Source organism: Staurois parvus, unplaced genomic scaffold, assembly GCF_062004578.1.
Source record: "Staurois parvus isolate SC_StPar_1 unplaced genomic scaffold, SC_StPar_1.0 ptg000018l, whole genome shotgun sequence".
NCBI lineage: Eukaryota > Metazoa > Chordata > Amphibia > Anura > Ranidae > Staurois > Staurois parvus.
In genome coordinates this window covers 15,148,233-15,220,321 of record NW_028317814.1, presented here as the reverse complement: position 1 = coordinate 15,220,321, position 72,089 = coordinate 15,148,233, and the positions used below count along the sequence as shown (strand labels likewise).

General features: G+C 42.3%; 1 protein-coding gene and 1 pseudogene across 1 annotated transcript; one reads left to right on the top strand and one right to left on the bottom strand.

The window, feature by feature from the left end:
- Positions 1–22,944: 22,944 nt before the first annotated feature.
- Positions 22,945–23,262, bottom strand: LOC149473123 (small ribosomal subunit protein mS34 pseudogene; annotated as a pseudogene).
- Positions 23,263–31,138: 7,876 nt separating this feature from the next.
- On the top strand, positions 31,139–49,510 carry LOC149473122 (structure-specific endonuclease subunit EME2-like). Its single transcript, XM_089684049.1, has 8 exons — positions 31,139–31,160; positions 32,106–32,242; positions 37,561–37,652; positions 41,191–41,295; positions 43,373–43,475; positions 45,240–45,355; positions 46,963–47,152; positions 49,280–49,510. The coding sequence occupies exons 1-8, from the start codon at positions 31,139–31,141 to the stop codon at positions 49,508–49,510; spliced, it is 996 nt and encodes a 331-aa protein (XP_089540175.1).
- Positions 49,511–72,089: the final 22,579 nt, after the last annotated feature.

Below are 72,089 nucleotides of genomic sequence, written 5' to 3'. Positions count from 1 at the left end.
AAATCAGAGACCTTAGAGCAGGGGTCCTCAAACTTTTTAAACAGGTGGCCAGTTCACTGACCTTCACACTGTTGGGGGGTCGGACTATAGTTTGAAAAAATATGAACAAATTCCTTTGCACACCGCACATATCTTATTTGTAGTGCAAAAAAAACAGGAAAAAACAATACAATATTAAAAATGCACTGCACACGGTAACGCACTGGACACCGCAATGCACTGTAACTCACTGGACACCAAAATGCACTGTACACTGTAATTCACTGGACACCAAAATGCACTGCACACTGTAATGCACTGTACACTGTAATTCACTGTACACCACAATACACTGTACACTGTAACGCACTAGACACCAACATGCACTGTACACTGTAACGCACTGGACACCAACATGCACTGTACACTGTAACGCACTGGACACCAACATGCACTGTACACTGTAACCCACTTGACACCGCATTGCACTGTACACTGTAATGCACTGGACCTGGTGCATTGTATGCTCTCCTCCTCCTCTCCTGTTGCTCCTCTGGCTGCAGAGAAATCAGCCTTAAGTCAGGGGGTGATTCTTCACCAGGCTGCCGCATGCTTGGTCCTCACAGCCGAGAACCCAGCAAGCAGCCTAGCTATTTGCTGGCGCCATATTTTGTTTTTTTTTTTTGGGTCAGGTAGATTACTTTGGCGAGCCGTATCTGGCCCACAGGCCATAGTTTGAGGACCCATTGCCCTAGAGAATAAAATAGTGGTAGTTCCAGTTTTTTTTATGTCACACGATATTATCGCAAAGGTCTATGAAATGCAAAATTTCAGTAAAAAATACACTTAAGTTAATTTTAGGGCACAAAAAGCAAAAAATTATCTATTTTTTTAGTAAAATATAAAAGACGAGGTTGCATCGAGTAAATAGATATCCAACATGTCGAACCTTAAATTTGCGCACACTTGTGTAATGGTAACAAACTTTAGTAACCCTATATTTTCTATAGGTGACACTTTTAAAGCCCCTTATAGGTCATCAGTTTAGCGTTACAGAGGATATCTCGTGCTAGAATTATTGCTCTCATTCTGGCGTGTGTTGCGATATGTAACGTGTATCGCAATCATCGCTTTCATGCGTAGACGCCCCTGCGCACGCTTTTATGTTTGTACGTGCGTACATATGTGGGGGTGGGGAGTCCTTGAAAAATTTGTTGGGGTTATATATTTGGATGTAACTTTTAATTTTTTAAAAATTAAACTTTTTTTTTTTTTTTACTTAACTTTTTTTTTCATCACACATGGGACAAAAAGTGATGATTTTTGGTGACAGATTCTCTTTTTTTAAAAACATACAGGGTCTAAAAGACCCTGCATGTCCCTCCTGTGCTCCACTGAATTTAATGCTGTGCATATCGCAACGCATTACATTTTATTCCAGCCTTGATGTCCGGTAATCTGCCGACGGGGACCCGGAAGTGACGTCACATCACTTCCAGGTCAGGACAAGAAGGGGAAGGGAACAGATGTGTTCGCTCTCCTCCCTCTGCTATACACGTTGGCAGTCACTGAAATGGTCCTGAGCCCGCAGATGGGCAAGCGGAGCCGGGGCAGAGGCTGGCAACATAGTAGGCTGTGTGGAAGCAATCGGGCGGCAGCGTTGCCACCTGAATGCTTCCACCTGACAGGTGAGCCCTGCTGCTTGCCCGCAGCAGGGCTACAGGTAACAAAAAACTACCTGACCGACGCCCGGAACTACATGTCCTCGGCGTCGGCCCATATGAATTGCACATCCCTGAGAGAGATATACAGTCATATATATAAAAGCAAAGTGAAAACCATAGATATATGTAAACCTTAACTTATAGCAGATATTCAAAGCCCAGTTCTATCCACATAAAAACACTTGTGATTGGTGCTGCTTCTCCTTTAAAATGCTCACTCATCAGACTGTATGGACCCCTTAATAATAATCAGGCCTGAATGCATGTTGGATGTAATCTCCACACTCTCCTGCTGTTATACTCCACCTTGCTCTTCTCCAACCTTGGAAGGTAAAAATATCTGTACCGCCAGTTAGCTCCTTTCCTTTAACCATCAGACTCCCAGAGTCGGTCACCAAACTGTCACTTCATAAAGCTCATGTGATGACACAGACCAGAAAGAACCCTCATCATTTTCCATCTGTATTATTTTTAACACACATATAAAAACTTAAGCATATGTATTGACGTTGCCCTGTGCCTGATCCTGCACCCGGAATGACAAGCCTGCATAAGCTGTAAGGGAACCCCGCTGCTCCACTACTCACCTGGAGCCAGAGTGTGTCACAACTTAAGCAGAGGTGAGGTCACCAACTGAAGTCACAACCAGGGGCGGACTGACCCTTTGGAAACTCGGGCACTGCCCAAGGGCCCGGGGTCAGTAGGGGGCCCCATGAGATGCCCCTGGTACCTTTTTCATAGACTTTTCTGAGTTTGGGCAAGGACACAGGGGCCCCATGATCTCCTATTGCCCGGGGGACCCATGAGTTGTCAGTCCGCCCCTGGTCACAACCTACACATTTTGCAACATCCGAACGTCATCAAGCAGAGGTACGGCTGCGACATCCTCCACTCGCTAAGAACTATTTTACAATGAACCATCTGCATGTAAGTTAGCCAGCTGGGCCATGATATATTATTATAAGCAATTATTTTTTTACAAATATCATGTGGAAGAGCAGGATTACAATTAAGAACCAATAAGATCAACCAATTTGTACCCAGTAATAATAAAAATCCATAAACCGTTATCTAAGAAAATTGCCATTTAGTGATGTTGTAATACATAACCATCATCATCAAAAATGCATATACAATCTAATGTCATCTAGTGGCCATTTATGAAAAATAGTAAAATGAAAATAAAAATGAAAAAATGTGTGCTCCCCATTTATAAAATCGCTATCAACACCTATCTAGCTTAGTTTGAATGATAAAATCTCAGAAGTATGAAATATCTCCTCCTTGATACTAGAGATAAAACAATTGAGATCTTTCTCTATCTTCAAATCCTGTGGGCTCAGGGCTTCCAATTTGTAAATCCCCTGGGTTTTCTTTCTAGAATTATTCCCCAGTTGTGTTTTCTTCACTATTTTTGTTTGCATATTAGGGTCACCTACACACACACACATATATATATATATATATATATATACTGTATATGGCTTGTTCTTTATTCTAGGAAACTATATTCTAAAGTTGAGTGATAATTCACAGACTTATAGGTAGAGCTGCCTAGCGGGTACAACTGAAAGCAGCGGCTGGGTTCATTTGCTAGTAGCACACTAAAAAAATTAGAGCTTTCAAAAATAGACGTGTTAATAGTTTATGTAATTTCCATTTTGCTCATAAAAATAAACAGCAGAGAATCCCAAATCAAATCAATATTTGGTGTGACCACCCTGTGCCTTCAAAACAGCATGAATTCTTTAAATCTTCTAGGTACACTTGCACACAGTTTTGAAGGCACTTGACAGGTAAGTTGTTCCTAAACATCTTGGAAATAACAACAGATCTTTAGATGTAGGCTGCCTCAAATCCTTCTTTCTCCTTATGTAATCACATACAGACTGGATGATGTTGAAATCAGGGCTCTGTGGGGGCCAAGCCATTATTTTCTGGACTCCTTTTTCTTGTTTACACTGAAGATAGTTCTTAATGACATTGGCTGCATATTTGAGTGTCGTTGTTCTGCTGCGGAATAAATTAGGGGCCAATCACACACCACAATGATGGTATGGCATGATGGATAAGTATCTGCCTGTATTTCTCAGCTTTGAGAACATCATTGATCCTGACCAAATCTCCAACTCCAAATCTTCAGCTCCATTTGCAGAAATACAGCCCCAAACTTGCAAGGAACCTCCACCATGCTTCTGTTACCTGCAGACACTCATTATTGTACTGCTCCCAAGCCCTTTGCAAACAAACTGCCTTCTACTACAACCAAATAGTTCAAATTTTGACTCATCGGCCCAGAACACCTGCTGCCATTTTTCTGCACCCCGGTTCCTATGTTTTCATGCATAAGATATGGAAACAAGGCCTAGGCGACTCAACTATGCATGAAAACTGGCGTGCAAAAAAATGACAGCAGATGCTGTGGTCCAATGAGTCAAAATATGAAATATTTGGCTGTGGCAAAAGGCAGGTAGTTTGCCAAAGGGCTGGAGTGCGGTACAATAATGAGTGTCTGCAGGCAATAATGAAGCATAGTGGAGATTCCATGCAAGTTTGGGGCTGCATTTCTGGAAGTGGAGTTGGAGATTTGCTTAAGATCAATGGAGTCCTCAATGCTGAGAGATACAGGCAGATAATTATCCATCATGCCATACCATCAGAGAGGCGTGTGATTGGCCCAAATGTATTCCTCAGCAGGAGAATGACCCCAAACATACAGCCAATGTCATTAAGAACTATCTCCAGTGTAAACAAGAACGAGAGTCTTGGTAGTGATGGTTTGGCCCCCATAGAGCCCTGATCTCAACATTATCATGTCTGTCTGTGACTACATGAAAAAACAGAAAGAGTTGCGGCAGCCTACAGCCATAGAAGATCTTTGGTTAGTTCTCCAAGATGTTTGGAACAACCTACCTGCCGGGTTCCTTCAGAAACTGTATGCAGGTGTACCTGGAAGAATTTATGCTGTTTTGAAGGCAGAGGGTGGTCACACCAAATATTGATTTGATTTGGATTCCTCTTCTGTTCAATTACTTTCCATTTTGTTCATTAATAAAAATAAATGATTAACACTTCTATTTCTGAAAGCATTCCTTATTGACAGCAATATATATATAAAATCTGTCTAAAGTTCCTCAAAGTATAGGTGGAAGAACTACTCACCCCCCTGCCTCTAGGTCAGGCTGTTCTCCACCTCCTACCCACTCCTAGCACAACCCTTTGTCTGAGCCGCCCCCTCCTTCTAGCATTGCTCTACATCTGCCTGAGCTACATGCAAACAGCCTATAGAAGTAGATGCATGTTACAATCTGGATCATCTGCACGGCCCTGTGTGCACACAATCTGCATTTGGGGCTGCGCAGCTATCACATTTTGACATGTGGCTGTGTCATTGCAGCTGCTGCATCTGCATCCGCTTCTGTAGTTTGTTTCTGCATCCACCCTGAGCTGCATGCAGGCAAAGGCAGCCTGCACACAGGACGGGGTCCAATGCCCATCTGAATGAGGCTTTAATTGCGATATTTGGCATGGATGCGCTTCATATTGTTGCGCTCTACTACTCCGTGCCTGGTGGGTGACAGAGAAGTTGAGGGCTCATGCACATAGGCCCTCTGAGCCATATAGTGTAATACCAGGCATATCTTTGCCATAGGTCTTATGTATAGTTGGCTGCCAACAGCCTGTAGAAATCAATACCAGAATGATATACGCAGCAGCTGTATTCATATTTACACATCCCAGCAGTAATTCCATACAGGGACAAATACCTACAGGGATGCAGAGCATATGTCCCTATACACATCAATCACAAAACTCCAGTACCACGGGGGATGGGCATTAATAAATGGGAACTGCTGCTGTGTGTTGCACCTTGGCATTGATTTCTACTAGCTGAATGCAAGACCTGTTATTTGCTAGCACAGGAACATGCCCAGTTTTTATACAGTACAGCTCTCAGTTCCCATGTGCATGAGCCATTAGAACACATCTTTGCATGAACGATAACCCCCACTGACTACGGGAATTATAGGCCCCTTCTAGCAACAATAGTTACCCCAGCAGGAAGAATATATACCCCAATAACAACAGTAGATGTATGAGCAACAATAAATAGCAAGAATAGTTACCCCAGCAGGAAGAATATATACCCCAACAACAACAGTAGATGTATGAGCAACAATAGATAGCAGTAATAGTTACCCCAGCAGCAAGCATATATACCCCAACAACAACAGTAGATGTATGAGCAACAATAGATAGCAAGAATAGTTACCCCAGCAGCAAGAATATATACCCCAACAACAACAGTAGATGTATGAGCAACAATAGATAGCAATAATAGTTACCCCAGCAGCAAGAATATATACCCCAACAACAACAGTAGATGTATGAGCAACAATAGATAGCAAGAATAGTTACCCCAGCAGCAAGAATATATACCCCAACAACAACAGTAGATGTATGAGCAACAATAGATAGCAGTAATAGTTACCCCAGCAGCAAGAATATATACCCCAACAACAACAGTAGGTGTATGAGCAACAATAGATAGCAAGAATAGTTACCCCAGCAGCAACAATAATTAGCCAAGCATCAAGAAAAGATAGCCCAGCAGTAACAATAGATACCCCAGCAGCAATAATGTGCCTCTTAGCAGCAACAATAGATGCCCATACTGTTCCTCAGCAGCAACAATAGATCCACATTCTCTATGTAACATGAACAATTAGTTATGGGGAAACTGTGCACTCAGCCAGGAGGAGCGAGGACACTAGGAGTGGGCACAGGCAGCAAACCTACAGGCAGCAGATCTCTCTCAGTCCCTGCAGCCTGTTCCTGGCTCCCCTGTCAAGGCATATCCCCTACCCTATACAGGGAGAGGGCAGCTTCACATAGATCTCTGCTGGAGACTGTCAGAACTGCTGCAGCCGCCGGCCAGCACTATAGAGGCAGCGTTGGCAAATGCATCCGTCTGCTTACTCTGTGGCCGGCACAGCTGCAGAGAGCTGAGAAAGTCCCACTCGTTCCCCACGTACATCAGTGGGGGTGTCAGACCCTAGTTCAGCCAGAAGGAAAGCCCTGTGTATATATATATATCTATCTCACACATGGACATGTTTTCTGTTCAGCATTAGGGACTCAAGCCTCCACATCACAAGGCCCCAATGATGAAGAGAACTGAATGACATGTCACTTGGGACACTTCAATAACATTCTAGCAAAATGTAAACAACCCCATCCACCAAAATCTGATCTAGTGAATGAATTCTACAAATTCTACATAATTAGGGGATTAAAAATGCATTGTATGACAAGTGTATTATAAGGAAAAATCTATTGTTGCTATTAGCAACCAGTCAGAATTCATTTCACAGCCTGGTGCAGCACTGACAGCTAGAGGCTGACTGGTTGCTAGGGGCAACAAGAGATTTCTGTCACAGCACACTTCTCCTACATCATCCCCAGACAGGGCTTTCAGTGATTGCTGCATAGGGATGATGGCAGGCTGTGCATAACACACAGCCCTGATACCCAAAGGGATGCTGGGACTTGTAGTCTGCACAGACTCCAGCCTCAGGCTCATCACTACATCCTATATCATGGCATATGGGAGGGGCCTGGAAACCACAGGGCAGACCTACCACACCAAACCCCACCCACAGGGAGAATAACTAGTCCTCTAGAGGAGGGGTAGGCCTTGTAGGTGGGGCTAGCACTGTAATTGGGATTACTGGTGGGCCATTCAGATTCCTAGGGACACTGCTGGGGACAGGCCCATCAAAACAGAGAAACGGTAACCATAGCAACGGTTTAAAAAATTTATTTAATAACACTCACTTATTGTCTCTGGGCGTTCAGGCGTCATCTCCGGTCTTCTCTGAAACGAAATCACTGTAAAATCGCTGTGGATGTGACTAGAAATTTCCATTCAAGTCTCTCTGCTTCCCTCCTCTCCAATCTCTCAAAGCAGAGTGAGCTGTTAGTGTCAGAAGTGACAGTTGGAGGTCACCTGACCCTGACCGACCAATCACTGGAGACTTTCTTCATTTTCTTGCACTCCGGCTAAACTGCACGATTTGTGGCTCACAATGACTTTATATTCCTAATAAATTATATATTTTCCGAAAGCAGAGACTCTGGAGAACACATTGATGCTAGTTTCAAATTTTTATCTTACAGCATACTAGCACAGCGGTTTAATAAACCCCCTATTGTTAGTAAAAAAATGTATATAAGTTAGTTTTGATGTATACAAACACTAAAAAATTCTCATTGTTTGATGAAATATAAAAGATAAGGTTGAGCCAAGTACAAACCCAACATGTCAAGCCATAAAATTGAAATGGCAACAAACTTTGATACCCCAAATTATCCATAGGTGATGCTTTAAAGGGCTCTTTGCAGGTCATCAGTTTTGTCTTTTTAGATCTGTCCTAATAAAGAAATGGTTTTATCGGATGGCAGTCATTCCTCCATGCTTAGATCTAAGCTAGACTAGCACTTGATAGTCCTGGCAGACAAGGGTGGACCAGCCTGGAGCAGTAGTTTTGGTGTTCTTCAGTTCACAGTTAACCATGAATGATGGCCCTAGAATTGTTCTCTCATTCATATTTAATATGTGTGATACAATCAGTTTTTCTTTGGCACACTCTACATACGTGTTTACATTTGTATGTGCATGCACTTATGTAGACGGTGGGGGGCATTACCCCTTGGTGACCAAAGGTAAAACAAATGTTAATGCCTGAACACCATTTTGCAACTTTGGCAAGTGTTAGTACAACTGTACATATCGGTGCGACTACTTATTGTATCCAGGTCCATTATACCATGGTGTATTTCAGGACAAATGGGGCTTTCTTATAGTGGTAAATGGTAATTGATAGCTCCTGATTTTTATTTTTATTATCAAAGGGAAACTGATTCAAATTATTTAAAAAGAAAAGCAAAAACTTATTTTTAAAAATTTAGCTTTTGTATTTTTTGCTATTACCATGCTTTACCACCAAGAAACAACCCAAAATAATATCTCCTACTCCTGATGATCGCAGCGATACCACATATGTGTACATTATTTGTTTGTACCCGTAGTACAGCCCATAGACAACAGTGTGTATTTTGCTTTTTTTATCCTACCTAAACAGTACTAATTAATAATTTTAAAAAAAAAATTATTTTTTAAATCCTACTTAAAATATACTGTCCTTGACCTTTTACCTTTACCTTAACCCTAATGCTGACCCTGGCATTGATTTAGATCGTACCATGGTATAGCTAATTTTTTCTGTTTTCATTTTTTCTAATATATTTTCTTTACACACATTTGTTTATTTACTTCTTCCTCTCGTGCAAGAAGAGAAAGATACAATGTATCCTCCTCCCACCTAGAGTAGGAAACACATGATCCACAATAATATAAAAATCCTGGGCACATGCTACATACGTGTTTACTTTTAAATATGCGTGGGGGTGGCGGCTTAAAACAATTTTTTTAATTCATTTTTTTCACAGGAACAGGTCTCTCCACTACGCCATTTCATTTCACTTCTTGCTCTAGTGGAAATGCTAACATTCTGCATTTTGTCGCACTTTCTGTCCCAGTGGCAGTGGTCTGCAGGATGCATAGAGAGGGTGAAGGGTGAATCTCCCCAGATGGGGACACCAATAGAAAAAAAGAAAAAGACAAAAATCGAACCCTTCCCCCAGACTATTTCAGTTTCATTCAGTAACAATGGTTGCTAAAACCAATGAAATGCAAAAAAAAAAAAAAATCCTTGCCCAGAGTAGTACAATATTACTATGGTAACATTGTATTGCTTTGGGCACCATGTGTTGAAAATGGTAATAAAATAAAAAAGTAATAAAAAAACTGAAAAAAATAATTAAATTATTATTTATTTTTACATACTGTCACCAGGTCAGTGTCCCTAATCACCACCACACCACTTATATGATAATACTGGAGATGGACTGGTGACAATATGTTAAAAAAAAAAAAAAATATATATATATATTTATTTACAACTTCAAAAAACTTGCCGTGCCTCTTACTAAATAACTTTGGCTGTCTATTTTCCAAAAATGGGTCATTTGGGGGGTATTGGTACTGTCCTGGCATTTTTGGGCCTCAAGAATTGAGATTGGCCATCAGTACATTAGAATTGATTGATTGGTAGATATACAGTGGGGATCAAAAGTTTGGGCACCCCAGCTAAAAATTTGTATTAATGTGCATAAAGAAGCCAAGGAAAGATGGAAAAATCTCCAAAAGGCATCAAATTACAGATTAGACATTATTATAATATGTCAACAAAAGTTAGATTTTATTTCCATCATTTACACTTTCAAAATAACAGAAAAAAAAAAAATGGCATCTGCAAAAGTTTGGGCACCCTGCAGAATTTATAGCATGCACTGCCCCCTTTGCAAATCTGAGACCTGCCATTGTCATGGATTGTTCTCAATCATCATCTGGGAAGACCAGGTGATGTCAAGCTCAAAGGTTTTAAATGCCCAGACTCATCTGACCTTGCCCCAACAATCAGCACCATGGGTTCTTCTAAGCAGTTGTCTAGAAAACTGAAACTGAAAATCGTTGACGCTCACAAAGCTGGAGAAAGCTATAAGAAGATAGCAAAGCATTTTCAGATGTCAATATCCTCTGTTTGAAATGTAATTAAGAAATGGCAATCATCAGGAACAGTGGAAGTTAAAGCAACATCTGGAAGACCAAGAAAAATATCAGACAGAACAGCTCACAGGATTGTGAGAAAAACAATTCAAAACCCACGTTTGACTGCACAATCCCTCCAGAAAGATCTGGCAGACACTGGAGTTGTGGTACACTATTCCACTATAAAGAGATACTTGTACAAATATGGTCTTCATGGAAGAGTCATCAGAAGAAAACCTCTTCTACGTCCTCACCACAAAAATCATCGTTTGAACTTTGCAAATGAACATATAGACAAGCCTGATGCATTTTGGAAACAAGTTCTGTGGACCGATGAGGTTAAAATTTAACTTTTTGGCCGGAATGAGCAAAGGTACGTTTGGAGAAGAAGGGGCACAGAATTTAATGAAAAGAACCTCTGTCCAACTGTTAAGCATGGGGTTGGATCAATCATGCTTTGGGGTTGTGTTGCAGCCAGTGGCACAGGGAACATCTCACGAGTAGAAGGAAAAATGGATTCAATAAAATTTCAGCAAATTTTGGATGGTAACTTGATGCCATCTGTGAAAAAGCTGAAGTTAAAGAGAGGATGGCTTCTACAAATGGATAATGATCCTAAACACACCTCAAAATCCATGGGGGATTACATCAAGAGGCGTAAACGGAAGGTTTTGCCATGGCCTTCACAATCTCCTGACCTCAACATAATTGAAAATCTATGGATAGACCTTAAAAGAGCAGTGCGTGACAGACAGCCCAGAAATCTCAAAGAACTGGAAGACTTTTGTAAGGAAGAATGGGCAAAGATACCTCAAACAAGAATTGAAAGACTCTTGGCTGGCTACTGAAGGAATCAGCCTTTCAGCATTACCATACCGCCATTTTGTCTCTTAGCCTAAGCTCTGCCATTTTAAGATAAGTATCCATTTTAAAACTTAGTACTTAAAGATGAATTTGTGTTTTAAGACTGTTTTTTACTTTCGATAAGAGCCTAAGGTTCCTCTTTTCCCTTCAGGTATAACTTCCCTTTTTCTTTTAGCTAGCACAAGACTGAAAGTCTGCGGTTGGATATATCCTGTTGCAAGATTATTAATAATTATAGCCAATGTTAAATAGGGAAATTGTCTACTTTCTATACTGAACAAAAGGTCATGTTTGACGCACTTAATAATAATTTACATAAATGCCAAATGATTGGGCATGACTGACGTATGTAATATTCTGATTGGTTTATGCATATCTGACAATTGATTGGTTCTTCTATTTCCATGCATTGTTTTAAGTTTCATATATAAGTTTAAACACGGAAGAATAAATTCAGTTCCTTCTGAGATACCACCTTGTGTCTGTGTGCATTTCCTGTGTCTCAGAGGGGGCTCCAGGCCTGAGGACAGACACTGATCAAGGCCAGGGACTGACGGGGGTCAGTGGCTCGAGAGGAACGACAGTCAATTCCTTTCAATTGGGGGCTCGTGTCCGGGATGAGATAATCACCCTTCGGTAAGTAAGATTTTTTGTCATTCTGCCAAATAAGTCTCTTGCCGTTAAGGCTCTGATAAAAATTTCATGCCCTATTGTAGCACTGGACCTCACGTCATAAGACGCCAGTGGCCAGGCGCAGAGTGCTGTGGGAAGCACTCTGGAAAGACCGGAGCAGTTTTGGGAACTGCAAGTCTCTTAAGAGAAGGGACTGAAAAGAGTTTCTTTGAGAAGAAACCAGAAAAAGTCCGGGGTTGATCAGTTCTGTCCTGCAACTCTTTGCTTTTCTTCCTATCGCATAGAAGTATAGGATAATTTGTTTGTGTGACACAAGTGTCCAGGTGGTAAGTGTATGGACCAGCGGTTACTGAAGGTATTGTCAATTTCAGTGTGACATGCCCCACCCCTTCAGCTAAACCTTATTGGTTGATGATCTGGATGGGGTGATTGCGTGGCAACACTGAGTTGGGTGCCTATGTAAATGTCTTGTTCAAATTGTGTTGTAGGCTTATTGTTAGAAAAAGTGGGAGGTAGTCAGAGTCAGGATATTATTAGAAGTATTGTATATCCAGGTTATAATCTCCACTTTTGGTCAACCACTAGAGAAAGACCCAATCAATATCTTAAGTCCAGACATTTTTATAAAGTAAATTGTCATTTGGAAGTTGACCCCTGTCTTTTGGGACAGCCTATAGGACAGATTTGTAACACAGACCTTTGTAAGTGTAAAAAATGGGAAGTGGTCGAAGTAAGGATAAACTCCCCCCCCCAAATGTTGGTGAGATATGTAAAGATTATGTAGACCGTATCTGTGGGACAGATTACTATCTAGTTAACCCCTGGGTGGATAAATTAGCAGACTGGAGTGAATTCATGGGAAGTGTTGACCCGTTTCCCCGTGATGGGAGTAATGATACTTTTCATATGGATATGATTAGGGGTCTCTGTCTGGGGGATAAACAGGCTTTTCCATGGTATGAGGGAGATCCTGCGTGGGATCAGAAATATATGGCCAGAGGAGGACAAAATTGGTTAGAATTTGCCCCTCTCTGGTTTCATAGACAAACTGGGAAACAAAATAAAGCCAAAGCTAGAAATGTAGATGCCACTAAAAGACATGCATTAGAGTCAGAAATAGACAGACCCACACACCCTCTCATGCCATTCCCTCCCCCATATGTCCCACCTGTCCCACAGCCCACAAAACTTTATCCATCTCTAAGAAGATATTGATTTTTTAGCCGGACATTATGCAGTCCAGCACCCCACTGCACCTCCAGCACCAACACTTCCACAGACCCCTCAAATACCTAGTGCTGTTCACATTTGTACCACACAGCCTAGTACAGTTCAAACTCCCGCGCACTCCCAGGGTGTGGTTCAAATTCCTACCACACAGGGAGTGACAGGGGGAATAGCTGTTTCTTCAACTACTGAAGCAGATGACTCACTTGTTGATGATTCCGCTAGTTCAGGCTCTCTGCTGTTCAGAGCAGCTAATAGTCTAGGTATAGTGGACATGCTAAGTCCATCACACACACGCCATAATACCCAATATGGTATTGATTCCAATACACAACAGATGCCCTTCATGACAATAGGAGACAATCTATTAAATAAACCCATTGAGATAGAAGACATAAATAGGATTGTCAAACATTGTCCAAGACCCACTGTTTCTTCAACGGCTACTGTGAGCTATTTGAAGAAAGCATGTAAAGGTAGAAATTACACACAAGAGGATATGCGCCTTATCCTCGATGGAATATTGGGACAAACTTCCCCTTGGAATTGGGGTAATGTTGGGACCATATCCATCTTAGAAGCAGGCAACATTACTGCCACAAATTATAAATTAAACACAGAAGATGATAGGGACAATATGTGGAGAGAGGTCTCAGAAGAAATGGAATGAGCTTTCCAATCTAGATCCTCCCTCCCTACCGCAGTAGCCTGCAAGCAAAAGTCAGGAGAAACTGTGTTAGATTTTTGGAAAAGATTTAATGAGACATGGACACAAGAGGCAGGATTGACATTGCAAGACACCATGCATAGTCTACTGATTCAGACTTTCCTGTCCAATCTAAAACCCAGTGTCATGTTAACTGTAAAACAGATGATTTCTGAATGGCCCACTTGTACCAGAGAACAATTTCAATTAAAATTGACTGAGAAAGATGCTGCCGGATGTCTAGAGATACCCAAGGCGGTGGCCACTCATTTTCAGGAAGATCCTTTTCCCCACACAAACCCGCCGTACAAGAGAAGGGGGGGTTTCAATAACCGAGGCAGAGGCCGGTTTAGGGGAAGAGGGAGGAATAATAGGGGACGGGACACGGGTTGTTTCAACTGTGGGGCTGAGGATCATTGGAGAAATCAATGTCCATATGAAACTCAGGACCACGCCCAGCATAGCCCCTCCCCAGGCCAACCACAAAGGGACCTCCCACAGCAGAATGTGAGGTTTCCTATCTCTTGGCAGACACAATCACAAAATAAATGAAGGTGCCCAGAAGGTGGTATCCCAGCATTCCCGCTTGCCTCTCATTCTTATAAGGAACAACCCCTTGTATCCTTACATATACAGGGCAAATTAATCCCATTTTTGTTGGACTCCGGGGCCACTCGTTCGAGTCTGAGTGAGGATTATTATAAGGGAGAGGTAATGAATGCTGAACCTTCCATGGGAATAAATGGGATACTGACCAAGACTTATAAAACACCGCCTCTTCCAATTTTTGACCCCATACAGGGAATCACTCTGCTAGATCACTCATTCAGAATCATACCCAATTGTACAGTTAATTTGTTAGGGAGAGACCTCCTGGGAGAGTTGAACATCAACTTGAAATCCACAAAGAGAGGTGGTATTGTGGCTCACTCTGCCAAAATGCCAATCATCCCTGCCATGACAATGATTACTAAAGAAGACCCCTCATTTCCTGCTGGAATAATTAATGACAAAGTTTGGGCAAAAAGTGCCTTGGATGTGGGATCCATTTCCTGCACTCCATATAAGGCCACACTGAAACCATGGGCTCAACCTGTGTTTCACAAACAATACCCTTTGTCAAAAGAAAAGGAGGAAGGAATAACGCCCATGGTGGAACACTTTCTCAAGGAAGGAGTTCTTGAAGAGGTGATTTCACCATACAACAGCCCAATAAATCCAGTTAAGAAGCCGGACGGCTCTTACAGATTTGTGCAGGACCTGAGGGCCATTAATGATCTTGTGATTCCCATTGCCCCAATAGTGCCTGATGTACCAACACTCATTTCCTCCATCCCAGCTGATGCTGAGTTTTTCACAGTGATTGATCTGACAAATGCATTTTTTTCAATCCCTGTTGCCAAGGAGACACGCCCAATTTTTGCGTTTCATTACAGGAGAAAGACCCTTGCTTGGTGTAAGTTACCGCAAGGGTATGTAGATTTGCCTGTGGTCTACTCTGTCGTCCTCCAGGCTACCTTAAAGCCATGGACTCCTCGCCATGGTTCAGTTTTGGTTCAATACGCAGATGATTTGCTTCTCTGTAGTGTTAATCGGGCAGCCAGCCAGGGGGATAGTGTAGATCTCATGAACTGGTTATATGAATGTGGTCATAAAGTGTCTAAGAAAAAGCTACAATGGTGTCAGAAAACTGTTGAATACCTTGATTTTGTTCTCACAAAAGGTGAAAGGAAAGTCAGCCACAAAAGAGCTGCGACTCTTATGGGTCTGCCCCGCCCATTGACCAAGAAAGACATGCTCACCTTTCTTGGTATGATTGGTTACTGCCGCCAATGGATACCTGACTGTTCCTACTATGACAACATTTTGAGACAAGCCACAGGTTCAGAAATGTCAGATCTTGTGAAATGGTCAGATGATATGTGCAATGCTTTTGTGTATCTGAAAAATGCTATGGTAATAGCCCCTGGTCTTGGTCTGCCCGCATATGATCAAATGTTTCATCTGTATGCTAGGGAAAATTGTAAAACTATGGCAGGGATCCTGGCCCAGGAGCATGGAGGAAAACTCCGCCCTGTTGCTTTTTTCTCAAAAATGGTTCCAGTACAGGTCCAAGGCATGCCTGCGTGTCTCAGAGCACTAGCATCATGCGCTATGGTGGTCCAAATGGCTACGTCACTCACTCTGGGACATGAGACCACCTTACATACCACCCACAATGTGTCTATTCTACTCAAGAATATACATACCCAACACATGTCAGCCCAGAGACTTAGTGGATATGAGGTTATACTGTTGTCAAACCCTAAGTTGAGAATAAAATATACCTCTCCCACTTCAGGTCCAGCTCCAATTTTGAATGCCTTATTAGGCTTAAAGGGAGAGCAGGATGAAGTTGTTCCACAGCATGATTGCCTGGAATTGATTCATCAGGACACCTCCCCAAGACAGGATATGTCTTCTGTGGCTCTTCCAGAGGCACAGAATGTTTTTGTAGATGGCTCTTGCTCGAGACCCACTGATACTGTTTACCATGCAGGATATGCGGTGGTGCAGTTGCCAGATAAAGTACTTGAAGCAAAACCCATCCCATACCAGTCAGCTCAGGCCGCTGAGCTGATAGCCCTTACAAGAGCATGTCAGCTTTTTGAGGGACAGGATGTAAATATTTACACAGATTCCAGATATGCGTTTGGCGTGTGCCACGATTTTGGAATAATTTGGGAAAAGAGAGGAAAATCCATCTCACATTCTTCTCTGGTGAAGGCTTTACTCAAAGCCATACAACTGCCAAGATCCCTTGCTATCCTACACTGTAGGGCACACACAAATGAACAAACTGATATTGCAAAGGGAAATGCTCTAGCTGACAAAGTAGCAAAAGAGGCGGCCCTTACCCAGCCTGCCATGATCCAGATGCCAATGCTCACCCCTGAAATGCCACTGTTGGATCAAACATTGCAGGATTTACAGACATATGCTACCTCAGAAGATATTAAGCAGTGGAATGCAGCTGGTGTGACCAAAGATCCATAAACTGGACTTTGTGTCACAGAGGGGAGACCATGCATTCCAAAGGCTAGTGCACCTCTGTTCATCTCACAGTATCATGGAGTAGGTCACAGGGGATGGCAGGTTACATGTGAACTGCTGGATAATGATTTTTTCATTCCTGGCCTTCCCTCTTTGGTAAAATCTTATGTGTCTAGATGCATTACATGCATAAGGAATAACCCAAACAATCCTCACAAGTCACAAGGCAAGACATGAACACCTGACATACCCATCAACACCTTTTACCCACCTACAAGTAGACTTTACACACATGCCAAAGGTAGCAAAAAAGACAAGAATATCTTTTGGTAATTGTGGACATGTTTAGCCGCTGGGTAGAAAACTTTGTAACCACAAAAGAAGATGCCCAAACTGTAGTGAGGATCCTCACACGGGAAATTATTCCCAGGTGGGGATGTCCACTCCAGATTAATTCTGACAACGGTCCAGCATTTGTGGCCAAGGTATGTCAGGAATGTCCCACTCCCTGGGCCAGACAGCCACTCATGGTAGAAAGAGGGGATTTGGAATTGATTCAGGAGGAATATGTGAGAAAACGTATTGAAACTTTGGACAAGGTTGAAAGAAATGTTGCTCGCACCTTTCCTCTTTCTTCACAGGAACCAACTCACTCTTTCCAAGTCGGGGACCGTGTGGTGATACAAGCCCTCCATAGGAATCGGAAGCAAGAGTATCCCTTTGGGCCCCCTACTTCTGTGATCGCTGTCACCAGGACCGCTGTCCTGACTGAGGATTCCAAGGCCTGGATCCATGCCAGTCGTGTAAAAAGGGTGAACCAAGCCCCTAAGAAGCAAGACAAAGACACAGATAGAGAAGAAGAAAAAGGAAGTGAAGCCGGTGTAAAAGTCTTTGAAGAAGATGACCTTTCTGATGCTCTCACAGAACTCTGGGCAGACATTTTGCTTCCTCATACTAGCAACCCTGACTGTGTTCCTCCCAGTATGGACAATAACTAACTGTATTTATCACCCAGATGATTATGGAGTGATTAAGAGTATATGTAATACCCCCATCCAAGCTAATGACCCAGATAATGCAGAACCAGTGCACACACAAAACCATAGTACACAACATTCTAGTGTCAGAAAGAAACGAGGTCTAACCCGCACTAAGAGAAGGATGAGAAGAATGTCAATACAAGATAAGGGATGGGGGTTACAGGAAACACCAGTCTTGACTACTGAGGATGTAAATCAGACCATAGTGTTTACTCTGACTAAAAACCAGGTGTTTGACCCGACTAAAGTTACTTATGATATTGGACCTTATAATGTGTACATGTGTGGGAGGAATAAGCCCTGTGGTTACTGGGAGAATATATGGTGGACAACAGACCCTCATAAATGGGAGACCCAATCAGCTAGAATTCCCCTAGAGGACATAGGCACCTATCAAAGAATCTCTATAGCAAAAGGCCAAGGGAATATCATTTTCACAATAAGGAGCCCACAGGTCAGAGATAGTGGGGAATATAGGTTGGGAATAACTGTGTCAGGAACAGACCCCTGGGCCAACCTCATATTACAGGTAAAACCCTCCCCAAGAGTCCATGTCAATACCATAGACAATTCATTCCCCAAAGTTAGGGATCGACTGGATAATGAGGTGACAGGAGTAGTGATGCAATCAGAAGACAGATTAAGCATTGAAACTGGTTACTCTGACAAAAATGAATGGATTGAATGGGTGAGATGGACCACTAAGAGCAAGGGACAGGGAGACTGTGTTTCATGTGCCAATCCCCGCCCCCTACTTGCCACAGTTCCTTTGTTAGAAGAAGAAACTAATATGTCCTGCCTAATTAGAATGTATAAAGATAACATCACTGAGAAGGAATGTTCTGATTTTGTTAAGAAGTTCCCTGTTACCGGATTACGAAATTTACCTTTGGCCTCTAAACCGGTACCAGGAAATTTCACCTGCTTTGAACATGATGATGCTAAGGGTAAAGATTTAGGTACATTTCCACCTAATTACTGTATTAAGACCAACCGCACCTCCGCAGAAGGCTACCGGAAGGAATGGTTTCAGGACCACCGGCAGCAACTGTCAGATGTGTGGTGGCTGTGTGGAGATATGAGACTCAGAGCCAGACTCCCCAGCAGATGGAAGGGAAGCTGCGCTCTGACCCATCTTCTCATGCCTTTCTTTATGATCAAAGTAGAAGATGGGATAAGAAGCTTGCCCATCTTGGAAAAATCCAGATCTAGAAGGTATAAAAGAAATGCACCCAGTGGTTCCTTTGACAATAGAGTTTACATAGATGCTATAGGTGTACCAAGAGGAGTCCCTGATGAATTTAAAGCTCAGGACCAGATTGCTGCAGGATTTGCCTATATTGCTATATGGGTACAGCCTAACAAAAATGTGGATTGGATTATTTACATTTATTATAATCAACAAAGGTTTGTTAACTATACTAGAGATGCTCTAAAGGGGGTCTCTGCCCAACTTGATGCAACATCCCTTACTGCTTGGCAAAACCGCATTGCTCTTGATATGTTATTAGCTGAGAAAGGAGGGGTATGTAAAATGTTTGGTTCCTACTGCTGTACTTTTATCCCCAATAACACCGCTCCTGATGGAAGCATTACTAGAGCCCTTCAAGGCCTCCAAATGTTGTCTGAAGAATTGGCTGAAAACTCAGGAGTAGAAAATCCACTAGCTGGTTTATTTGAAAATTGGTTTGGTAAATGGGGAACCCTGATGAAAACTATGCTGATTTCCATAGTAATGGCTGCTGCAGTATTAACTCTGTGTGGTTGCTATTGTATCCCCTGCATCCGAGGTTTAATGCAGAAACTTATTGACGCCACCATTACTAGAACCATGTGGAATCAGTATCTTGATAAAGGACCTACTAAGGGCCCCAGGTACCAACCTGTAAAAAAGGTGTAAGGTCACGTGCGTGACCTAAGAGGGGGTTTGAAGGAATCAGCCTCTCAGCATTACCATACCGCCATTTTGTCTCTTAGCCTAAGCTCTGCCATTTTAAGATAAGTATCCATTTTAAAACTTAGTCAGTACTTAAAGATGAATTTGTGTTTTAAGACTGTTTTTTACTTTCGATAAGAGCCTAAGGTTCCTCTTTTCCCTTCAGGTGTAACTTCCCTTTTTCTTTTAGCTAGCACAAGACTGAAAGTCTGCGGTTGGATATATCCTGTTGCAAGATTATTAATAATTATAGCCAATGTTAAATAGGGAAATTGTCTACTTTCTATACTGAGCAAAATTTCATGTTTGACGCACTTAATAATAATTTACATAAATGCCAAATGATTGGGCATGACTGACGTATGTAATATTCTGATTGGTTTATGCATATCTGACAATTGATTGGTTCTTCTATTTCCATGCATTGTTTTAAGTTTCATATATAAGTTTAAACACGGAAGAATAAATTCAGTTCCTTCTGAGATACCACCTTGTGTCTGTGTGCATTTCCTGTGTCTCAGAGGGGGCTCCGGGCCTGAGGACAGACACTGATCAAGGCCAGGGACTGACGGGGGTCAGTGGCTCGAGAGGAACGAGAGTCAATTCCTTTCAGCTACAAAAAGCGTTTACAAGCTGTGATACTTGCCAAAGGGGGCAGTACAAGATATTAACTCTGCAGGGTGCCCAAACTTTTGCAGATGCCATTTTTTTGTTTTCTGTTATTTTGAAAGTGTAAATGATGGAAATAAAATCTAACTTTTGTTGACATATTATAAGAATGTCTAATCTGTAATTTGATGCCTTTTGGAGATTTTTCCATCTTTCCTTGGCTTCTTTATGCACATTAATACAAATATTTAGCTGGGGTGCCCAAACTTTCGATCCCCACTGTATATACCATGGTTTGTGGACTCTATAACTTTCCTACAGACTAATAATATACAATAATTTGGGTTATTTTCATAACAGAAACAAAGAAAAATGCGTGGTTTTTTTTTCAAAAGTTTGTGTTTTTTTGTTTATTTAGCAAAAAAAAACTCAGTGGTGAATAAATACCACCATAAAAAGCACCTTACAGCATCTGTCTCCATCCTGGGGATAATGGGATCCTGCCGACATTGGGGATCCCTGTAGACCTGCTCCGCTGCCTGGAGCGGGGAATCGGGTTCTGTTTGACCCCCATCCGTAGAGCTGGAGGTTCACGGCCTACGTGGCTTCCGAGAGGGGCCACACTATATGCCACGGCTCATATATCCCCTCCCCTCGATGTGCTAGTGTCCTGCGATACCATGGGCAGAGTTGCTTCCCTCTGATGTGGGTTCAGTTTCCACCTAGTTTAAACTTATTCAGTAATATTCAAGAAAATATTTTTCCTAACAAATTCATTCAAGACCATATTGCAAAAATGAATACACCTCAATGAAAGTCTTAGACGCAAAGCTAAGTTTTAGACAATAAAATCCTAATTAACAAGAATTCAACTACAGGTGAGTCTAAATATTCATTAAACAGGTGTACAGCAGTTGATTATAAAAGGGCATTACTTAACAAAGAAAACCCCTCCCATTTCATGCTGTCAGCAATGGCACCACATGGAAGAGAAATGTCACAAGGCCTGAGAAAGAAAATAATTTCTTTACACAAGAAAGGTGAAGGCTACAAGAAGATCAGCAACACTTTACTTATCAGTCAGAATTCTGTATCAAAAGTGATACAAAAATTTAAAAAATATGGAACTGCAACCATCTCACAGAGACTTCCAGGCTGTCCACGGAAGTTGACACCTCGACAAGAGCGTCTTCTGATGAGAGGGGTTAAAGAAAATCTCCATGCAAGTTCATTGCAGTTGTCTAAAATAGAAAGCAAAAACTGGGGCAATTGTTTCCTATGGCGCAATATGGCGTATACTGCAATGGCATGCATAGGAATGGCATGCATGGGTGTCATCCACATAGGAAACCTCTCCCATGCACAAAAAATCCTGCCTAGAATTTGCCAGGGAGCATACTCAAAAAGAAGACTACTGGGACTCTGTACTCTGGAGTGATGAGACCAAGATAAATGTTTTTGGAACTGATGGCTTCAAAACTGTACGGTGTTGCAAAGGTGAGGAGTACAAAGAAAAATGCATGGTGCCTACAGTGAAACATAGTGGTGGCAATGTCCTTCTGTGCTGCCGCATGAGTGCTGCTGGTGTCGGGGAGCTGAATTTAATTCATGGTATCATGAATTCACTGATGTACTGCTCTGTATTGAAAGAGAAGTTGTGCACTTTTCCAACATGACAATGATCCAAAACACACATCTAAGGCCACTGTTGCATTTCTGAAGAACAAGGTGAAAGTGATTCAGTGGCCAAGTATGTCTCCTGATCTGAACCCAATCGAACACCTATGGGGAAATCTTAAAAGACAAGTTGAGCATCACTTTCCATCCAGCATCCAGGCTCTAAGAGGTTGTTCTCGAAGAATGGAAAAATGTAGATGTTGCAATGTTGCCAACTTGTTCATTCCAAGCTTAGAAGACTTGGTGCTGTCCTTACAAATCATGGAGGTCATACAAAATACTAGATATAGTAGTTTTTGTTGTGGGGTGTATTCATTTTTGCATCAACTAATTGGAGTAAAACTGAAGATTTTGTAATCTACGTTATACTATTAACCTTACTTTCATGTAATGAGCAAAACAAATGTTACATAAAACTCAGTTTTGCCAACATTTTGGAAATTGTTCTTGTGTTGAGATGTTGAATAAAATCTTACTTTTCAAAAGGGGTGTACTCATTTATGCTGAGCACTGCATATATGGAATGCCTTTAAATTCTCAGTAGCACATAATGGTGTGATTTTATATAAAGTTTTATTACAGCCCAGTAAACATCAAATAGGAAAGTCCAACAGTTACTTATGGTGTCATTGAGTAAAAATGACAATTTTCAATTACGGAAGGTGTTGTGTAGTCTTTACTCAGTATGGTCTATAACTGAAAACAACCCTCAACAAAGAGCAGAGCCCACAACCCCAATTACCATGGCACTTTGTTGCCATTTTGGTTTGAAGGTCACGCTGCTGACAATAAACTGTACATGAATCCATGTTTCTAGGAAGTAGCAGAAGTCCATGGCCTTATCACACTGGTGTCCCTGTTTTGGCTCTCCTCACTTTAAGCTCCTTTTGGAGCTCATGATCAGATTCCCGTAATCTCCCAATGTCCAGCATGGGCTCTGTTAAAGGCTTTCCTTCTTTCTGCAACTGAGCCAGAGCAATAGCCCTCAGTAGTGGTGGGTATGGCACATAGCGGACAGGTTCTGGCTCCGGCAGAGGGATAAATTGCTTGAAGTTCTCTTCTTCATGCCGTGGTATAAGACGCCAGTCATGGTACATGACTTTGCTGATCTCCTGCTCTTCAGGCACGGTTTTACCTGGGTGAATGAAGAAGATGACCATCAATATAAGATCATCAAGTCACTCTACCTAAGATAGGCTCTGCTTATGATCCTGGATGAGAAATACGCTATATGGCCAAAGCTACAAGGACCCCACTCCAAATAATTGAGTGAATGTGTTTTAGTGAAGGGTACTGTTCATTCTACAATTCTCTAGCATACAAAGACATTTAGATTTGGATGTCAAGCCTACTACACACGGGCCAAATGTCGAGCGGTATTTTGGCATCTTCCAATTTTTATTGGATATTTGGCCCGATGTGGTAGCCGGTCTGTCAGAAGCCAGACGTTCGGTCGGCTTCTGTCAAAGAGGCATGATTGAAGAAGGTCTGCTGATCAGCTCCTGATCAGTGCTCTCAGCCAATGGCTGACAGTGTTGACCGAAGTGTTCTGTCCGGGATGGGGGGCATCCCTGTCAGAACCCAATAGCACAGCAGGGGAGCTCGCTGTACCAATATCGGATCATTAGTATACTATGACATACAAAGCCATCCACAACACTGCCCCAATTTACATATCTGATCTTATCTCTATCACCCAAACCGTACTCTTTGCTCCTCGCAAGACCTCCTACTCTCTAGCTCCCTTATCTCCTCCTCCCATGCTCATCTCCAAGACTTCTCCAAGGCATCACCCATTCTCTGCAACTCCCTACCCAAATCTATCAGACTATCACCTACTCTACTTACCTTTAGGCGATCATTAAAATCTCTCTCTTCAGGGAAGCCTATCCCGCCCTCTGCTAATACTGGAATCCTCTATGCTTCCAACCACTCCATCCCCCACAGTTTTACCTATTGTACCACTCACCCCTCCCTCCTAGATTGTAAGCTCCAAGGATCAGGGCCCTCAATTCCCTCTTGTATTGAACTGTATTGTTACTGTATTGTCTCCCACTATAATGTAAAGCGCTGAGCAAACCATTGGCGCTATAAAAATCCTATATAACAATAATAATTAGTACAGTGGCTCCTCCTGAGCTGTCCGTTTTTTTTCTCATTCAGTGTGTACCAGGCTTTAGTGCAAATAAAAAAAGTATCATGGACAATACTCGATTGTTCCTAAAGACATTCAGACAATTACAATCTGGTGGCAATTGTTCAATACGAATACCCTTAATTAACCTGAGATGTCCAACAAACTCATATGGGTTTGATGGTCAATAAATGTCCGCAAATCGTTAACCATATAGTGTACTTCACTCTCTTTCTTAACTACCTGCCGACCGCAGATAGCCGAATGACGGCTTCACTGCGGCCGGCCAGTTCTGAGTGGACGTCATATGACGTCCCCCCAGAACGCGCTCTCCTGCGCGCCCCAGGGGGCGCGCACCCGGCGATCTCCGTGATCGCTGTGTCCTACAGACACAGCTGATCACGTGATGTGGTAAAAGGCCAATCACAGCGCCTTTTACCACCTGATCAGCGGTGTCCAATGACACGCTGATCAGAGGGAAATGCAAGTGCCGGTTCTCGGCTGCACTTTCCTCACGCTGTCAGATCGTGAGGAAAGTACTGCCGAGAACCTGCAGTTGTCAGAGCGGGGATCGGCACCGATCATCAGGGCACTGATGATCAGTGCCCTGATGATCGGTGCCCAGCAGTGCCACCCGCAAGTTCCGCCCACCTGTGCCCAGCAGTGCGCCCACTAGCTCCGCCCACCTGTGCCCAGCAGATCACCCACCTGTGCCCAGCAGTGCATCCACCTGTGCCACTCTGCAGTGCCACCTACCTGTGCCCAGAAGTGCCACCTACATGTGCCCAACAGTGCCACCCACCTGTGCCCACCCACCTGTGCCCACCAGTGCCACCCACCTGTGCCCACCCACTAGTGCTGCCCACCAGTGCCACCCACCAGTGCAGCCCAGCAGTGCTGCCAGTCAGTGCCACCAGTCAGTGCCCAGGGGTTGTGCCAGTCAGTGCTGCCAGTCAGTGCCCAGCAGTGATGCCAGTCAGTGCCGTCTATCAGTACCCATCATCAGTGTCACCTATCAGTGCCACCTATCAGTGCTTCATATTAGTGCCGCCTATCCGTGACACCTCATTAGTGCTGTCTATCAGTGCCGCCTATCCGTGCCACCTCATTAGTACTGCCTATCAGTGCCCTTTAGTGCTGCCTATCAGTGCCCATCAGGGCCGCCTATCAGTGCCCATCAGTGCTGCCTCATTAACGCACATCAGTGAAGGAGAAAAAAATGCCTGTTTGAAAAATGTTATAATAGAAACAAAGAAACTTTTTTTTTTTTCAAATTTTTTGCACTTTTTTATTTATAGCGCAAAAAGTAAAGCGCCCAGTGGCGATTAAATACCACCAAAAGAAAGCTCTATTTGTGAGAAAAAAATTATCAAAATTTCATATGGGTACAATGTTGCATGACCGTGCAATTGTCAATCAAAGTGCGGCAGCGCTGAAAGCTGAAAATTGGCCTGGTAAATAAGGGGGTATAAGTGCCTGGTAGGCAAGTGGTTAAACAGCTTAGTTCATCAATTACTTTTCTACACTGTTTACCAAACAATTCACTGCAAACTCTACAAAGAATTAAAAGGAAACAATAGGGGTTATCTACTTAAACTGGAGGGTGCAAAAGCTGGTGCAGCTCTGCATAGAAACCAATCAGCTTCCAGGTTTTGTCAAAGCTTAATTGAACAAGCTGAAGTTAGAAGCTGATTGGCTACCATGCACAGCTGCACCAGATCCTGAACGCTCCAGTTTTAGTAAATCTATTCCTATGTATATGTGTAAGAATTTATACTAGAATTTGGAAAATTAATATAATGAGTTAGTTTGGCCAATTATTTTTTTTTTTCACATTTCATAACCCCTCATTTGCTGTGGCTTCAGTTTGTGTTGCTTGCCTATGAGTAAAAGGTCGGATGTTGCAATCAAATTTTATGGCATACTCCCTTTCAGATGCTATCATTTGAAGGCTGCACTGGGTTCTAAGCAGTCCTGCCAGAAAGACTTGCTTTTTTTTTTTTTCTTCAATAAAGTCATCTGCAGACAACAGGATCTATGAAAACAGAATTATATAACAAAATGCATCCACAAGATTCCTCTACGTTGATATGTTCCCTCAAGACTAGCTGGACGGGATCATCAGAGAGCATGTACGCACGGTTTTAAGCAAACTCCCACACCCCTTCCTTTATAGAAAACAGTATTTTAGATGTCATCCAGACATTTTTACCACCAACCTTAATTATTAAACTAATTGTAAAGGATTGCTTTTTATTTTTTTTTAACCACTTCCTGTCCAGCTGTTGTATATAAACGGCCAGACGGTGGCAGTACAGGGTCGGGTAAACATTTATAAACAGCCTCCCCGCCCCCTGCTTGTGCGCACTCCCTGGGAGCACTGTGATCTAGTGCCCGCTGTGTCCTCCGGACACAGTGGAACACCGATCGTCGTATGGGACCTCTGTGCAAGGTACCGATCATGTAATCACTGATTGGCCAATCAGTGATCACATGCAGAGTATTAAGCAAGATGTTACTTCTGACATCATTGCTTACTACGTGTGAAATCTGTGAATGATCACAGAGGTCACATGGTACAAAGCTATTCACAACAGCCTTGTACCATGTGACAAGCTGTGACCAATCACAGCTCACACAGTAGTTCTCAATGGCTACAAGAATGCAGCCAGAGAGAAGGAGCAATGATTGCTTTTATAGCCTTTATGGGTGTAAAAGCAATCAGTGTAAAAAAAAAAAAAAAATCTTCATCACCCCCCACAAGTAGTAGTGTCACCATGGTGACACTGTACTGCTAGGGCGACAGTATGTTAACATAATAATAATAATAATAATAAAAAAATAAAATAAAAATGTACAAACAAATGTTTAAAAATTATAATTTTGGTTATAAACTAATTTGGGTTATTTATTTATTTTTTTTACTAAAAAGATAAACGGAATAAATTTTGGCCAAGATTTACGATGAAATATTATTTGCAAACTTTTGTAAGAAAAACACTTTTTTTCAAAATTTTGGGACTTTTTCATTTACATAGCAAAAAAAAATCTCAGTGGTGAATAAATACCACCAAAATAAAGCTTTATCTGTTTAAAAAAAATGCTAAAAAATTCATATGGGTACAGTGATGCATGACCGCGCAATTGTCATTCAAAGTGTGATAGCACTGAAAGCTGAAAATTGGCCTGGACAGGAAGGGGGTAAAAGTGTCCGGACTTGAAGTGGTTAAATAACAAACATGTTATACTTAACTGCTGTGTGCAATGGTTTTGCACAGAGCAGCCCCAATTCTCCTCTCCGTGAGTTCCCCTGCTGGCACTCCTGGCTCTTTGCCCCCACCGAGTGCCCTCATAGCAAGCATGCTTGCTTCCGAGCTGGCTCTGTGTGTCCATAGACGCACAGAGCGCGGCTCCTCCCTGGCTCTGATTGACAGCAGTGGGAACCAATGAGGAGGGAGAGAGCCAAGAGAACGGCTGCTCCTGTGCACACTGCTGGATTGAGATTGGGCTCAGGTGAGTACAAGGGGAAGCTACATGCAGAAGGTTTTTTTTACCTTAATACACATTAACTTTCCCTTAATAATTTCGTTGAACTAAAATATTAACATGGATTTCTATTAAACTTTTTACAGTATGTTTTTGGTCTGTTGCTTTTTTTTTAAATTTGTAATGACATTTAATGTACCAGGACCTACCGCGATATGTTAAATAACCCCAGGCTTGCCCATGGTCCATGTTCTGGAAGACACAAACACAAGTTAAAATATGTAAATTAAGATTAAAGAATGAGCACACTGTTAACAAAACCTAGCTAGTTTCATATATTATTTAGGAAAATCAAGCAAGTTGGCAAACATAACCTTTCAAATTTATCCATCCTCCTTCGGTCACCTTAGGTCTTCAGAGTTCTTCAGTGGTATTCTAGAATCCTGCAGCTATCTTCACTGGAGTACATCAAAAAAAACACCCCTTAAACCTGTTTATGTGTGCGTGCTCTTAGCTGACAGTCTTTCAATAACAACTCTAAATTATAATCTGTCCCTATCATAAGTATACACTGGAGGTTTAACTAAAGTTCTGCAAGATGTAGCTGGTACATCTAACATGAAATCAACAGCTCTCAGTTTGTGCTATCTAAACATACACTATATTGCCAAAAGTATTGGGACACCTGCCTTTACACACACATGAACTTTAATAGCATCTCAGTCTTAGTCCGTAGGGTTCAATATTGAGTTGGCCCCGCCCTTTGCAGCTATAACAGCTTCAACTCTTCTGGGAAGGCCGTCCACAAGGTTTAGGAGGGTGTCTATGGGAAGGTTTGATCATTCTTCCAGAAGCAAATTTGTCAGGTCAGGCACGAATGTTGGATGAGAAGGCCTGGCTCACAGTCTCCGCTCTAGTTCATCCCAAAGGTGTTCTATGGGGTTGAGGTCAGGACTCTGTGCAGGCCAGTCAAGTTCCTCCACCCCAAACTCAATCATCCATGTCTTTATGGACCTTCTTTTGTGCACTGGTGCACAATCATGTTGGAACAAGAAGGGAACATACCCAAACTGTTCCCACAAAGTTGGGAGCATGAAATTGTCCAAAATATCTTGGTATGCTGATGCCTTAAGAGTTCCCTTCACTGGAACTAAGGAGCCAAGCCCAACCCCTGAAAAACAACCCCACACCGTAATCCCCCCTCCACCAAACTTTACACTTGGCACAATGCAGTCAGGCAAGTACCGTTTTACTGGCAACCGCCAAACCCAGACACGTCCACTGGATTACCAGACAGAGAAACATCTCCACTGCTCTAGAGTCCAGTGGTGGCATGCTTTACACTACTGCATTCAATGCTTTGGATTGTACTTGGTGATGTAATGCCCGGATGCAGCTGCTTGGCCATGGAAACCCATTCCATGAAGCTCTCTACACACTGTTGTTGTGCTAATCTAAAGGCCACACAAAGTATGGAGGCCTTTAGCTACTTACTCTGCAGACAGTTGGCGACATCTGTACACTGTGCGATTCAGCATTCGCTGACCCCACTCTGTCATTTTACGTGGCCTACCACTTTGTGGCTGAGTTGCTGTTCTTCCCAGTTTGTTATAATACCACTAACAGTTGACCATGGAATATTTAGTAGTAAGGAAATGTCACGGATGGACTTACTGCACAGGTGGCAACCTATCACAGGACCACACTTCAATACACTGAGCTCCTGAGAGTGACCCATTCTTTCACAAATGTTTGTAGAAGGAGTCTGCATGCCTAGGTGATGATTTTATACACCTGTGGCCATGAAAATGATTGGAACCCCTGAATCCAATGATTTAGAGGGGTGTCCCAATACTTTTGGCAATATAGTGTATATACTGGAGCAGGGTGGATAAAAATCAATGATTTTTTAAAAAAAAATCTGATTTGTTTTTATTTAAATCTGATTTTTTTTATTTAAAATCGGATTTTTTTGAATAAAATGCTTTTTGAGAAAAATATATTACCATCCAAAGGTTATTCCATCATGAAATAAAGATTAGTTTTTTAATTATGTAGAATAAGGCTGTATATGTTTAATTTTTTTTGGTAAATAAATTCCATTACTACATTCACAATGTCATGCTCTTCCAGAGGTTTTTGTAAGATTATTGGGCAGTTTCTCTGCCTACAAGATATTATCACAGATGCTTGGTTTACTTTTGCAGTTCTCAAAACTGAATTTTACACAGCGGAGATCACATGCCTCTTCTTCACAGCAAAAATGTTATAACATGAACAGAGTTAAGAAAAAGACCTTAATCCTAACTTCTACAAACCTATGAATACAGAATCAACCCCTTCACTGCTAAGTTTCAAGAAGTTCAGTGAATAGAATAGAAACAATATTTTTCTGATTGTTTGGAGTGGAATAGATCTGCACAAAAAGAAAGTGAAACTAAGTGTGAGGAGGAAGGGGCTGACAGTCTAAGTTTCTTAAAATATATATATTTTGTTTAGCCAAATTAGTTACCAAACATGGATGTTTGTTTAAGGAAATCACATATGCTGGAATGTTATTGTTTCAGTTGAATAAATCTATTTAAATTGTTATTATTAAGGTAATGATTATTTTTCTCCTTCCTAAGTACAACAGAAAAGTTGTCCAAATATGAATGATTAACCTATTAAACTGGGGATAAAAAAACTAATATGAAAAGTTGTTATTCTAAAAATCTTCATCTACTTGCATATTAAAGATATACCAGCAAGAATCAGTCTTTATGTAGAAAACTAGGATTTAAATCAAGCCTTACTGACTAGTGATTTAAATTGTGATTTAACTCAGTTTGATTTAAATCAAATCCACCCTGTACTGGAGTATTTGTTACATCTGAACCTATGTCACCATACAATAAATAATTTACTATAAGAATAGTGATATGTAGAACTGTAGGGAAAATTATGGCAATAGATCTAGGAAGGTTCTATGTATTATTAAAAGAGCAACCTCAATGACCCTTTACCATCCCTGTGTTCTATTTTTGTTCCCCTCCTATCTTGTTAGCAGGGTTACCTTCAAAATACATACTTACACATCCAGCTGATATAGTGTTGTCCTGGGTCAAACCACCGATCCACTGCAGCATTCCAGGTCTTGCTCCACCATCTCATTTACTTACAACATCAGGGGGGAACTATCTATTTTGGGTTCTTGTAGCTGGCCTCATGATGGCATGCATGTTTCACTTCATCAGGGGGCTGGCTGCAAGAACCAGAGCCTCAGCAAGCCCCCTGATGACGTGGCATTGTAAAGTACCCCAAGGCCTCCCTCCCTTGATGCACCAGGAGGGAAAAAAAAAATGAAATGAGGTTCCCATGGCATCACCACAGCCCCATATTACACATGACCCCACCTTGGCTTCTAGCCCACAAAAATGAACACAACATGCAGAAGACGTAAGAGGCAGGCAAGCAAGTGTGCTGTCTTCTCTACCATGTCCATGTGTGCAGTATCCTTAAGGGCTGATTCACACTAGAATGCTGCGCGGGTTTCGTGCACCGCATTCTGAATGCGCTGCCCTTGCGACCTACAGTGGGTGTCAGTGCAATATTACTGACACAGTAAACACAGTGCATTGGCCCACACCACATTGCATGGTACAAAAGTACCATGCAATCCAGTTGTAGTGCGTTTACAAAAGTAGTGCATGCACTAATTTAGGTGCAGTGCAGTACAATTTCAGCCCATTTAAAATGAATAGGCTGAAATCGTACTGCACATAACTGCATATGAATCGTACAGGAACGTGCAGCGCATACCGGTGCGATTCCTAGTGTGAATCAGTCCTTAGAGTCTGATGAGCTTAAATACCATGGTGTGTATTCTGGCTAAGATTGTCAGCGCCACTTTCTACCCTCTCAATTTTGCAGGACGGCGGTCATGATCTTCTGAACTCTCCCTCACCTCAGCTCTGTAATCCACTTTGACCTTAGTAATATTCCAGTAGCAAGGCTCATCGAATTGCTCCAGCCAGGACTTCTTGGTCACCTCTATGTTCTTACATGCAGGGTTTACAAACAAATGGGGCACATTGAGAACTGGCTATATATATATATATATATATATATATATATATATATATATATATATAGTCTTTTGGCGCAAGCTACCATTTCAGATTAGTGTTTGGCAGCTTTTTTGGAGGACCAGAAGAGGGTATCTGCAAGGTTAGGCCTTGTGTTCTTACATGTAGAGTTTACAAGCAAATTTGACTCATTGAGAGTTGGCACTATATAAATTGTCTTTTGGTGCTTGCTAACATTACAGATCAACTTTTTGCATCATTGCAAATCACACATATATGTCTACATTGCGTTGTTGATTGATCTCTTATTGCGCAGGTCTTCTCCAAGATGCAGGGTCAGAAGGTATGCTGGAAGCTCTGAGTTCAGCTGGGTATACTTACTCCTTAGAGCCACACTCTGTGCCATGGAGCATTACCTGGAGAAGAGAGATGCCTGCTGACTGGACATGTGTAGTAAGTTGTGATTGGAACAGACAACACGTTTTTGTATTAGAGCCGCTTATATTTAAAGTGGAAGGATCAGTCAACTCCAAACTGATATTTTAGTTCTTTGTAGGTGCTGCTGAGATAAAATGCCTGTTAGTTCTTTATATCTCCTGGGGATTCTCTTATTGAGATCTTTGTTGAGCATCACAGGTTTTCACAACTGATGTGGCCATTATGAGATGTCCCATTCTCTCTATTGGGTTTTCATATTTATTCTAGACTGCGGAAAACATAGCCAGAGCAAAGGTGGCCAGGAACAGTCATGGATTATAGCAGGAAGATCTCCCTGTAAGAGCAATCAAGATCTAAGAAAGAAACCTGGGGCAGTCTCAGTCTGCCAGACGTCACCTGCAATAAAATATCCATCTGAGAGGGTTAGTCCTATTTGAGGAAATCTGTACTATTATTATTATGCAGGATTTATATAGCGCCAGCAGTTTGCACAAAGGATGACAGTACAGTTACAATACAAATTAATACAGGAGGGATCAGAGGGCCCTGCTCAGTAGAGCTTACAATCTAAGAGGGAGGGTCAATTGATACAAAAAGTAATAACTGCGGGGGATGGGCTGATAGAGAAAAATACATGTACCGTTGCTAGGAGGGGGCAGGATAAGCCTCTCTTAAGAGATGAGGTTTTTAGGGATTGTCTAAAAGTGGACAGGGTAGGAGATAGTCGGACACATTGGGGAAGGGAGTTTCAGAGGATGGGAGTACCTTTGGAAAAGTACTGAAGGCAAGAATAAGAGGAGGTAACAAAGGAGCTGGAGAGCAGGAGGTCTTGGGAGGAAGGAAAAGAACTGGAAGACTGGAATTTTGAGACTAGGTTAGTGATGTAGCTGGGGGCTGAGTTGTGGATGGCTTTAGAAGTTGTTGTAAGTACCTTGAATTTAATTAGTTGAGTAAGCGGAAGCCAGTGGAGGTATTGTCAGAGAGGGGTGGAGGACACTGAATGGAAGCCAGTAGAGGGATTGTCAGAGAGGGGTGGAGGACACTGAATGGAAGCCAGTGGAGGGATTGGCAGAGAGGGGTGGAGGACACTGAATGGAAGCCAGTGGAGGGATTGGCAGAGAGGGGTGGAGGACACTGAATGGGGGCCAGTGGAGGGATTGGCAGAGAGCGGTGGAGGACACTGAATGGAAGTCAGTGGAGGGATTGGCAGAGAGGGGTGGAGGACACTGAATGGAAGCCAGTGGAGGGATTGGCAGAGAGGGGTGGAGAACACTGAATGGAAGCCAGTGGAGGGATTGGCAGAGAGGGATGGAGAACACTGAATGGATGCCAGTGGAGGGATTGGCAGAGAGGGGTGGAGGACACTAAATGGAAGCCAGTGGAGGGATTGGCAGAGAGGGGTGGAGGACACTGAATGGAAGCCAGTGGAGGGATTGGCAGAGAGGGGTGGAGGACACTGAATGGAGGCCAGTAGAGGGATTGGCAGAGAGGGGTGGAGGACACTGAATGGAGGCCAGTGGAGGGATTGGCAGAGAGGGGTGGCAGACACTGAACAATTGGTAAGAGCAAATAGGAGCTGTCAGTACTAAAGTCTCTTTTGGAAATTCTAGTTGCTGGACTATTATGCTAACCCAAAGGCTTTCAGTACTTTGAGTCAATAACTCAGATTAGATGAGCCGTTCTGATTTTTCTCTGGGTTCATTAGCTAAATTCTTGCCCTAGGTTGGAAGTAGAGATGAGCGAATCGAACCAGGCGAAGTGGAATTCGTTTCGAATTTCAGGAAAAATTCGATTCGTGCCGAATCCGAATATTAGCCAACTTCGGATGCACGAATCAAATTTTTCCCGATCAGCCGGCAAAAAGTGTCCCTGCAGAGAGCTCCACTATTTCTGACAGTTCTCTGACAGTTCCTTCACATTTACAGCGGTTGAAACATTGTATCTATTTGTTTCCATTTAGGATACAGATGTTTTTATTCGGAAACAGATACAATGTTTCAACCGCTGTAAATGTGAAGGAACTGTCAGAGAACTGTCAGAAATAGCGGAGCTCTCTGCAGATACACTTTTTGCTGTACTGAAATACTTCTTCTTTTCATTCTTCTTTTCATTCTTCTCATTCTTCTTTTCATTCTTCTTTTCATTCTTCTTCTCATTCTTCTTTTCATTCTTCTTCTTTTCATTCTTCTTTTCATTCTTCTCATTCTTCTTTTCATTCTTCTTTTCATTCTTCTTCTTCTTCTTCTTTTCATTCTTCTTCTTCTTCTTTTCATTCTTCTCATTCTTCTTTTCATTCTTCTTTTCATTCTTCTTCTTCTTCTTTTCATTCTTCTTCTTCTTCTTTTCATTCTTCTTCTTCTTCTTTTCATTCTTCTTTTCATTCTTCTTCTTTTCATTCTTCTTCTTCTTCTTTTCATTCTTCTTTTCATTCTTCTTCTTCTTCTTTTCATTCTTCTTCTTCTTCTTTTCATTCTTCTTTTCATTCTTCTTCTTCTTCTTTTCATTCTTCTCATTCTTCTTTTCATTCTTCTTTTCATTCTTCTTCTTCTTCTTCTTCTTTTCATTCTTCTTCTTTTCATTCTTCTTCTTCTTCGTTGTGCCCCGTGACTGCCCAAATGAGTGAAGTGTGCGGTGATTCTAAGATCGACGGCACTCATCTGCATGTCATACTGACTGACAGTATTATTTCTCTTCCCCAGCAGACTCCAAGGGCATTTAAATTAAAGGTACAGTGTTCTGCACTAATATAAAGGCTCTCTGAAGCCTAGAAACCCTTTTAATAAGTTAAATTCGCAGCGAATAAATTCGCATTGAATCAAATTTCTCCCGCAAATTCGGCGAATCAGCCGAATTGAATTTTTGAATAATTCGCTCATCTCTAGTTGGAAGCTCTGAATTTATTGATGCCAAAAATAGCCAAACAACAAACATTTTCAGGGGAAGGTCAGTAATGAAGGCATCCAGGCTGTGTCAGTACTGGTTTCCTTTATGTTATTATGTTAAAAAGAGAATAATACATTCTAATAATTCATATTTTATGAGAAAAGGTTTCCATTGTATTCTTTTTATGGCACCACCTTTGTGCACAAACAGCAAGCCACTGCACACAATGTAATTCTCACACACTGTTTTCTGTAATTCCTTTTACCTATATGCAGAATACATTTTTTAAACCTGAATGCCAAATGCTAAGCATGTATATAATATCATCATGTAATCTGGTAAGTATTCAGTAAACTATAATCAATGTATCATAAAACTAGCATACAGTGTTAAAGTGGAATTTCACACAAAAGAGGGAGTTCTTCTTTTTTGCCGCCAACTCACCCCCCAACATGTTTGGTCATATGTTGTTACGTTACGGTCATACTGGGGGGGGGGGTCGAGCGGGTATCTAGTTTTGACAGGTATCTGCTCCCACTTCCACTTGGATTGCTTAGGCAATCCGAGTGAAACTTCGCCCAGGCGATCCAAGAAAAACTTCACCCCCACCCCCCTCTTAACCCGCAACATTTTGGGACACATCACAAGTCCCAGAAAGCTGCAAGACCATTCACAAAGTGCAGCTCAACTTGTGCATGCGCAGTAGGTAGCTGGCTGTGAAGCTGTTAGGGCTCACTGCGCACTTCAATTAATAAACATGCTTGCACCGGGCTGCCAAAGACCAGTGAGTAACCAGCCCAGGTGAGGGCGGCACTTGATCCATGGATATCTAAATATCCTTATAATGAAAGTCAGTAGCTACAGTATTTGTAGCTGCTGACTTTTAATTTTTTGGGGGGACTTTGAAAATCCTCTGACTTGATATCAGCCTGCACAGGGGGCACTAAGACTGAGAGAGGTATTCTGAGCTTATCATGGCTAACACTGGGAGCAGCCTCCAAGGGTGGGAATCAGAGGGATGAGATCATCAGTATTGGGCAGGGTGGATAAAAATCAATGCTTTTTTTAAAAAATCTGATTTTTTTATTTAAATCGGATTTTTTTTTAATAAAATTTTTTTTGAGGAAAATATATTACCATCCAAAGGTTATTCCATCATGAAATAAAGATTAGTTTTTTAATTATGTAGAATAAGGCTGTATATGTTTAATTTTTTGGGTAAATAAATTCCATGAATCCATTCACAATGTCTTGCTCTTCCAGAGGTTTTTGTAAGATTATTGGGCAGTTTCTCTGCCTACAAGATATTATCACAGATGCTTGGTTTACTTTTGCAGTTCTCAAAACTGAATTTGACTCAGCGGAGATCACATGCCTCTTCTTCACAGCAAAAATGTTTTAACATGAACAGAGTTAAGAAAAAGACCTTCATCCTAACTTCTACAAACCTATGAATACAGAATCAACCCCTTCACTGCTAAGTTTCAAGAAGTTCAGTTAATAGAATAGAAACAATATTTTTCTGATTGTTTGGAGTGGAATAGATCTGCACAAGAAAAAAGTGAAACTAAGTGTGAGGAGGAAGGGGCTGACAGTCTAAGTTTCTTAAAATATATATATTTTGTTTAGCCAAATTAGTAAATAAACATGGATGTTTGTTTAAGCAAATAACATATGCTGGAATGTTATTGTTTCAGTTGAATAAATCTATTTAAATTGTTATTATTAAGGTAATGATTATTTTTCTCCTTCCTAAGTACAACAGAAAAGTTGTCCAAATATGAATGATTAACCTATTAAACTGGGGATAAAAAAACTAATATGAAAAGTTGTTATTCTAAAAATCTTCATCTACTTGCATATTAAAGTTATACCAGCAAGAATTAGTCTTTATGTAGAAAACTCTGATTTAAATCAAGCCTTACTGACTAGTGATTTAAATCGTAATTTAAATCAGTTTGATTTAAATCAAATCCACCCCGGTATTGGGGGATTAAGTAAGAAAATTGTTACTCTACCGGGACCAAAGAAGAGAATTTTTACCAAAACAACAGCAAAATTATACAACAAGAACACAAACAGTAACACTAGCACTGTAATAATAATATGTTATGAGGCAAAAAGAAGTATGTGTGTGTGTGTGTGTGGGGGGGGGGGGGGGATAAGGAGTGCACATAAGACCTACTACAAATATTTACTCAGAATGGTGATATAATGCCAGCTATTGAGAGCTGCTATCTTGGGGTGTCCTCTCTTCCTCCTAGATTTGGTTCACACCTGCAGATGCAACCAAATGCAGGTGCATTTCCATGTGTGGCATGAATGGCAGCCTGTTCATTTCCATGGACTGCTCTACACACGAGAAACACAGAAATTAAGTTCCGAACTCTTTTCATTCAGCTAACACAAAAATATTTCTGGATTTTCCAATCGCTGTTTTTATATTCCAGGATGGTCTGGATCTATGTAAAGGGAAAGAAGAGCAAATGCTGATTCTGGTGGAGCCTAGAGAATTTCTCAAGAGTGTCTTCTATTACATTCAGGTAAAATTTGGAAAGGTGAAGAACATGCAGATTTATATATATTCTGTATCTGCCACCCCTCTCTGCCAATCCCTCCACTGGCTTCCCATTGCCCAACGGATAAAATTCAAAACATTAACAATAACATATAAAGCCATTTATAACTCTGCCCCAAATTACATCACCAATCTTGTCTCCAAATATCATCCAAACCGTACTCTCCGCTCCTTGCACGACCTTCTACTCTCTAGCTCCCTTGTCTCCTCCTCCCATGCTCATCTCCAGGACTTCTCCAGAGCTTCCCCCATGCTCTGGAACTCTCTACCCCAATTTATCAGAATATCGCCTACTCTGCTCACTTTTAGGTGATCTCTGAAAACCTATCTCTTCAGGAAAGCCTATCCTGCCCTCAGCTAATAATGGAATCTTCTACTCCTCCTACCAGTCCATCCCCCACAGTTACTAACTTTTGAACCACTAGCCCCTCCCTCTTAGATTGTAAGCTCCAAGGAGCAAGGCCCTCCTATCCCTCTTGTATTGTTGCTATATTGTAAAACGCTGAGCAAACTGTTGGCGCTATATAAATCCTGTATAATAATATACTAATAATAATATAGGGACCCATGGGGCATATAGCTCAATATCCATGTGCCATATGTACAATAATTGCATTTGCTGAGGTCAATTATAATAGATGTAAAAAAAGGTTTACAGTATGTGTCCTAGATTTTTTATTTTTTTGTGCTTAAAGTGTTACTAAACCCACAACAGTAAAATCAGTCTGTATATGCAGTAAATCATGCTTGTTATACTCACTGTGGAACCTAAGGGGTTAATCCTCTGCACTGTGTAAAAATTATGTTTGATCCAGACTTCTCTGATCCTCCCCTTCTACTGCTGTCCCCAATCCATCTGCTGATAGAACAGAGCCTTGGAGACAAGCTGCACATGCACAGTTTGGTGTGTATTGCTAGAGACCTTTTTTTATTTTCTTGGGAGAGTGCATATATCCAGCACAGGGTCAATAAGCACTGTCCAGACAGAGGTTTAGGGGTCATGCAGCCTCATAAGTCAGTCGGGAGAATGAAAACTCCTCCTACCATCTTTATCCAGTACTCTGCTGGACATTGATAGAAGTCTCAAGACTGCTCTACCCGCTGATAAAATAAAAGGTACTTAGCAGTTTATATTTACTAAAATAATTATATTTCCATGTTCTATGTACTGTGGGAGGCCAGATATAGTTAATGCAGGGTCCAGGGTTTAGTAACACTTTAAAGTGGAGTTCTACTCACTTGTCAAAAAATAACTCATTAGCTACAAAAACTGCTGACTTTTAAAAAACAGCCATTTACCTGTCCCTCGGTCCTGTGGTGTGTCTCCCGCAGCCCGTTTCACCGGCCGTCCTGGATTCCAGGAGGCCAGCAGGCCGTCATGTATTCCAGGAGGCCGGCATCTTCAGTGTGGGCACCCAGCTGTGATAGCTTGCGGCTTCACAGCCGGGTACCCACTGCACATGCGCGAGTAGTGCTGCACTACCTGAATGGTCCTGTAGTCTTCTGGGACCTGTCACGTGTCCCAAAAGACTACAGAGAGGGAGGGAGGACAACTTCTGTTTCCAATCGCCTAGGCAATCAGACCGGAAATGGGAGCAGGTACCTGTCAAATTTGGGCACCCAAAGGTGCCAGTCCTTAATGGGGAGCGGGGGAGCAGTCCTTAAAGCGGAACTTCACCTTTTGGGAGGAGCTCCGCCTTAAGGCTCAGTTTACATCTGTGCGTTTAACTGCGTTTTATCAAGTTCCTGTGAGTTATGTGTGGATCAGTTTATTAATTTCAGTGGGCTTCCCTACATATAGGAATCATGGTAAAGAAGCCCCTGACCCCTGTTAAAAATTATGCCGCATCAAAACGTACCCTGCATTTCAGTATGTGTGAAAACAGACGCATGGGAGTGCCATTAGGAGTTGATAAATACTACTACTACTAATAATAATAATTAATTAATTCAGAAATATTGGCACTGCCATGTGTCTGCCAAAGGACAGCCCTTTTGTTACCATTTAGTAACTTATATAAAGAGAAGTACAGACTCCTGTAGTGTTGGCTCTGAAGAAGAGGTTGTGTCCTCGAAACGCGTTAGCCAGTTGGTCATCCAGGGTTCCATCGTATGGACTCAGATGTTGTTTGGATCATACACCTTGTTCAGTTTGACATACCTGTGTTATTATGTCCATTGTGAGTATGATACCTATTTTTGTTTCTTTAATACATTATTTTAAACGATAATGCACTAGGTCGGTGCGCCATTTTTCTGTTTCTCCATTTGTATCCAGTGTATTCGGACCACCCCGGTCTGTTGAGGGCAGCAAGCAGTGCATATTCCAGAAAATTCCAGAACATTCTTATTAGGTCTACTGAGTCCTTTCCTAGCGCAGGAGTAAAGTGTTTGTTGTACAGGATGTTTTGCGTCAGGAAAGCGCACAATTTTGTTCACAACCAACAGTAGTGTGAATCTTACCTTAGAGAGACTTGAAGTAGTAAAATGTTGCTAAATGTCTATGTATATTTCAGTTGTTTTCATTTTGGGAGATTATACGTGGAAGTAGTTTAATTACAAAGGAATATGTAAGAAAAGGCATGTACTGTAGATGGATATAGAAAAGATATGAAGTATACAGATAGAACAAAGGGGAAAACAAGGGAGTGATGCGAACTGAACCCACATTTTCTTCCACTCAGGCTTTAGATCACCTGAGCAGCCATTTTTTTTAATAACAACAAAAAGGTACTTTTTTTACTCAAAAGAATGTCATGGTAAAATGTTCCCATATTGATTCATGTGCTTTCTAATTTGTAATGATAGATCCGCTTTCATTGGTATTAAAAGCATGGCATGATCGGGGTGGAGGTTGTGTTTAATCCTTTCACTGGCACTGACGTAAGGGCAGAACTGCTTGCAGTAGGCCATGTCAGTAATCCTTTTTGCAGTTGCATTCCCTTAAGCCAAGGGTCTCCAAACTTCCTAAACAAAGAGCCATTACTGTGCTTCAGACTTTTGGGGAGCCGGATTGTGGCCCTTGGGAGTAGAAAGGTCCTAACATGAGTGGGAAAACGCAATGCCCCATTTTTGGTGTCAGTGGGAGGAATTGTGCTCCATCATTGGTGTCAATTGTTGATGTCATTAAAGGGAGTTGTGTCCCTTCATTGGGATCAGTGATGGGGGGAGGTATGGTTGGTATCAGTGGAAGAAATAGTGCCCTAAGGGCTGGAAAAAACAAGCAAAGGCCTGCATCTGGCCCCCGGGACACAGTTTGGAGACCACTGCCTTAGTCTATAAGCTAATAGCCACTACGCTGATCATGAACTTATGGCAGAGTGGTACCTGAGACTCTCCTAATTCATGAAGGGCCACAATCAGCAGCTGCCGATCATAACCAGTGAAAACATTGCCAAAGTGGTCTGGGTATGTGAGGTGAAAAAATGGACATCGGGCCCAGCAGTGAAAAAGTTAATAACAGCCTTGTAAGATCTAAAGTAGCTGATCCCTCTCCATTCCTGGCTCCTGAAAACGCCATGACTCCGACCTCTGTGTTTGGAATAGATAGGAAGTGTTCTGGAAAGAAGATCACCTTGGCTGTTTTGGGGCTACATGATTATAGAAGGTAAGTTGGATTACAGACTGCAACTTTCATTAAAGAGGACCTTTCACTTTTGAAATAATACCATTAGTCTGATTCAAGTTAAACATTTTTATTTACATTTTTTTGTCCAAAAAACTTTCTGTTCAAAGCTACAGTGTTCAATAGTCAGTCTGATTTTAAGATGCAAGTCTGGTTTACAGATTGAAATTTAAAGCAGAACTCCATGTAAAATTTTACTTTCCCATGCAGTGGGGCTGTGCGCTGCATGGGAAAACTGCTCGTTTTGTCCAGGGGTTTAGTGGAAAAGCTATATATATCCCGTCCTCCGATCCTCCGGAAAACCACGCTCCCCCAAGTCCAGCGGTGGACTGTTCCTGCCATCCTCAGGCTCTGAGACGGTCTGTTGGCATGATGACGTCAGGAACAGTCCATTGACAAGACCGCTAGTATGCGGGGGGGGGGGGAAGCGGCAAGGACCAGTGTTGCGCTCTGAGGATCATCTGATTCGGTAAGTATATTTTCACTCTTATGACCCCTAGACAAAAACGAGCAGATGGCCCGTGCAGTATGGGCACAGCACCACTGAATGGTTCAAAAAACATTTTGCCCCGATTTCTGCTTAAAGGTTAAGTGTTGAAGGTGAGGTTGCACACACATTAATAAAATCAAAAATGTGCATTTATTAAAAGAGAAGTATGGGCTATACAAAGAGAAAATCTTCTACTCACCTAGGTTGATGCAGCATCAATCTGATGCTGCATCTGTCCCCCACCGGCTATCCACTGAGAATTAAGTGATCAGACACTGCTGATCGCTCAGTTCTCCCCTCCACTCTGAGAAGGGAGCAGTGATTGTCAGTGACTGGCTCTCTGCTCTGCCCCTCCAGCACTCACTGGAGTGATAGGCGGGGGTGGGAGTGGCTGGCTCAGGATATCAGTGGATTGCTGAGAAGCTGAGTCAGTTGCCGGTCCAGGATTCTGGGTGGATTCCAACCATGTGGTTAGGATCTTTCGGAGCCTGGACTGGCTCTGTGAGGTCAGAAAATGGATCACAGGAGTGCAGAACAAGCTGCACACCTATGATCCATAGGAGACGATTGGCAATGCTTCTCTTTTAAATATATGCATTCAGTCCTGCAGAGCATTGCAAGTGTAATCAGTGCATAGTGGGTGTAGTTCACAGGCACCTGCATTATTTACCCCAAGTCCTCAGTTTTTTGCTAAAAACCGTGCACTAACAACACCAGACTTCTGGTTCCAAAAGCTAACGTAACAAAGAGGTGGGTTCTCTTTTTATAGTAAGTAAAGTGCAGCACTATAAATAAGTAAATAAATTATAATAATGTCCGTATAAATGAATATTCTTATGGTGACAATCCGTGTGTAGAGTACCCACTATGGCGGTACTTCAGTGCTTGTGCTTTTAAAAGTGGGGTAAGAATACGCACTCACCAGATGCGTAAATAAATTACGCATATAGATCAATGATCGGAGGTCCCCTTTAATGAAGTGGAGTCATTGATTTCCTAGAGCTCACCCCTGAATCAAGATCTACCTTATTACACAGAGGAGGGAGTTCCTGCTACACAGGTTGCTACACCCACTCATCCCTTAAAGGGGACCTCTGGTTTACTGGATCCATATACCACCCAGAAGTGCCTGACATACCACCCATACAGAGGGAGGATATCTCTATACATGGCTTAATCCGCTTCCTTAAAGGGGACCTCTGATGATTGATTTAAATGCGTAATTTCTTTACACATCTGGTGAGTGCGTATTCTTACCCCACTTTTAAAAACACAAGCACTGAAGTACCGCCATAGTGGGCACTCTACACACGGATTGTCACCATAAGAATATTCATTTTATACGGACATTATTATCATTTATTTAATTATTTATAGCGCTGCACTTTACTTACTGTTTTGACTGAAGTTTTATTTGGTTACCTTTAGTGCATAGCTGCTGATGTTGAAAGCACTCACTTTTTTATTTATTTATTTGGGGTTCTCTTTTTATGCTTGAAGACGGAAAACACTGAGATGGTATAAGTGAACTGACTGAGCTTTAATAGTAAATGTTTTTTTGACCACCAGATGTCAAAGACTGTCGCGTAAGATGGAGAGACACTCTCTAGAGCCAAGCCTTTGCTATGATGAACAGCCAGAAAGCCAAGTGACCAGGCGACATATAGATGAGGTTGGTAGCTAATCTACATTTAAATACCAGTCCTCGGTTAAAGACTTCTCCATACATCATCTTCTTTAGTATCATCTTCTAGGATTAGTTTTGGAAACTAAATTTTGAATACAATTTTTTGTTTTAAGCAAGAGCCTAAAATGAATTTTGTTTTGCTACATAGTTCTTTTACTTTGCTGCATTGTGTCCTAAAGGGGGGGGGGGGACTATGTGGCCCAGTGAGCTTATGCAATACATTTTTGTCTTAAAGTGGAACTAAAGGCACACGTACTTACCTTAGTTCTAGTTCCAACAATCTGACACCCATAAAGTCCCTGCTCGGCGCTGTTCTCTTCTCCCTGGGTTCTTTTGGACCCTGGTTTTTGTTTGTTTTGATTGGCTGATGTGGGATGACATCACTCCCATACATGTGCAGGAGTGCAGTCATCCGGGCACGCTGGGAGTTTGCCAGTTTGTGCAGTTCAGTGTACATTCTACAGAGGACTGCAAATAGGCAGGAAAGTGTAACATTGCATTTTTTTTCTGCAATAAAAAGACTGCCTGTTCACAAATGTTTCTATTTTACATTTAGTTCCACTTTAAGTTTACATGTTCCAGACACCTCAGGTCCCATGCACACTAGACATTTAGCAACGAAGCATGAGATCCCAGCATCTTGATGCGGGCGGAAGGCAAAGGTTGCACCATCCAGCCTCACTGTCGGCAACTTGTAAAACTCTATGAGAGGCTGAAAGCTGCTGCGGCTGGACAGGCCTGGATGTTGCACTGAGTGTTCCTAATGTTTGTGGCAGTATCAGGGGTGGACTGACAACTCATGGGGCCCCCGGGCAATAGGGGATTATGGGGCCCCTGTGTCCTTGTCCAAACTCAAAAAAGCCTATGAAAAAGGTACCGGGGGCATCTCATGGGGCCCCCTACTGACCCCGGGCCCTCGGGCAGTGCCCGAGTTTCCAAATGGTCAGTCCGCCCCTGGGCAGTATGTGGCCAAGGATGAATGCTGGGAGTGCACACTGCATGTATTCTGGGTATTCGTTCCTGGGAACATACTGCCCTAAATGTTAGTACCACTCTGCGCACCATCCAGTCCCATCCATCCGCAGCAGCTTTCAGCCTCTCATAGATTTTTTCAGACTGTCAGCAGTGGGGCTGGATGGTGAACTTTTCATTTGCACCAAAATGCCAGGATTTCAGGCACGGGGGGCTAAACACCCAGTGAGCAATGAGGCTTTTATGTTGAAGCCATAATATATTTTTCAAACTAGCTTCTGGGGAGAATTTACTAAAGATTTGTCACTTTATTTAACCTTCCTGTGTAATTTACAGTAGAAACTGAGTTATTGTCAAAACTTTTTGCAAACTGACTGCCAAGTGGCAAGATCAGCCCTCTTTCTGATCAGTTTCAGAGCTGTAATAAGAATCTCAGACCTTCTCTGCATCAGTGGCCCCGGCTTAGGTGTTTTTTTTTCTTTTGTTTTTTTTTTTACTTTTTGTAGTCATGAATGTAAAATTATTTTGTAAGAAAAGGAGCGACCTTTGCATCTCTTTACAAGATCCTTTTAGATTGGGGCAGCACCTAAATATGGGCGTAACATGGTGCAAAAAGATGGAGTTGCCCTTTAACTCTGATTTTTCTCTAGTTTATTATCACTGTTAGGCATGCTGTCAAATCTAAATTTTAATGTGAAAGCATTATGTATATTCTAATAAAGTTTTCTCTGTGATGTCACCTTCTTTGATAACTGTTATCCTCCTCTGTGGAGGTAGGCACTTATCTTTCTACAGCTGTACCATGAGACCGAAGTCTTATTCTTGGATACATGGAGAGAACTGGGGCAACATGTGTGTGCTGTGACCAAGAGTATAGCTCAGCGCCCGTTCCGGTGAGTTCACAAAAAAGTGACTGGACAATGTAAATTCCTTGTGAGTGAAAGGTTATACAAGTGACATGAGCAGCCTTATAATCATTGCCCTGCTTTAATGGATTATTTAGATTTCTGTTTTTCAGCAAATCAGCATTTTCAGGTGGTATAAAGGAAAAAGAATTTACATTTAAAATGAATTGTCTATTTTGAATCCACTGAATGCCTACTAAATTATTTCCGTTTTAGGTGTACGCCAATAACCAAACTGCAACATCTTGAAATAACATACACTTAGAGCAGAGCTAAACCCTCTTGCCCTTTACAGCCAAGGAAGCTATTTTCTTAGCCTCTGTTTAATCATTTGACCTCTCGAAGGTTTTACCCCCTTCATGACCAGGGAATTTTTTTTATATTCACCACTGTGCTACTTTAACTGGCAATTGCTCAGTCATACAACACTGTACCCAAGTGAAATTTGAGTCTTCTTTTGGTGTTATTTTTTATTATATAAACAAAAAAAAAACCCAAAAAAGTTTGGGGAAATAAAACACAATATTTTCTACTTTCTGTTATAAAAAATAAAGAAATGTAAAAAATCTAATTTCTTCATAAATTTAGGCCAAAATGCTGCTACATGTCTTTGGTAAAGGAAAAATCCCACTAAGTGTATAATAATTGGTTTGTTTGAAAGTTATAGCATCTAAAAACTATGGTGTATATATACTGGAATTTACGCAGCTTTAACGCTGTGCTGGTGATCAGTGACTTACAGTTGGACTGTGATAGTGTGGTGGGCAATCTAGTGCTAACAGACCGTCACTGGGAGGTAAATTAAATGACACTGACATCACTAATACAGTGATCAGATATAATACTTTACACTGTCCCTGTACTAATTACACTGGCTTGGAAAGGGTTCACATCAAGGGGCAGTCAAGGGGTTAACTGTGTGCCTAACAAGTGTTGTATGTGTAATATGTGCTGCTTTTACTAAGGCCCCTTTCAGACGGGGTGGACCAGTCAGCGGATCAACTGTCTTCTATGAGCGGTCGAATGGAAAACAACCGCCTGTGTGTTTCCATCCAACTGCCATCCCATCCGATCCGGTGGACAGAAGGGGAATGGATCCCCATCCATCTCTTTTCGACGGATCAAATCGGATTGGATGTCGTTGGGTGTAAACAGACACATGTCCATTTACACCCGCCGCTCCATAGAGGAGAATAGAGGTTTCAATGGGTCCACCTGAAAAACGGGCAGATGGACCCGATCAGAACGTCTATGTGAAAGGGGCCCAAGAGATCTGGCTGTTTTTTTTCCCTGCTTTTCAGGGAGAAGAAACAGACAGATCGCTGTTCTGTGTACAGAGTCCTGTGTGTTTGTAAACACAGGGCTGTGTGCTGTGAATGGATACAGCCAATCAGCAGGTGTCAGCCATAAATCATTGGATGAAACCTGCTGACAAAATTGCACAGTGTCCAGTCTCAGTGGGGGTCAGCAGTGGGCACACGCATGCATGCCCCAAATTTTTCTTTTCTTTGCAGCAAACATTGAGGTCAGATGACCTATAAGTGATGGTGCAGCAAGGTGGACCGTGGTAAACAACGTTCTCTCTCTGTCTGCAGGTTGCACTGGGAGGCTCAGAGCTACTCCTTCTGCACCTCAGCAGGCACCTGGCGAGGGTGGGGACCCAAAGGATCGCTCACTGGCTTACCATTGGCCTGGAAGAGACAGATTCAGCAGTTTAATAGAGTCAGTCCAGCAATGGCTGCAACTATAACAGAGGCCTATCCTTCTCCACAACTCCTTATGCAGGTCAGTGTCTTTGTGTAATGTGTTTTCTGCCCAGGATCCACATGCAATGGGGGAGATTTACTAAAGCTGGTGCAGCTGTGCATAGTAACCAATCAGCTTCAATCTTCAGCTTGTTCAGTTATCCTTTGACAATAAAACCTAGAAGCTGATTGGCTACCATGCACAACTGCACCAGATTCTGTGTGCACCAGTTTTAGCAAATCTCCCCCACTATTTTTCACACTAAAGGGAAAGCTTGAGCATCTGCAGATATTAGACAGAGGAGTGTATAGCCATAGGGATCATTGGTCACTCCTATCAAAACAATGGACCATCTTCTAAGGCAGGGTCTCCAAACTTTCCAAACAAAGGGCCAGTTTAACCTCTTGACACATGCAAATGTGCGGCCTCCCGGTGTCTGGGCCTAGACGCTGAGCGGCCGCACATTTGCGTTCTATTAAAAAAACATATGTGCTGAGAGCACACGCCTGCGCACTCCCAGCACACATGTCCAGTACTCATGGAAAGGTCCCAATCTCCTCTTTCGATCGCGACCTTTCCCGATCATGTGACAGTGTGTCACGGCGGTCACATGACGCTAAACCCTGCCCCGCCTCCCGACTTCTGAAACCCTTAAAGGGCCAGGAGGCGCCGGTGCCAAGGGGTAATGTCCTTTAGACTTTCTGGGGGCTGGATTAGGAGTAAAAAAAGTCCCTGATGTTAGTGGGGAAAAGTCATTGACGCCATCTTTGGTGTCATTGGGAGGAAATTTGCCTCATCATTGGTATCAGTGAGATAAATTCTGTCCCATCTTTGGTGTCATTGGGAGGAATTGTGCCTCATCGTTGGTGTCATTGAGATGAATTGTACCCCATCATTAATGTCATATGGCCCTATTGTTAGTGTCATTGGGAGAAATTGTGTCCCATCCTTGGTGTCATTGGCAGGAATAGTGCCCCATCATTGGTGTCAGTGAGGGTAATTATGCCCCATTGTTGGTATCATTGGATGAAATAGTTCCCCAAGGGCCAGATAAAAGCAAGTAAAGGGCCGCATCTGGTCCCCTGGCCACAGTTTGGAGACCACTGTTCTAAGGCATGCCGTAGAAAAGCACATATCTGAAATTGACTGGAAGTAAGACATTTACTTAGTTACATCAAGCTGATGTACAGTATATATAAAAATAGACCTTGTTTTTTAATTGCTTGTATAAGATGGTTTTGAAATTTTACAATCTTTCCCAAAGCCCCTCTCATCTACTATTCCCCACTGACAGGTAAGCTCAGTGGCCAATAGGGAGGCACAGGAGCCAGGAGAGGGGGAGGGGGTGTCAACCCTCACCATTACTCTTTTAAGGCAATATTTGCATATTCGAGCACCCCAGAATATGGGGATCTCTGGTGGATCTGGAAAATATTAAAAGGAAAGTGCTTCAAGTATTTCTTAGACTTTACCATACTAGTCTGGAAGGTATTAAAAGGTAAGTGCTTCAAGTATTTCTTAGACTTTACCATATTAGTCTGGAAGGTATTAAAAGGTAAGTGCTTCAAGTATTTCTTAGACTTTACCATACTAGTCTGGAAGGTATTAAAAGGTAAGTGCTTCAAGTATTTCTTAGACTTTACCTTACTAGTTTAATAGAAACATACATTGATGCTGTTCTGTAATCATTATTACATCATATTAATGTATTTTTTTCAGTGTCAGCAGTGTAAGCACCATGTTTGGCTTGGTATCAGCCTGCATTCCCCTGTACAGCAGAGCTCAGAAAGGAGGAAGCACAATCAGCCAGGTGTTGCTGCAGTGCAAAAGGAGCATGCTGATAAAAGAGCAGTGATGAAGGGATGAGCGCAGTGTGCTGCTTCTCCTTTCATTGCCCTGACACAGGGTGGGGTGGAAAATAGATCTGTAAGTAAAAATGAATCCACAGCAGAGACAAATCAAGTCCCCTCCCCTTCCAGGCAGGGATGTGCTGTGAGGCAGAGCTGTGTAAATGGTAAGACCGGATGGACAGAAACACAAATCCTTTAGCAGGTAAATAAGCTCACATGTACGCATTTCATCTGTTCCGTATTAATTCTAGTAGTCGGTGTATAAAGCTGATGTTATTCAAAGAAAGTAAATTCTGTATCTTTTCTCTCTATCCAGGCATACGTGGCATGTAATACTGATAAAGAGAGACTATCTCTCCTCAGTAACCTGAGGGTACCACGTGCTGGAGGTGCCACAGACGATATGGAGTATCCAGATGAAGATGTCACACAGTCTAATGACCAAGACCAGACAAGAGAGAGGCGCATTGGTCCTGATTTGTCACGACGCATCTGGCTGTTCATGACCTCAACCAATCCAGAACTGGTATTGGACTTAAATTCCTAGTACATAATCACTGGTGCTTTTGTACTGTTATTTGGCAGTAAAGTATTTATAATAAAAATATGTTTCCAATCATTGCAGTAAGGAAAATGTGCCTGTGTGTTTTAATGACTGGCTCATTCGCACCCTATGGAAAGATCTATAGTCACTTTAGATCAGTGGTTGTCAACGTATGAGATAAAGGGGGCATCAAATGTGGCCCCTGACATCACCAAAGGACCGCACATACTGTTCAATATATATAATGCTTGAGTGGACTGTCGGAGACTTCAGACTTTAATAGATGAAAATGAAGGCTAGAGAGTGTAGACGTGCCACATTTTGGGCTGGGGGTGTGCTTTTGAAGACAATAGAAAACAGGGAACACGTTACATGAAACTAGTAAACATCAATTCTATTGCCCCAATCGATGTTTCCACTATAGACCACTAAGGTCTGAGGGCCACACATCATATATGAAAGGGCCACATGCCTACAGTCAATAAAGTGGTACTTTAGCTAAAATAATAAAAATGGGCAAACAGGCAGGAAGTTTAATGCAGAAAAGACATGCTTTGTCTCTTCTGCACTGAAGTTACTTACCTGCTGATGATTTTTAGGTGACAGGTTCTCAGTCTAAAAGATGTCTCCTCTGTACTTCACTGAGTGTACTGCAATGCAAATCGCACTGCAATACATTCCTTCCCGACTCTGCTAGCCAACGAAAGTGACAAGTGACCTGGAAAAGATGTCATACACATAGTTTTCTGGGTCACAGCAAGAAGGGGAGGAGAGTGGACGTGTGTCCACTCTCCTCCCTCCCCTCCACCACATAAAATACCCCTCAAAATAATTATGAGGCCACTCCCATATACACTATATTGTCAAAAGTATTGTTCGGCCTGCCTTTACACGCACATGAACTTTAATGGCATCCCAGTCTTAGTCCATAGGGTTCAATATTTAGTTGGCCCCGACCTTTACAGCTTCAACTCTTCTGCTGTCCACGAGATTTAGGAGGGTGTCTATGGGAATGTTTGACCATTCTTCCAGAAGCACATTTGTGAGATCAGGCACTGATGTCGAACGAGAAGGCCTGGCTCACAGTCTCCGCTCTAATTCATCCCAAAGGTGTTCTACCGGGTTAAGGTCAGGACTCTGTGCAGGCCAGTCAATACCTTCCACCCCAAACTCACTCATCCATGTCTTTATGGACCTTGCTTTGTGCACTGGTGCGCAGTCATGTTGGAACAGGAAGGGGTCATCCACAAACTGTTCCCACAAAGTTGGGAGCAGGAAATTGTCCAAAATGTCTTGGTATGCTGACGCCTTAAGAGTTCCCTTCACTGGAATTAAGGGGCCAAGCCAAACCCGTGAAAAACAACCTCACACCATAATCCCCCCTCCACCAAACTTTACACTTGGCACAATGCAGTTTGCCAAATACCAGTCTCATGGCAACCGCCAAACCCATCGGATTGCCAGACAGAGAAGCGTGATTGGTCACTCCAGAGAACACATCTTCACTTCTCTAGAGTTCAGTGGCAGCATGCTTTACACCACTGTATCCGATGCTTTGCATTGCGCTTAGTGATGTAAAGCTTGGATGCAGCTGCTCAGCCATGGAAACCCATTCCATGAAGCTCTCTACACACTGTTGTTGAACTAATATGAAGGCAGCCTTTAGCTATTGACTCTGCAGACAGTTGGTGACTTTGCGCACTGTGCGCTTCAGCATGCACTGACCCCGCTCTGTGATTTTACATGGCTTAATTGCTGTTGTTACCACTTTGTTACAATACCACTAACAGTTGACCGTGGAATATTTAGTAGCAAGGAAATGTCACGGATGGACTTATTGCACGGGTGGCAACCTATCACGGTACCACACTTGAATTCACTGAGTTCCTGAGAGCGACCCATTCTTTCACAAATGTTTGTAGAAGCAGTCTGCATGCCTAGGTGCTTGATTTTATACACCTATGGCCATGGAAATTATTGGAACAGCTAAATCCAATGATTTGGAGGGGTGTCTCAATACTTTTGGCAATATAGTGTGTATGGAGGGAGGGGTGTAGAGGTGAACAGAGGAAGGGAGTGGCTGCAGAGGTGAGCAATGGAGGTGATATGGGGGGTGCAGTGGTGACCAGTGGATGGAGGGTGGTACAGAAATGACCAATAGAGGAAGGATGCAGAGGTGACCAGTGGATAGAAGAGGGGGGGGTTGCAGAGATGACCAACGTATGAAGGTAAGGGATGCAGAGATTGCTGGTGAATGGAGGTGGGGGTAGAGGTGACCAATGGATGGAAAAGGGGTGCAAAGGTAAGCAGAGAAGGAAGGAGGTACAGCAGTGACCAGCGGATGGAGAGGGTGCAGAGATGACCAGTGGATGGAGGGGGTGCAGAGGTGACCAGTAGATGATGGGAGGTGGGTAAAGAGGTGACCAGTGGATTAAGGAAAGAGGTGGAGAGGTAACCAGAGGATGGAGGTGGGGGAAGAATTGACCAGCAGGTGGAGGGGGTGCAGAGGTGATCAGTGGATGAAAGGAGGTCGGGGCAGTGTAGGATCGTCTTTAAATTTTAAGTCAATGTAGAACTCTCCATTTTTTTTCTGTGGTCAGCGTAATTGCTCCATTACATTGGTGGTTAATGTAAATGTTCCATTATATTGGTGGTCATTGTAATGCTCAGATTACATTGGTGGTCGGGGTAGAAAGCCCTCATACTGACCACCAATGTAAAGGGGGATCTGAAGATTTTACACTTTGAAAAAAAAACTAATTTGCTCATGTTCGCCAGGGCAATCTTCTTCCTACTGACCACCAAAGTCAGGGCATTCTTCTTCCACCAGACAATGATGCCAGATATTCAGCCTCCCACTAACCACAAGTATTTGTTTCTAACCACTGAAGCTAAGGCATTTTCCCCTACTGACCACTGCTGCTGAGGCTTCTTCCTTCCACTGATGCTGGGGTATTTGTTCTGCCATTGACCAGAAATGTAAGTACATTCTCCAGCACTGCTATGTACATTGCATAGTCCTGACCGCTATGCTCTATATACGGTTTAGAGCAGTGGTTCTCAACCTTCCTAATGCCGTGACCCTTTAATACAGTTCCTCATGTTGTGTTGACCCCCAACCATAAAATTATTTATCCAGTAATTATAATTCATGAGTGTCGTTTTACCTCCAATACTGCTGCTTTCAACACAGCAGCTGCTTTCTACACAGTAGCTGCTCTTTACACATCGGAAATATGTGTTTTCTGATGGTCTTAGGGGACCCCTGTGAAAGGGTCGTTTGACCCCCAAAGGGGGCGCGACCCACAGGTTGAGAACCACTGGTTTAGAGCGTCACATAGACCTGATATGCTATGTTATGTTTTACATACAGTAATTATGCATAAAGTGTTTATTTTCTCAAAAGTTGCTCATTGCTGTGTAGTTTGTAACTATTTTAAACCAATACTAAAGGATACTTTTTTTGCTTTAAAATAAAAAAAGATGTTTTACTTCCCTGCTCTGTAGAAGGATATTCTGTGATATTGCACAGAGCGGCTCCTTAACTCCTCTTTTGGGGTCCCCTGCCAGTGCTGTCTGCTCCCCTTTCCTCTGGGTGCCCCTTCAGTAAGCCGTGTGCTAAGGGGGCACCCGTGCAGCAGCGGTTCCGAGCAAGGCTGTATGCATCCATAGACACACACAGCACTGGTAAGCCACATCTGTGCTCCCTCCTCAGAAGTTTGATGACAGCAGTAGGAGCCTTTGAACCCAGGAAGTGGAGGGGCAGTGCTGCAGCCAAGACAGCACGGGATTGGTGAGATGAGCCAGCTAGATGTTTAGGGGCAGGGAGGCTAGGACAGGTATTGCAGTACTTTTTTAACTTTAATGGTAAAAAAGGTTTTGCGTTTAGAAGCACTTTAATGAAATTCTTCTTCAAGGTAGGCTCAGACAAAGTGTTAGCTATCTGTCTATATTCTGTTTCATTTCAGTAAAATATTCCTTTAAGTTAAAGTGGAACTACACTGCATTTGAGCACCACAAACCAAGATCGCTATTTAATTCATTTTTAATATGCAAAGCAAACTCCCCCATCAAGCCATGTCTCCATGGTTTATTGTCCTTTTATAAATCACTTTGAAAAACAACTCCCTAGCGTTTCTGGCTGCTGCCATCTTGAGTAAGGGCAGATGATTCATGTAACATTCACTTCCTGGAATTTATCTGCCCTTAGCTCAGGAATACAGGCAGGAAGGTGTGCTTAGCTGAGAAAACCCCTCCTCCCCTCCCGAAGACTCCTGGGATGTATGACCTCATTTGCTGGCAGCAAAAAAATTAAAATAATCAATGTTGAGAAAGTGGAGTTCCACTTTAAGCAAGGTGGGTGGGGTGAGGGAAAGTAAGTAAACATGTCGCTTTTCATAAATTACACTACATGGCCCCCATCCTTTATTTTCCATACATGAGCATCCATTACCTGTGATTGTGCAAACCGGGACATCCTGGTATATGTTGGGCAGCACAGTGGCTAAAATGTTAGCACTTCCACCTGGCAGTACAGGGTCGTTGGTTCAAATCCAAACCACAGCACCACTTGCCTGGAGTTTGCATGTTCTCCCTGTGCCTGCTTGGGTTTCCTCCGGGTACTCCGGTTTCCTCCCACACTCCAAAGACATGCTGGTAGGTTAATTGGCTCCTGACTAAATTGTCCCTAGTATGTGTATGTATGAATGTGAGTTAGGGACCTTAGATTGTACGCCCCTTGAGGGTTAGCGACTGATGTGAATGTACAATATATATGTAAAGCGCTGTGTAAATTGATGGCACTATATAAATACCTGGAATAAATAAATATGTGGAGATTATATTATTATTATTATACAGGATTTATATAGCGCCAACAGTTTGCTCAGCGCTTTACAATATAACGGGAGACAATACAGCAACAATAAATAAAGAAAAATAGTGAAGCGCTTACATTACATAAAAATTAATATAAAATAAAAAGTGCCTTCAAAAATGATAATAAATATAATAATATGTGACAACTCTATATAATATACGCTAATATCTCCCTCTAGTGGAGGAAGAAAAATGGTGCAACCAAACTTATTAAATTGGTGAATTAACACACACTGTGAAAGATACTATTTTGCAGGGCATATAATCAAAAGGACTCCACAAATCAAATTAAGAGTGAATATACAAGTGAATAAAAACTCATATAATATATCAATTAACCACTAAAATATCGTGCCTAATTTACACACATTATATATACATCATAGGTGATAAAATGTCCATGCATGTGACTCTGTGCTTTTAAAACCACTCGTGTTCTCCACTTCTAGGTGTAAAATGAATCCTCCAAATGGCAGCAATGCCTGCTCACCTCCCCTCCTTGACCCTCACAGGGCCGCAGAGCTGTTTCCACCTCAGTGGTATATCCCTCCTGGCAAACTCCTTATTCCTTCTCCTCTCTTAGTTCTCCACTCCAAACTCTTGCACAGGCTCTACAGTCCATTGGTCCGCCACTCATGCTGGTAGGTTAATTGGTTCCTGTCTAAATTGGCCCTAGTGTGTGTATGTATGAATGTGAGTTAGGGACCTTAGATTGTACGCCCCTTGAGGGTTAGCGACTGATGTGAATGTACAATATATATGTAAAGTGCTGTGTAAATTGATGGTGCTGTATAAGTACCTGAAATAAATAAATATGTGGAGATTATATTATTATTATTATATAGCCAACAGTTTGCTCAGCGCTTTACAATATAACGGGAGACAATACAGCAACAATACAGTTCAATACAAGAGGGTTAGGGGGGCCCTGCTCCTTGGAGCTTACATTCTAAGATATCGTCTGAATCAAGGAGCACTACAAGCCCCAGCAGAGCCAGAATTTCCCACTAAGTGCTTTAGAGTCCAAGTCTAAGAGTCCGCTGAAGTCGGTGAGTGAGTGGGATCATTGGTGGGGAGCACAGCATGTGAATTTGCCACTAATTGTATGGAGAACAGCACACTGGCACTGATATTAATGTACTTTTGATATGATGGACTTTTTATAGTGATATTTGTTTACACGTTGTGTTGCACTTATGCGTTTGGATATCCAATAAGGCAACGCTTATCTACCCGTATTTGTACAAGTTTACTGCTGGCTGAAGGTCAGAAGTAAAGAATCACCAACCCAAGACAAGAATGCGGATCAGGTGCTGTCATTTTTTCTACCTCTCTGCTTATTTCAGGCCAGTGGCTCAGTATTGACACCATCTGGAGTCCTTGAGAAGTCACCTATTCCTGAGATTTCTTTCACTTTCATTTTGCTCTGTTTAGTATGGCGTCTGCTGCTATGAGAGAAGAACTGACTTGTGGTATCTGTCTGGAAATTTACATGGATCCCGTATCATTGAGATGTGGTCACTACTTCTGCCATGACTGCATAGTGAAGGCACTAGACACCCAGGAAGGGGGTAGATCTTATACCTGTCCTGAATGCAGAGGAAAGTACCCAAAGAGGACTTGTCTGAAGAAGAACAGGAAGCTACGTAATATAGTGGAATACTTCAGATCAATGCAGAGAGAACAGGAGAAAACCGGGGTATCATGTATGTATTCTATTTCATTTTCTGTTCCCGTGTTTGTATCCTTAAGTCTGTTGGTATGAGATCACATGGAAGTCTTTATTGTCTTTTGTGCTCAGGGAGTGTTTCTCCAGCTTTAGCAACCCCACAACCACTTTAAGCAGGGCTCTCATTCTGAACCCTGGTCTCAGATAAGTAGATTCTAGTATTGGAATCTTAGTCTTGTGTTCCAGTATAGAGGCTCCGAGGCAGAGGATGATGTGAATATAATGCGGAGTAAGTAGTAGAGTTTAGACTAGGATCCAAACACACCAGAGTTCATCCCTATTTAGCACTACCTTGCTGTGCAATAAAATTGTTAAATGTCCCCCACAATGTATGAAGAGGACATGCCAGGCTGGTGATTTAGGAGCTCACTGGCCAATTTAAATAGCTTCTTGTTGTTTCTTAGATTGTATTTCTGGCATACCACACCTTGTTCGCAACTCACCTGCATCTATCCATGAATTCTCTGTTTCCTGTCCACAACTTGTTCATCTCTACACAACCCTTCTCCATACACCCTCTGCTCCCTGACCACACGTAATCTACCAATGCCCAACACCTCTCCATGAACCCCTGCTACCAATTCTGTTCTGTATATATTTGTCATAAGGGTATTCTGCCTGTGTTTCCATTTTTGCCCTCCACTCTCCTTCTGTAATCTCAATCAGTGCTCTGCTACCTGTCCCCACCTCGCTCACCTCTTCTCAACATCTCCCTATGAACCCTCTCCAACTTGTTCCCACCTCTCACCTCTCCCACCCGCTTTCTTCCTGCCCACACTTCATTCACCTCTCCCTGTTTCCTCTCCATGAACCCTCTGCCTGCCCACACCTTACTTACCTCTGCCTGACACCTCTTCATGAACCCTCTGCTTGCCATCTACACCTCACTCACATCTCTTTGTTTCCTTTCTATGAACCCTTTGCTGCTTGTCCACACCTCCCAATACTAGCTATTTTATGCCTTGTCCACATCTCACTTGCATTTCTCCATAAACCCTCTGCTGCCTGACCACAACTGACCCACTTCTCCCTAACACCTCTCCATGAACCCCTGCTGCCTGACTACACCTTATTAATTTCCTATATGTCCTATATTTTTTACTTTAAGAGCATTCTGCTCATGTTTCCATTTTTGCCATCCACTCTCCTTCTCTAATCTCAATCTATTGCTTGCCCACTTCTCGTTCACATTTCTCAGGAGCCCTCTTCCTACCTGCCCACACCTTGCTTACCTCAACCTGACACCTCTTCATGAACTCTTATTTTTGTGTCCACACATCACTCACCTCACTCATCTCTACCTGTCTGTTCTCTGTGAACATTCCGCTGCCTGCCTACAACTTACTCTCCTCTTCCCGACACCTCTTTGTGAACCCTCTGATTCGTGTCCCCACGTCACTCACCTCTCCGTTTCTATTCCAGGAATCCTTTGTTGCCCAACCACACCTTGCTTACCTCTGTCCTACACCTTTCCATGAACCCTTTACTACCTTACTACACATCACTCCTCTATTTCTGATACAGAACTTCTCCATGAAACCTGTGCTGGCTGTCCACACCTAAATCACATTGACCAACACCATTTCATGAACCCTTTGTTGCCTGACCACACCTCACTCACTATTTCCAGGTAACTCCTCATAAACCTTCAATGACCCCATATAACTCACCTTGTCATCTTTCCTACTTGTACAATATTCCTTTGGCCACCTAATCTTCACCTTTTGATCACTTTCGTCCCATGTAATTCTCAGAATATTTTTCACATTTCCCTTGTGTTTCCAGTTACCATTTCCAGTCTGATGAGTGAATTCGTTCAGTTGGCCATAGGGCTGCCTATCAGATTTGTCAGAGAGGCAGCCAAATGGACAACTAAGGCAACTTGCACAGCAGACTGACAATGCCACTGTCAATTGGAAGATAGTGGCTTAGCACTATCAGTCTGCAACCTTCAGGTTGCTAGGGCTTGGTTTGCTTTGATATGATTGAAGACTGTTTTGTATTTAAGTTAAATCAAGAGCCTTCCCCGACAGATTCAAGGCAATGCTTGGAGCATAAAGCTAACACTTTGTTGTAGGTTTTTTGTTTTTTCTGACTGCACTTATTAATTTTTGATTGAAGTGGGTAAGTTTTTGTCAGCTCTCTCTATGTCTGCCCCATGTCTTTATTGCTTATACACTTTATTGATTGAATAAAGTATGCTTTATTTTTAGCGTATGTACTTTACAGTGTTTGGATGTCTTCTTTCCATTCTCCAGTCCCCTTTACAGGCTTGGGTTCACCCGGTAGCCACAACTCCTACCACTGAAACCAGCACAGGTACACTTTCCTCAATGGGAACCAGAACCTTTACTGGCCTAGAACGTCGCAAGCTTATCCAGCAGCAGTTGGTGTTATTGCTACATGCACACAAGTGTCAACGACAGCAGAAAGGCAGTGGTGTCATGCATGTATGCAGTCTTCCCCATTGTCTTACCATGAAGAATGTTCTGAATCACATGCCACATTGTAAAGCTGGGAGAACCTGCCAGGGTAAGCTGTTATCAAATGTACCAAGTTGTTAAAATAACCTTTACTGCTGCTCCGTATTCACTGTACCATGTTCCCAACTAGAGATGAGCGAATTATTCAAAAATTCGATTCGGCTGATTCGGCGAATTTCAGGAAGAAATTTGATTCGATGCGAATTTATTCGCTACGAAGTTAACTTATAAAAAGGGTTTCTAGGCTTCAGAGAGCCTTTAAATTAGTGCAGAACACTGTACCTTTAATTTAAATGCCCTTGGAGATGAGGAAGGAGAAGGAGAAGGAGAAGGATGAGAAGAAGGAGAAGGATGAGAAGAAGGAGAAGGAGAAGGATGAGAAGAAGGAGAAGGATGAGAAGAAGGAGAAGGAGAAGGAGAAGGATGAGAAGAAGGAGAAGGAGAAGGATGAGAAGATGGAGAAGGAGAAGGATGAGAAGAAGGAGAAGGATGAGAAGGAGAAGGATGAGAATTAGGAGAAGGATGAGAAGAAGGAGAAGGATGAGAAGAAGGAGAAGGATGAGAAGAAGGATGAGAAGAAGGAGAAGGATGAGAAGAAGGATGAGAAGGAGAAGGATGAGAAGAAGGATGAGAAGAAGGATGAGAAAAAGGAGAAGGATGAGAAGAAGGACAGTTCTGTGACAGTTTCTGTCTATTTCTAACAGTTCTGTGACATTCACTCCATACAGCGGTTTCAACCGCTGTATGGAGGGAATGTCACAGAACTGTCAGAAATAGCCTATTTCTGACAGTTCTGGGACATTCACTCCATACAGCGGTTGAAACATTGTATCTATTTGTTTCCATAAATGAATCCATTTATGGAAACAAATAGATACAATGTTTCAACCGCTGTATGGAGTGAATGTCCCAGAACTGTCAGAAATAGCCTATTTCTGACAGTTCTGGGACATTCACTCCATACAGCGGTTGAAACATTGTATCTATTTGTTTCCATAAATGACATTCTGCAGATACACTTAGAGGAGCTCTGCAGATACACTTTTTGCCGGCTTGGAATTATTCTTATTTTCATCCTACTTCTTCTTCTTCTTCTTCTTCATCCTCATCCTCTTCTTCTTCTGACTATGAGGATGAAGAAGAAGAAGAAGTAGGATGAAAATAAGATTAATTTCAAGCCGGCAAAAAGTGTATCTGCAGAGCTCCTCTAAGTGTATCTGCAGAATAGAGGAGCTCTGCAGATACACTTTTTGCCGGCTTGGAATTATTCTTATTTTCATCCTACTTCTTCTTCTTCTTCTTCTTCATCCTCATCCTCATCCTCTTCTTCTTCTTCTGAGGATGAGGATGAAGAAGAAGAAGAAGAAGAAGTAGGATGAAAATAAGAATAATTCCAAGCCGGCAAAAAGTGTATCTGCAGAGCTCCTCTAAGTGTATCTGCAGAATAGAGGAGCTCTGCAGATACACTTTTTGCCGGCTTGGAATTATTCTTATTTTCATCCTACTTCTTCTTCTTCTTCATCCTCATCCTCAGAAGAAGAAGAAGAGGATGAGGATGAGGATGAAGAGGAAGAAGAAGAAGTAGGATGAAAATAAGAAGAATTCCAAGCCGGCAAAAAGTGTATCTGCAGAGCTCCTCTATTCTGCAGATATACTTAGAAGAGCTCTGCAGATACACTTTTTGCCGGCTTGGAATTATTCTTATTTTCATCCTACTTCTTCTTCTTCTTCTTCTTCTTCATCCTCATCCTCATCCTCTTCTTCTTCTTCTGAGGATGAGGATGAAGAAGAAGAAGAAGAAGAAGTAGGATGAAAATAAGATTAATTCCAAGCCGGCAAAAAGTGTATCTGCAGAGCTCCTCTAAGTGTATCTGCAGAATAGAGGAGCTCTGCAGATACACTTTTTGCCGGCTTGGAATTATTCTTATTTTCATCCTACTTCTTCTTCTTCTTCATCCTCATCCTCAGAAGAAGAGGATGAGGATGAAGAGGAAGAAGAAGAAGAAGAAGTAGGATGAAAATAAGAATAATTCCAAGCCGGCAAAAAGTGTATCTGCAGAGCTCCTCTATTCTGCAGATACACTTAGAGGAGCTCTGCAGATACACTTTTTGCCGGCTTGGAATTATTCTTATTTTCATCCTACTTCTTCTTCTTCTTCTTCATCCTCATCCTCATCCTCTTCTTCTTCTTCTGAGGATGAGGATGAGGATGAAGAAGAAGAAGAAGAAGAAGAAGTAGGATGAAAATAAGAATTCCAAACCGGCAAAAAGTGTATCTGCAGAGTTCCTCTATTTCTGACAGATCTCTGACAGCTCCTTCACATGTACAGCGGTTGAAACATCTGTTTCCGAATAAAAACATCTGTATCCTAAATGGAAACTAATAGATACAATGTTTCAACCGCTGTACATGTGAAGGAACTGTCAGAGAAATGTCAGAAATAGCGGAGCTCTCTGCAGGGACACTTTTGCCGGCTGATCGGGAAAAATCCGATTCGCGCACCCGAAGTAGGCAAATATTCGGATTCGCTGCAAATCAAATTTTTCCTGAAATTCGTATCGAATTCCGGTTCGCCTGGTTCGATTCGCTCATCTCTATTCCCAACCTTTGACTCCCTACTTTTAGATATTTTTTTCCATTGCCTTCAGTGCAAAAACTGTCAGGCTGCTCAGTCATTGTAGCTTCTGAATGTGACATCATAGTGCCTGTAAAATATGAAATTAAAAGAAAAAAGATGCAGAATGTGAATAGGATTCCAATATGTAAATCTTAGCGTTCAGGAGCCAGCTATTAAATCATTTTCGATGTCTTTACTGTATATTTCTTGGTTCCATAAAATTGCTGCTGGAAACCAAATTTGACTCTTCAATTCTACATTAAATAGCCCACCTTGCTTATGATTTGGTTGCCCGTTTGAGATGAAACAATTTTAAGCTTTTAGGTAGGCTAAAACTGAATGTTTTAAGAGTGTTTTATTTTATAACAGAGCTTTGTCTAAAGAATTGTAGGCTTCTTCTTCAACTTTTGAAATAAACCTGTGGGATTCACAAACGAAGATGTAGGTCTAAGTGAATTCTCCCTTTGAGGTAGACCGACGGTGCTCCAAAGGACAGTGTCTTCTTGGCACTTTAAATAGCATGAGGGTATAAGGTGATGAGCCAGCAATCGCTCTCCAGATAAAACTACTTTATTAACCACTTCCAGTCCACACACTTTTACCCCCTTCCTGTCCAGGCCAATTTTCAGCTTTCAGTGCTGTCACACTTTGAATAACAATTGCGCGGTCATGCAACACTTTACCCATATGAATTTTTTAGCATATTTTTGAGACAGATAAAGCTTTATTTTGGTGGTATTTATTCACCACTGGGATTTTTATTTTTTTTTGCTATGTAAATGAAAATGTCCAAAAATTTTGAAAAAAAGTGTTTTTCTTATAAAATTTTGCAAATAAATAGTATTTCATCATAAATCTTGGCCAAAATTTATTCCGTTATCTTTTTAGTAAAAAAATAAAAATAACCCAAATTAGTTTATAACCCAAAATTATAATTTTTAAACATTTTTTTTATTTTTTTATATTCTTTTTTATGGGTTTTTTTTACATACTGTCACCTTAGCCGTACAGTGTCACCATGGTGACATTGTACTACTTGTGGGGGGTGATGAAGATTTTTTTTTTTTTTACACTGATTGCTTTTACACCCATAAAGGCTGTAAAAGCAATAATTTCTCTGTCTCTGTAGCTGCATTCTTGCAGCCATTGAGAACTACTGTGTGAGCTGTGATTGGTCACAGCTGTTGTAAATAGCCTTGTACCATGTGACCTCTGTGATCATTCACAGATTTCACACGTAGTAAGCAGTGATGTCAGAAGTGACATCTTCCCTACTACTCTTGCCAATCAGTGATCACATGATCGGGACCTCGCACAGAGGTCCCTGTAACAGCGTATACCCAGAAATGGACGCAGTTCAACCATTTTGGCTTCAACCTCCATCTTGGCAAAGGGATTAACCATCCTGACAAATATATTTCTCCCTCATTCTTCCCCCCTCCCTTTCTGAGAGTCCCAGCGACATTTGGCCAGTGTGTATGTGTGTCACAGAAGGGTCATAGGAGCTATAAAGCCCCCCAAGGGAGCCGGGGCCTCCCTGTCCAAAGATCCTGAAAATTGTAACACCTCAGAAGAGATAAGGTAAGCTTTCCCAGGAGTTGAAAGAGATTCCGACCTAATAAACCTAACTCAGCGTATGTGACAGAATCAGATAACCATTGTTAAAATCCATTTTCCCCCTATGTCTCATATCTTGGAATATGAGAGACTTACATAAAAACCTGACATATCGTCAGATTGGCTACAAAAAGGCGAACAGTTTGTTGGATTACTTGCCTTGTCTCGAATACACAGGAAAGCAGAAAAGTAGATCTCGTGAACCGTTCAGTATAGAATTACATATTTCACCTCTAATCAATCCTCAGACGTGTCTGCATAATAATCTACCTGCGGGTGGAATGTCACTTGTGCAGATGGAAAGTTAAGGGCCAAAATATGAGTAACGGGAGATTTTGGCTCTAGTTGAGGTATCCACCCATACCTCCACGCCCTACACGGGGTATTGGTCCTTGACTTCAGAGACACCCCCTGCTGGGGACTACAAAATAGGCTGTCAGGCCTAAGAGTGGGAGTTGAAGACGTCTCCCATTTTAACATCAATGCCACCTGGGGAGACCCGTGCCCTTTTGCTCTGAAACTTGGATCTGCTAACCCAGGATTTTGGCAAGTACCTTAACCCTTTCACCTCTCTCTGATATCTCTTTGCTGTGCTGTTGGTCTCTGTATGTTTATATATATATCTTAGTTACCTCTTTTCTGTAAATATTTTTATTGCACCCGTTTGACCTTTTAGTAATAAATCTTTCCTTCTGAAAGTGTTGAACTGTTTCTATAGCGCTTTTATTGCAATTTACGAATTCCTGCCTCTAAAGAAAATGCTGCTGTTTGTTTAACCCTCTGTATAACTGTGTTATGCAGACGATTACCTCAACCATTATAGTGTTATTGCTGAGATTTCCGAGGTTCCTCTTTCTCTGTACAAAAAGGAGGTAGTGGCAGTGTGAAGGGTTAATTGCGTAATTAACCTGACCCAGTAACAATCGCTCAGGCTGCCGGTACATCGATTGTGGTCCAATTAGCTGGAAAATCATTGTGCAGGGTGCAGTTGGGTGTGGCATTGTTACGCACGTGACATCGCGGTTTTAGATCAGCTAGTCCTTCGGTCACAAGTTTGGTGAGAAGGCCTGGGGTCTGACGCCGCGATCGTGACAGTCCCATCTGACGATCGGTGTTCCACTGTGTCCGGAGGACACAGCGGGCTCCAGATCGTGGTGCTGCGTGCTCCCAGGGAGCGCGCACAAGCAGGGTGCGGGGAGGCCGTTTATAAACGGCCACTCCACCCTGCACTGCCACCGTCCAGCCGTTTATATACAACAGCAGGACGGGAAATGGTTAATAAAGGGTACAGTGTGCAAGTTACAGCAGCTTACGCATTTTGGTAAAAAAACATTATTCATAGCCATGGCTATGAATAAAGACCTAATAAAGACTGGTCACTGCTAATCTCTCTCCCTGTGCAGGGTGACTAGTCTTGTATCTGCCCCTATTGTATTTTGCAGGCAGCGTGTAGTGGGTGGGCCACATTAAATGAAATAAAGTTTTTATTTATATCTTACCCTACAGTATGCACTTACAGAATATTGTGCCTTTTCATCCCTTAGTTCCCCACTGCGCTTCCTCCAGGCAGATAATCTCTCATTGGAAGAATTGCACACGGCGTGACTGTCCTGTGTGCGCACCTGTAGGGAATGCCAGAAGCAACAGGAACCAGCTGTGTAAGTGTATTCATTGCCCATGTATTCTTTGGTGATATAGAACAATGTCCCACAAAAGGGCATAATTGTGAGCCATATCTGCCCTTACTGATGATAGAATATTGTGCATATGATATGTTGCAGAGCAAATGCAATTCCAAGCTTTAAAGTGACCCTGTTGTAATACCAGGATATAAACCCAAAGTACTCTGTAAAAGAAGGAGCTGAATACTTTCCTGTCCGGTGGGCAGAGAGTCCAGTATTTGTTTTATTCCAGAGCTAAAGGGTGCTGCTGCTATCTGACACTTCTGGGTGTGTCAGATAGTGTGTACTCACTGCACTCTGTGGTTCCATCTGCTGGTCACTATGTCACTCCAGCACCTTAAAGTAGTGTAGGAGCAGGTAGGTGATACTGCAGAACACGGCAGGGAAAACACTAACCTACAAACCCGGAAGTGTTGAAAAACAGTGATGCCACTAGCTCTGGAAGAGAAAGAACACTGAGAAGCTAAATACTGTGTTTCCCCGAAAATAAGACACCGACTTATAGTTATTTTTCCTCAAGAAGACACACTATGGCTTATTTTAAGGGGATGTCTTATTTTTATTAAGTATCGTACAGCAATCTACATTTATTCAAATATAGTTAAGTTGTCTTAAGCTGAAGCTTTTCCCCTATCCCCTGGTGTTTGTGGGGGGTGAGAGAGACCCACAGACTGTTGCTAGTCGGTGCTGGGGAGCAGCAGCTTTACTGGTGTTTGTGGGGGGTGAGAGAGACCCACAGACTGTTGCTGGTCGGTGCTGGGGAGCAGCAGCTTTACTGGTGTTTGTGGGGGTGAGAGAGACCCACAGACTGTTGCTGGTCAGTGCTGGGGAGCAGCAGCTTTACTGGTGTTTGTGGGGTTGAGAGAGACCCACAGACTGTTGCTGGTCGGTGCTGGGGAGCAGCAGCTTTACTGGTGTTTGTGAGGGTGAGAGAGACCCACAGACTGTTGCTGGTCAGTGCTGGGGAGCAGCAGCTTTACTGGTGTTTGTGGAGGTGAGAGAGACCCACAGACTGTTGCTGGTCGGTGCTGGGGAGCAGCAGCTTTACTGGTGTTTGTGGGGGCTGAGAGAGACCCACAGACTGTTGCTGGTCGGTGCTGGGGAGCAACAGCTTTACTGGTGTTTGTGGAGGTGAGAGAGACCCACAAACTGTTGGTCGGTGCTGGGGAGCAGCAGCTTTACTGGTGTTTGTGGGGGGTGAGAGAGACCCACAGACTTTTGCTGGTTGGTGCTGGGGAGCAGCAGCTTTACTGGTGTTTGTGGAGGTGAGAGAGACCCACAAACTGTTGGTCGGTGCTGGGGAGCAGCAGCTTTACTGGTGTTTGTGGGGGGTGAGAGAGACCCACAGACAGTTGCTGGTCGGTGCTGGGGAGCAGCAGCTTTACTGGTTTGTGGGGGGTGAGAGACACCCACAGACTGTTGCTGGTCGGTGCTGGGGAGCAGCAGCTTTACTGTTGTTTGTGGGGGTGAGAGAGACCGACACTGTTGCTGGTCGGTGCTGGGGAGAAGCAGCTTTACTGGTGTTTGTGGGAGGTGAGAGAGACCCACAGACTGTTGTTGGTCAGTGCTGGGGAGCAGCAGCTTTACTGGTGTTTGTGGGGGTGAGAGAGACCCACAGACTGTTGCTGGTCAGTGCTGGGGAGCAGCAGCTTTACTGGTGTTTGTGGGGGTGAGAGAGACCCACAGACTGTTGCTGGTCAGTGCTGGGGAGCAGCAGCTTTACTGGTGTTTGTGGGGGTGAGAGAGACCCACAGACTGTTGCTGGTTGGTGCTGGGGGAGAGAGACCCACAGTGCCGAGTAAAACAGCAGGCACAGCTTTACTTCTTCCCCGAGGCCACACAATATGGTACCTAAAGCAGAGCGTCCTGATCCTTACTTCACTGAGAAGACTTTTACTTTCACTTTCTACCTCTTCACCATCTCCCTCTATGAATTGGCTTGCAGCACTCACAGAATGACTGGGAGCCGACCTTGTTCATGGGGCTGCCCGCAACCTCTCCATTCACCTCCGAGATAGCAGCTGTCACAATGGGGGAGATGAGAAGGGCTGCCCGGCTCCGCGCCCGTACACTGCATAGCCACGCCTATCACTGTCTTATTTTCGGGGTATGGCTTATATTGCGCAAATGCTTAGAAATCCTGCTATGGCTTATTTTATGGGTATGTCTTATTTTCGGGGAAACACGGTACTTACCTATCCAGTGGGCACTGAATCCAATTTCAGGAATTTTTTATTATAGCGGCACATTCACTTTAAGGCGCACATTCCGGAAACTCTCCATGTGCATTCTTGAAATGCTCAAAAAATGTGTTAAAAATGCACATCACACTTGTTTTGCCATTAATTGTTAATGGTACCCCAAATATGGCTAGCAAACACGTGTTTTGCGGCATGGTAAAACGTGTGCGAAACTTAATGCCCGAAAACGTCCGAGAGCTTCTTTTGGCACGTTTGTCCCCCATAGGGCAGCCCATTCAAATGAATAAACTGCCATATTCTGTTGCGGAAAAAGCACAGAAAAACATGGGTGACAAATGTGACACAGCACTGTGAATGGGACCTTGAATGTGGCATGCATTCCTGCAATATTGCACTCTCTGCTGTGGAGTATAATGGAATGCCCATCTATCTACAGACATGCAGGGAGGCAGGCACTCTTTTATACTCTATGGCATGCCTGTATCCAGAGGTGTACCTACAGGGGTCGCAACTGAGACCTGGCCCCATGCTTCAGGGAGCCCATGTGGTCAATTGTACGCCTGGATAGGAGGAGAGGCAGGGCAGCTTCGACCGCAGGAATTCAGTGGTTACAGGAGGAAAATCGAGAGATCATTTCCTCTATATGCAGCTTCCCCCTTATCTCCTCCTATCCAGCTTCTTTCTGCTTTGTCATTTAGCGGCCCCTTCATTTTCTCAACAGACAGTTAGTGATCAGTACCAATCACTGACTCTATCTATTCATAACTGAAACACAGTAAACTGTGTTTACTATGCTTCAGTTTATGAATGGGCAGGGAAATCTGTACAGACCTATTCCTGTCCATTCATTCTGTGCAGCTGAGGATGCAGAGAATGAGATTGAGGGCTGTCTCCTTAATCTCATTTCTCTGTCCCAAAGGTGGAACATCAGAGGTCTGTTTAGACCCCTGATATCTCACCAAAGCCAAAGAGCTCCTAAAAACAAAATTGTAAAAAATAATTTTAAAAAATTTAAAAATGGTAAAAAGAATAATAAATAAAATAAAACAACAACAATAAAGAAAACTACTGACACCAGTGGCGGAACTACCAAGGTCGCAAAGGTCACACTTGTGATTGGGCCCTTGCGCCCCCCCCTTAGCTATTTCTCTAATGATTGAATTAATTTTTTTCCCTAATTATTTTATTATCACATTAAAAATGCTCCAAATGAAAAAAAAAAAAAACTTTTATTTTGATTATAAGTAGGTCCACCAATGCTTTGTTCTATTATTGTAAGTTTAGTGTTGTTATAAATTGGACAAATCAAAGAACAATGTAGACATTTTTATCTACTACACTAGTTGTTTTAAAAAAATACTTTTCAAAGTAGAAAACAAAACAGTTTATATATATATATATATATATATATATATTTATTTATATTCTATCCCTGGCCATGCGGGATTTCCTGCATGGTAGGGGTTGGGGAAAGACCTGGAAACCTACCCTGTACAATAATTGCTAAGAGAATTCATGGAAGAAGTCGCTTGCGAGTGATGGTCCATGCAATTGCCAAGGGTCGGGTACAACTGAATGGATAGATAGATATTCTATGGATTTAAAAGACAATAAAATATTTTTTTGCAAGACAATATAATCAAAAGAAAGTGTTGTTTGTGCTAAAAACTGTATTGTTTTGTTAAATTCTATGCAGCCATCCAATCAACCTATGGATATAAATTTGACCCTTTGTCTCTTTTAAATAGTGCTTATGTAGTGTGCAAAAATGCCTATAAAAATGTGATATCAGCACCAATATAACCACACATACATACATAGTATACATCTTCTTTATAAAATGCATTAGACTATTGGTGGTTTATGTGGATCCTCTGAGATCTATGCAAAGCAGAATGGGCCCCAGGTCAGTAAAGATGCAGATACATATGTATGTCAGTAAGAAGATATGAACCAGGCTGGGCTGCAGGCAAATATCCCCTCTTCCTTTGTGTCCCTATCTGATAAATAGGTCTGAATGTGCAGTTTATAAGCATGATGTCCTTTTCCTCAGGAGACTTTATATAGTCATCATACAGGGTTTTTTAGTCTGGAGACTAAAGCTTGCCATAGATGGATCAAAATTTGACCAGTTCAGCAAGGACCGGACAAATTTCAATTAGTGTGAGACCTTCCCTTAGATTGATGACTGTCAAATGAACAAGCCGGAAAACTTTTGATGATCAACTGCTGCAGTCAATTGGCTGCAGCTGCTAATTAGTGTATTCTGACAGCGCCGGGCCCCACTGTCAGAATACAATATCCCAGTTGGGTAGGAGGGGTTGATGGATTCCTCCATCCAACCCGTTTGTGTAGTTGGAGGAACTGTCTACGGTCAGCTTTAGTTAACAATTTCTAACACAATAGTTTGGATTGTCTTGGGTATATACAGGTAGTGCTGCAAAAACAAATAGCAAATAGTATTTCTCTGTTGAATATTTTTACTTTCTCTCTCTTTTTTACAGCATAGGTACATGGATATAAAGTCAATACAGAACTGAAAGGCAAAATGAAGCAAGATTCACTGACATCAGTAGCCCAACTGAGCGAACAGTGCCAGAACCTACCGTGTGAACTTACGTGGTGCCGCCATGCAGATTTTACTAAAGATTCAAAATAAAAAAACTATAAAACTAACAAATAAAAATGGTCTTTGTGTATGAATTCTAATGGTTGCCAGTAGCCAAAAGCCCATTGAAGAGTACAAGTTTTTTTCTTATTTTTCACCATTTTTATTTTATATGATACCAATCAAGGTTTACGCTGGGCAAATAACCTTTCAGTTTTTGCCTGCATAGAATGAATAAATACAAATTATTTGTAGGTGATATCGCATGTATGAAACTGAAATATAACAGATGAAGACTTCAAGGGTTATTGGGGAACTGTCCAACTTCTTCTGTATGGTTCTCAGTGGTCTGAGAATTTAAATTGAAGAAGGCCCAGACTCTTCTCTATCTGATAAGTTATGCTTCCTCACATCATTATGCAGCTAAGGACTGGGAAATGTTTTAGGGCCCCTTTCTCCAGGATAACATGGTGTAAGCAGAAGTTGTTACTATACTCTTAAGTACCGAAGTGCTGCAATCTTTATTTCTGGAATTAAAGTATAACTAAAAGCAAACATTTTTTGTGTCAGATAGAAGGGAGCTCCTTCTGCTGCCAGTCAAACTCCTGCAAGGAGGGAGCATGGGCATGGCTTACCAGCGCTGTGTGTATCTATGCATGCACACCGCTCGGCTTGGGAGCGCATACACATGGGTGCCTTCTTAGCATCCGGCTTGCTGGGGAGGCACCCAGAGAAGGAGCAGGAGGATCAGACAGTGCCAGTAGGGAATTGCCAAAGAGGAGGTAAGGGACCTTTTAAATAAAACCTTAAAATAAAAGCCACAATATTGCACAGAGCAGGTAAGTATAACCTCTTTTTTTTTTTTTTTAATTCCAAAAGGTATTTATTGAAGTAAAAGGCATATCAGGTCATATACAGATACGGAGCACAGTCCGCGTATATACATCTGGCCTATTCTCCCGTAACGCAGACGGGTTATCAGATATTCATTTGAAGTGTGAATCGTTCTGAAGCAAAATAACACATTATAACAGGTGAACGATATAAACCAGTAAAGTATTGATTATAAATGGTAGTCTAGAAAATTAGGATGGATGCTGATCTATTGAGTAGGGAGTGCTCACATAATAGGACAATGAAGCATAGGACAACGATATCATCTAAAGGCGTGCATATCGTATGTGTCCGTATCCAAAAAATGTAGGTTTTTTTTTTTATAAAGGACATGCACACCTATATGCGAGAGGACACTCCATCCCTTATAAGAGATATAGTCAGTTGGGTAAGAAAAAGGTGTGAAGGAAAGAAGGAAAAGAAAGGAGAAGGGAGCATCAGATGAAAAGATAGGAAAGATAATGTCATAGAGGGGAGGGAGAGAAGGAAAAAAAAAAAAGGGGGGGGTCAATTATTAAGTAGTTACTGTTAAACCAATCATATCGTGGTACATTAGTCAAACTAACGTATATTATTCCTTTGATTTAAGATACAGTATGGTTAGGCTCAATCCATGGAGCAATTCTGGGGGTGAGAGCTTTAAAGGTTGTCTCTTTTTTTTACTTTAACAAAAAAAATTATAGCCTTTAATATCACTTTAAGTGTGGGCCCTGACATGTCCAGAAGGCTGAAAAAAAGTTAGTTTTTGAAAATTTGCTTTTTATTAGTTATTGAGATGGTAATAATGCAACATATCTAACGAGCAGGGCCCTCTGTTTCCTCTTGTACCAAATTGTATCGTAACTGTAATGTCTGCCTTCATTTTGTAAAGTGCTGCGCAAACTGTTGGCGCTATATAAATCCTGTATAATAATAATATATTTCTCTGCAGCTCCTTCCCTGTTTGGTCAGGTGACAAAATGGAAAGTGATGGGAGCACTCACAATCGGCCACCAACAAAAGAAGGCATTCTAATGTCCTCCAATGGAAGGGGCACACAATACTGACCACCAACCTAAAAGGACCACTTTTACCATTGACCACTAATGTAGGAGACACTTCTCCACTGACAATCAGTGAAAAGGTGCACTTCACCTATGACTGCCTATGTAAGGAATATAAGGTGATACCACACTGAACACTATGTGAACATACTGCAAAAATACCACTGAATTTCATAAGCTGTGCTGTACATTACATACTCCTGACCTAAGGGTTTGTTATCTCAGCGGTTGCTGATTGCTAACTAGTACCCAACCTAGTTAATCAAGTTCTTACTTAAAGAGTAACTCTACTTTTGTTGAGAAGAATGCAAGCCCTATTGGGTAACAGTGTACTCTCCAGCACTCCGGGAATCAATTGCCAAAGGAAGGCCAGGGGAACCAAGGCAAAAGGTGGCCTATGGATAGCGTTTTGGAGATGCAGCCCTCCTCAGATAGGGAAATCAACAACTTAAAAAGAGCAAACAGGTGGCGCAAACACCTACTGCATTATCCAAGGTTTATTGAAAAGTAAAAAAGACAAAAACATACAGACATAGCATGTGTGCAAAGCTTTGTATGATAATAAGAGATGGCCACAACAATGGGCAGGGTGTTCCGACTGTCAGTGTGGTTGGCTCTCTGAAGCGTTTCAGGGACGAATCCCTTTCCTCAGAGCTAAGCTAAGCTTCCATCATTAGCTCTGAGGAAAGGGATTCATCCCCAAAACGTGTCAGCAAGCCGACCACACTGACAGTAGGAACACCCTGCCCATTGTAGTGGCCATCTCTATTATCATACAAAGCTTTACACACATGATATGTCTGTGAGTATGTTTTCGTCTTTTTTACTT

Coding starts and splice junctions, on each gene's coding strand:
- LOC149473122 (XM_089684049.1), top strand. CDS start 31,139: ATGAACACAACATGCAGAAGAC. Junction 31,161..32,105: donor GAACACAACATGCAGAAGAC/GTAAGAGGCAGG, acceptor CTTATTGCGCAG/GTCTTCTCCAAGATGCAGGG. Junction 45,356..46,962: donor ATAGCTCAGCGCCCGTTCCG/GTGAGTTCACAA, acceptor CTCTGTCTGCAG/GTTGCACTGGGAGGCTCAGA.